General features: G+C 34.1%; 3 protein-coding genes and 1 pseudogene across 3 annotated transcripts; 2 read left to right on the top strand and 2 right to left on the bottom strand.

The window, feature by feature from the left end:
- The first annotated feature begins 6,832 nt into the window (after positions 1–6,832).
- On the top strand, positions 6,833–10,396 carry LOC114756481 (heme oxygenase 1, chloroplastic-like). The gene is made up of 4 exons (XM_028945432.1): positions 6,833–7,115; positions 7,759–7,982; positions 8,522–8,629; positions 10,301–10,396. Exons 1-4 carry the CDS (start codon positions 6,833–6,835, stop codon positions 10,394–10,396), a joined length of 711 nt encoding a protein of 236 aa, XP_028801265.1.
- Positions 10,397–17,636: 7,240 nt separating this feature from the next.
- On the bottom strand, positions 17,637–18,687 carry LOC114756482 (uncharacterized). The gene is made up of 2 exons (XM_028945434.1): positions 18,415–18,687; positions 17,637–18,224 (listed from the first exon to the last, which is right to left on the bottom strand). Exons 1-2 carry the CDS (start codon positions 18,685–18,687, stop codon positions 17,637–17,639), a joined length of 861 nt encoding a protein of 286 aa, XP_028801267.1.
- A 3,269-nt stretch (positions 18,688–21,956) lies between these two features.
- On the top strand, positions 21,957–33,330 carry LOC114756487 (heme oxygenase 1, chloroplastic-like; annotated as a pseudogene).
- A 6,773-nt stretch (positions 33,331–40,103) lies between these two features.
- On the bottom strand, positions 40,104–40,469 carry LOC114756483 (uncharacterized). The gene has a single exon (XM_028945435.1). The coding sequence runs from the start codon at positions 40,467–40,469 to the stop codon at positions 40,104–40,106; it is 366 nt and encodes a 121-aa protein (XP_028801268.1).
- Positions 40,470–62,027: the final 21,558 nt, after the last annotated feature.

The following is a 62,027-nucleotide window of genomic DNA, read 5'->3' on the forward strand; positions in this document are numbered from 1 at the left end:
ACAATGGAATGCCAAAAACATAATATAATGTTAAATTTTTCCAAATTATTTCCTGTCAAGCTTTATGTCCACATGGTTTAGGCACATGTTCATTCCCATTTTTATGAGCCAATATCAGCTCGCATACTTAACACCATCATATCTTCCCACTGACCCATGATATTTTCGATTGTATTCGATTTAGATTAGAACATAATCTTATATTATTACCTCGTTCATTAGGTTTCTTCAAGCCTAATTCATATAGCCGGGTCAGACTAATAAATTAATAAACCGATTCTTTGACGTTCGGTTAAGAGTTTTAAATAGGGGTCAACTGAATTGGATTTTATATATTTTTTCCGATCTCGCTAAGTTTGAAATAATCTTGCTTTGAATCAAAACAAAAAATAGCAGTTTGTTCATTTCATACTTTAGCAACAGTATTTTATTAAATTATGTGTGATTTTATACATGAATATTTCTTGTGCTAGTAGATTAATGCTTTTTATTCGAATATTACTCCTTTCAGTGTGTGTGTGTGTGTGTGTGTTGTGTGTGTGTGTGTTGAATATTTCTATATTTTAATTAAATTATATTATGTCAATCACGATTTAGTTGATCTCGATTCAACTACAATTACTTTACTTACCCTTGAATCACTGTCTTTTAATTTAATTATTGGTACAGTTTTTAGTAACTTGAAAATAATATCCTCCTGGTCTTTTATTTGTACCATGATATGTAGGTAATTAAATGCATTATGTTACATCCTGAAAAATTCATCCTAGTGTTATGAGTTAAAAATCTTGTTACGGGCAAATATGAAAAATAGATGGAAGGACAAAATAATTTTTGATGTGAAATCCGATAAGATCCAGACTGATAATTTTAGAATTATCAGTTTAGAAAGAACAAAATGAGAAAATTTGAGAAAATTTTTAGAAAATTGTAAAAAAGTAAATTAGAAGATTTGGAGTCTCAATGAAGGCCCTAAAAGTAAAAATGGTATGAAAAAGATTATTACGGAATTTTCTAAAAACTGAGGTTTTTCAGAAGAAATAGTGAAAATCGAATAAAAATAATTATTACAATCATTTAGATGCCTCAATAATTCCCAAAAAAAAAAGAATAATTATCTAAATATTTATTGAAATTTATAAAATTGGTCTCAAGCCCTAGAAGTATGTGAAATTATTTTAGAAAATTTATTTCCAAAAGTCTTACTGGTAAAGCCTTGTTTGGGAAAACTTCAAAATAAATAGTTAGAAATGACAAAAAATTCTAGAACTTTCCAGATTACATGCTTATATTAAAAAAAGGATTTTTCATGAGAAAAATCTAATTTTAGAGGCCTAGAAAAATTACAGAGAGTTACAAGTAAATAGTAACTGATAAGCTTTAATATTATTTGGAATTAATATTTTATTGTTAAACTAATTTTTGAAACTTTCTAGATCAAATTGGGTCCCACATTGGCCCAAGAAAAGTCCAAAATTTCGGGTAAGAGCCTGGTCCAATAATTAATTTGGATTTAAACCCAATTTTCACACAAAAATCAATGGAATATTCTTGGAATTTTACACATGGCATGATATGAAAATTTTAAGCATGTGATGGCAGCTAAGTGTCCCCTAGGTGGCAGCTTCACATGCCTAAAATGAGAGGGGAAGAGCATATTACTTGTTCTACAAATACCCCCTAAGTACACTAAAATAGGCAAAAAAAATTGACAAAATAGGAGAAGTGTTGTCCAAGTGTTTTTTTGAGCTTGGGAACTGATCTTAGTGAGTGTATTTGAAAGAGAAACCACCAAGCTTTTTTCCTAATTTTATAAAGTATATCTACAATTCTCTAACTCTAACACTATTAACAAAATATGCTCACATTAAAATCTTAAATGCTGATATTCTATCAAGTATTGATATATTAGTTTAATTTTAAAAATAATTCTCTTTCAGTTGTAAATATAATACTCATTTTATAGTATAATTTATACTACAGAATGGTTATTATATTTAGGAAATGAGTAATTTATAGCATCTTATCATTTGGAGACAAATGATATTAGAGTTAAAAGGAAAGAGTTACTCATCTGGTCCTATTTATAAAACAAAAACACAAAGCTTTTCTTAATCCTATTAATAAGTCATTTCATTAAATTTTTAGTATTAATATACTACCTCTAGTCTTAATTATAAAACCTTGTTTATAGCAAAAAAGGTCTTATAATTAGGACCAGAAGTAGTATTATTTTTGTTATTCATTTATTAGAGTATAGATAGTGATTTTTTTAAAAAAAAGTGTATTTATTAAATACAAATAAAGTTAGAAAGTTATTACTCCTCCAATCCTTAATATAGGACTCATTGAACTAATTTAATTAGATTAAGGAAATTAGGTAAGTTAGTTAATTATAAAAATTATGACACGTTTTTCTAAAATACCATAATCATCTTTCTTAACACCCATCTCTATCTTCTACTTGATTATGGTTGAGGAGTATCTATAGGGGTAATTTAGAGAAAATTGATAAATATAAGAAATGCGTCTTATATTTAGGACCAAAACCAACTCAGTAATTAGGTCCTATATTAAAGAAAAGTTAATGCAATTTAATTTTTTTTAGTCTGTATAAAACACGTTGAAAATGCTTTATAAATAATATAAGAAAAAAAGAGGGAACTAAAACCTTGTAAGTCAGATGAGTAATGTGGATTTTTGCTAATGAATTAACAAAACAGAATATTAAGACCAAGTGGGCACTGTGAGCTGTGATCAATACATATTGATAAGCGTATATACAAAGAGACACTGCGTTGCAAGAATACTATTTTTTAATTCTTTATTCAACGCGCGGGTGGAAACTCACGTGTAAGAAGTACCATCGATACTACTATTAATGAGATCCTAAATGGATGGCTAAAGAAAGAAAAAAATCCCATCAGTACCTTTTTTTCTTTTTTTTTTTTTGGCCAAAAGATCCTACCATAGGATATTGGCTAGCACCAACAAAATAAACTATCTTCTATAAATATATATATATATATTTATATGATTGAAGGAGCATTTTGATAATACTATATGCTACCAAGGATATTTAATATAAGTATTAACTAATTAGATTTAAGTATATGTTTTCAAAATAGATAAAAGATTCGTATAATAAGGACAAAATGTAAAGGAAGACAGAATATTTTAATCTTAAGTTATATTATATCAAGTACGATTTAGATGATCTCTATTCAACTACAATTAGTCTGCTTACTCTTGAATCGTTGCCTTTTGATTTAATTATTTGTTCAGTTTTTAGTAACCTGGAAATAATATCCACCCGGTCTTTTGTACTGCACAGGATCATATATAAACATAGGATAACATTAATTTATATTCCACAATATTCTATAACGTTAAATTTTTGCAAATTTTTTCCCATCAAGCTTTATATCCACATAGTTTAGGCACATGTTCATTACCATTTATAAGCCAACATTCATTCGCATACTTAAAACCATCTCCTCTTCCCACCGACCCATGATATTTTCGATTATATTGGATTCAGATTAGAGCACAATCTCATTTTATTTCCCAAGGTATCTTGTTCATTAGGTTTCTTCAAACCCAATTCATACAGCCGGGCCAGACTAATAATCGAATAAACTGATTTTTTAACTAGTTCGGTCAAGAGTTTTAAATAGGGTTGATTGAATTGAATTTTGCATTTTTTTTTCCGATCTCGTTAAATTTGAAATGATCTTCTTTTGAATTAAAACAAAAAAATACATTTTGTTCATTTCATGCTTTAGCAACAGTATTTTATTAAATTATGTGTGATTTTATACAGGAATATTTCTTTAACTGGTAGATTAATGCTTTTTTATTTGAATATCACTCTTTTCAGTGTGTGCGTGTATATGAATATTTTTATATTTTATTAAATTATATTATGTCAATTACGATTTAGTTGATCTCGATTCAACTATGATTAGTTTACTTACCCTTGAATCACTGTCTTTTAATTTAATTATTGGTACAGTTTTTAGTGACGTGGAAATAATATCCGCCCGGTCTTTTGTATCATGATATGTAGGTAATTAAGTGCATTGCGCTAGTTCAGTGCTTCTTTCGTAATTTTATAAAATATATCTACAATTCTCAATTTCTAACACTGTTAACAAAAAAATGCTAGCATTAAAATCTTAAATGTTGATATTTTATAAAATATTGATATATTAAGTTTAATTTTTAAAATAATTCTCTTTTAATCCTAAATATAAAACTCATTTTATAATATAATTTATACTACAGAATGGTTCTTATATTTAGGGAATGAGTAATTTATAACATCTTATCATTTGGAGACAAATGATATGAGAGTCAAAAGGAAAGAGATACTCCTCTGGTCCTATTTATAAAGCAAAGAGAAAAAGTTTTTCTTAATCCTATTAATACGTTATTTCATTTAAGTTTTTAGTATTAATATACTATCTCTGATTCTAATTATAAAACGTCATTTGTAGTAAACGAGGTTTTATTATTAGAACTGGAGATAGGTATTATTATTTTTTCTTTCATTTATTATAGTGTAGGTAGAAATTTTTTTTAAAAGTCTATATATTAATTACGAGTAAAGCTAGAAAGTTATTATATTTTAATAAAAAGTTAATGTAATTTAATATTTTTCTCAAAATATTAAGACCAAGTTGGCACGTTCACACGTGCCTTGTTCGTGAGTTGTGATCCATGCATAATAATAAGCGTATATACGAAGAGACATTGAGTTGCAAGAATATTATTTTTTTAATTCCTTATTCAACGCGCGAGTTGAAACTCAGGGTAAGAAATACTATCCATACTATTCCCTTTGGTCCTAAATATAAAATCTATTTTATAATGTAATTTACACTATAAAATAGATTTTGTATTTAGGATGGGAGAGTACTATTTAATATGATATTCTAAATGGATGGTGAAAGAAAAAAAAACCCTATCATGTGATCCTATCTAATATGAAATAAATCTCATCGTAATTAAGTGCATTACGCTAACTTAGTGCTTTTTCCCGAATTTTATGTTATGAAGTACATCTACAATTCTTTAACTCTAACGCTAGCAACAAAAAAGTCTAACATTAAAGTCTTGAATGTTGATATTTTATCAAATATTGATATATTAAGTTTAATTTTTAAAATAATTTTTTTCACTTCTAAATATAAGACTCATTTTATAATATAATTTATACTACAGAATAGGTATTACATTTAGGGAATGAATAATTTATAACATCTTATCATTTGGAGACAAATGATATTAGAGTTAAAAAGAAAGATATACTCATCTAGTCATATTTATAAAGTAAAGAGAGGAGGTTTTTCTTAATCCCATTTATAAGTCATTTAATTAAATTTTTAGTATGAATATATTCTTTTGTTCTTCATTTATTATAGTATAGATAGTCATTTTTAAAAAAAAAATGTATATATTAAATATGAGTAAAATTAGAAAGTTATTATATTTTAACGAAGAGTTAATACAATTTAATATTTTATTTAGTCTGTGTAAAACATGTTGAAAATGCTTTATAAATAGTATCAAAAGAAAAGAGGAAACTAAAACCTTATAAGTTAGATGAGTAACGTGGATTTTTGCTAATGAATTAACAAAACAGAATATTAAGACCAAGGTGGCACGTTCACACGTGTCTTGTTCGTGAGTTGCGATCAATACATGATAATAAGCGTATATACAAAGAGATATTCAGTTGTAAGAATATTACTTTTTTAATTCTTTATTCACTGTGCAAACTCACGTGTAAGAAATCCTATCCATACCACTATTTAATATGAGATCCCAAATAGATCCCAAATGGATAGCAAAAGAAAAAAAGAAATTCCTATCATGTGATCCTATATAATATGAAATAAATCTCATCATATGAAATAATATAACACTATACTCCTATGTAATAAAAGATCCTACCAATCTTTTGTTTTTGCCAAAAGATCCTATCATATGATATTTGCTAGCACCAACAAAAGAAATTATCTTATATATAGATATATATGTATGTGTGTATGATTGAAGGAGTATTTTAATCCTATTATATGCTACTTAGGATATTTAATATGAGTATTTAACTAATCAGAGTAAATTAAAAAATTATATACATTAGTTAATTGTAATAATTTAAAAAAGATCTACCAACGAGCAGTTGGTCGAGCTGGTAAGTGCGCTCGCCCCCCGTAAGGATGAGAACGCGTGTTCGAATCCCGGAAAGTGCTCTCGTTGGGAGAGGGGACAACCACCACTGGAAAACCGCAGCACTCCTACCTCTCGAGTCTGGATTAGTCGGTTGCCAATAGTTTCAACGTAGAAAAAATAATATATACGTGTTAACTAAAATGAATAAATATTACTTTTGATCCTAATTATAAGACCTTATTTATAGCCTACAGATGAGAACTTAATATTACAACCAGAGGTGGTACCATCTAACTTATAACTCATTCGCATATACTAAAAAGCTGATTCAATTCGTCGGATTTGTTTTTCCAAATGTATGCTTGGGATCAAAAATTTTTTCCTATAAATGACTTGTAATAAGTAATTGAGTGTTACGTAAGGTAAAGTGAATTAAATTTGTATATTTAAAACTAAAGCTATAGTATTATTTTAATGATGAGTAGCTTCCTCCCTTCCCTCCAAACCCAGCTTCTCAATTCAAACTCCTTTATATTGAACCCATACATCTGCGCAACTCTTCAAAATCCTACCATTCCCGACGCAAAGCATAGTTCAATCTTCGCCAAGGAGCTTATCTGTGAAATCTCGGGCTCTTCCCGTGGTTTCAAAAATGCCATTGAAGGCTGTTACTGCGTCCGCAACGATGGCCGAGAGTACCAAGACGTGTCACGCTGGTGAAGCGAAGGGGTTTGTGGAGGAGATGAGGTTTGTGGCAATGAAATTGCATACCAAGGAGCAGGCTAAGGAGGAAGAAAAGCGTGCCGGTCAGATTGAAGAGCAATCATTGGACAAGTGGGAACCCACAACTGAGGGATATTTGAGGTTTCTCGTGGATAGCAAATTGGTCCATGATACACTGGAGAAGATCATCGATAATGCTTCTTTTCCCGCTTGTGAGTTGCATCTATGAGTTAATTTTGAATGGTTACTGATATCTATTGATGATCTGATTGTTACTACATTGTTAATTTTTTCCCCTCTCATTCTGCAGTATGTTGGCTAACTGTTTGTTTTTATCCTATTTATGATTAGTTCTCTCTTGCATTATGACAGAGCAATAAGGTTATGCAATAAATCCATCTGGAAATTCTTTTCGCCTTTTTTTCAAGCTTCCTTCTGTTATAACTTTGGGATTTCAATATACCACTCCTGCCCTGTTTTGTAAGTGAATGTTATAACTTATGGGGCTTAGTCCATACACACTTCGAGGTTTGCTCTAAAATAATAAGAGTTTAGACAGTTAAAAGAACTATCTGAACCACGTGAAAACCGGCTTACTCTTTCACTCAGCCTATCGAAAACAACTCTGAGTAACAAACCCTTATATTTGAGACTTTTGTTCTTTTCTGTTTCTTCTTTATATTTTCTTGTTTTCGAATAATTATTTCTGTTATTTATATTAGCCATTTCTAGCTTTTGGTGCTTGCATGACTCATAAGTCGGTGTTCCTTGATGTTCATTTACGTGAAGTTTCCCGTACCTTTATCTTATCAGTTCTGCTTGCTGGATGCTGAAATTCTTAGTTTCTTTCTGTAGATTCTGAATTCAGATATACGGGATTGGAAAGATCTGCGAGCTTGGCAAAAGATCTGGAATGGTTCAGGGAGCAAGGTCATACCATTCCGGAACCTTCTTCACCTGGTCTTACTTATGCACAATATCTTATTGAGATATCTGCGAAGGATCCCCAGGCCTTTATTTGCCACTTCTACACCATATACTTTGGCCATTCGGCCGGTGGAAGGATGATTGGGAAGAAGGTAACTGATCATAACTATGAAAATTGTCACTAGTGATTCAAGGTCTATCACGATGCTTTAACAAAAACTAGCTGGTTTAGAAGTCTGTCTTGTGGACTGGCATGTTTATAGTAATACAGTATTATTCAAATGGTTCTTTAGTCCATCTCCTTTAGCATAGTCGTCATGATCATCACTTTGATTTTTTCCCATTAGACATGATTCTGAATATGAAAGGTCGAGGGAGATGAGAAAATGAAGTAGGATAACCGTCTAACCGTCAGTATACAGTCCTTTTTAGAGTCTTGCAGCAAATTTACTATTCATGATCTGTTTTTCTACCTTACCGTGCCAGGTTAACCCAACTGAGTGTGAAAGATTGCAAGAAATTCCCAATTCATCTGTGTTATTAAGAAGGACTTGCTATGCAGCAATAAGAACGGAACTCAACTGTTTTAGGTTTTTATTTCAGTGATTTTATAGTCAATGCTATTTAATCCTTCTATACTCAGGAGTCATCGCATTATTCCATTTTCTTAGTTTTTAGTTCTAATCTGCAGGTAGCTGAGAAGATACTTAACAACAAGGTGTTGGAGTTCTATAAATGGGAAGGTCAGATTTCCCAGCTGTTACAGAACGTGAGGGACAAGTTGAATAAAGTTGCAGAAGTGAGTTTCTTGTATCATGAATCTTTACCTGCTTACCCATAATTAAGTCCTTTGTGACAATTGCAATAGTTTGTTGTTCTATTGTCTATAGATTTCTGTCATGTGTGGAGTTCACTGGGTGACAACCCCAAAAAATAAAAAATAAAAAGACACAGAATGGAGTCTTTAAGTACAAAAGCTGATTTATTTGGCTTCTTAAACTGCAAGGCAATGAAAATTGAATCAGATTGGCTTCCCTAGTTCTTGATTTGGTTTAGTTGGCTCAAAAATCATCTAACAAAACAATTGATAAAGATCGGATCCAATTGCTTAAAAATCAGGGTAATATATTAACATCCAGCCATTTTATTTAAAAATCATCTTAAAAATTTTGAAATCGGAAAGGCTCATATCTTTATGGTTACTTGTTATCAATCTTTTTTTCTTTTTTTTGCAATTAAAATTCCGAAGTGATCCTTGGAAAATATTCTTTTTCTATTTTGCTTTTGTATATTTAATATTATATTATATTTTTAGGCGTCCACACACTACTAATTCATCATATTATGATTATAACGACGACAAAAGTTTTGTATAAGATTTCGATTTATTTTTAAATTATATAAAGTGCCCGTTAATCTTGAACGATGGTTTTCTGTATTTATCATTGTTGTTTGAAAAAAAATTAATAAGTTAGTCTTTGTGAATGTTTTGCTAATATTTAAAAAATTTCAATATCTAACATTTTTCGGTGAAATTGACCATTTTAGGATTAGAAGATTAAAATGGAGTATTGTTGTGAGGTCTCACAAAAGGAATGTAATTATCAAAAAGTCTGAATGATACTCCCTCCGTTTCTTATTATAAGAGACACTTGATGCTTATGTCATGTTCCTATATATAAGAGACACTTACAAGTTGTCTCTACTTTTTTGTGTTGATTTACTACTTTACCCATATTTATTATCTCCAACTCACACTCTCTCTCCCTTCCACTTCTCTTTCTTTTAATAATTTAATTGTTCTCTCTCATGCTCTCTCTCCTTATTAATGAGGGCATTTTTGGAAAAAAATTATACTTTTTATACATTAATTGTTCTTAACTAACTTTAACTGTTTTTTTGATCAACGTACTTCGGTTATTTGTCTCTTATAATAAGGAACGGAGGGAGTATATAAGAAGCTAGAATCTGTTGTCGTTTTTTGCACTGGAGGTTGTTATTACAAGTTGCTAAATTATTGTAGGACTTTTTAATAAATACATTCCTTCCTTTGGACCATATAATGATTTTCTAAAATTAAAAAATATTTTATAAAATTAAGGCATCAGAATAAAATCTCATTTTAAGGTAAAAGGCTAAAAGGAAACCTTTGCGATTAATAAACCATGAACTAGTTGAAATGTTAGCACTTGTTTAGAATGTTTAGTAGTAGTTTCTTAATCGTGAGTTCGTGATTTACGAAATAGGAAATAAATATGTGAGTGAAATTTTGTCTCAATTTATATAAACATGCTCACAACCATTTAATATAAGCAGCGGGAAAAGATGAGTAATTAAGAACGTCTTTTTTATTGCGGTGACATGTGATCAATTTATGTTTAAACCTTGAAGAAAATTTTCTTGGTTGCTTACTTGGTATTCAAGTGGAGATAGTTCAAAAAAAAAAATTGCTCAATGGTTTTTGTTTCAGGGATGGACCAGAGAAGAAAAGAATCATTGTTTGGAAGAAATTGAAAAATCATTCAAGCTTTCACGCGGGGTTCAGGGTCTGATATTAGCATCATGATAATATTTTAGTGCTCTGCTATTTGTGTAATAATATTTGTGATTATTGTTGAAGTGATGGCTAAAGCTTGGAACATTGTGTGACCTTCATACTATGTTATTTTCAATTAATAATGTTGTCATATATTTGTAATTAATTCTGCACGTTTACAGCTCTTTCTTGAATATGTAAACATTATTTTTAATTAACAGAAAATAAATATGTGAGTTCCTATAGCTTCACTTTATTTTTAATTTAGTTCTTGTAGATTTTTTTTTAACTTTTTTATTGGATCCTTATAGTTTTTCTAAATATAAGTATTGATTCTCATGCTCATAATATTTTAATTTATAAGATAAACAACATTAGTTGATGCTGATGTGACTCTCATTTAGCATGCACCTTAATGAACGTTGACCACATGAATAATCTAATTATGATCGAAATCAACTTCATTACATATAGATATATGTATGTGTATATGTGTGTGTGTGTGTAATGATTGTTATGAGTACAATGATTTTTTATTTTTACGTTGATAATAAACAAATTTTTTTAAGCCTCTTTTTTATTTTGTATGTCATGGAAAGTTACATGTCATTTAGCTACCATCCACATCAATGCTAATAAGTGTATTATTAGCATATAGAGACTATTGCTTATAATTGACAAATCTGTAGGAACCCAAAAAAAAAAAAACTACAAATGATTCTCTAATTTGTCAAAAAGCTTTACATAAGCAATAAACTGTTGATTATGGAAATAAACGTCTCACTCTCATAGAAAAGAAAACACAAGTTTAAATTTTTGAAAATACATTTGCTAGGTAAGAATGTTTTGAAATCAATTAGTCTCAAAGTCAAAATCACTTGTAATACATGTGATTAAATTTTAAAAAAAACTTACATAGCAATATACAACCATACAAAAGATTCAACCTGACAGTTAAAGCAAATTAAACATGTCTCGGGGTAAGCAATCTCTTCCTTGTAAATGTAATAAAGCCACATAACCAAAGAATGTTTAGGCAAATTATACTTGAAAAAATCTCAAAAAAAAAAAACACTTGAAATTTTAAAATCCCAAATCAAGAATGATTACAAAAATGTATTGTCATTTATTTATTAAATGTTTTCAATTATTATTAAAATGCAGCAAACAAAACTAATTTAGAATTTTAAAATTCAAATATATTTTTTTTGGGATTCTTCCATTGTACTTTCCTCACAAAAAGAGATCGCTTTTATGAAAATACCATTTACTATTGTGAAAGCCTTGTGCAAATTTACTCCTCAAGTGGATGAATTATAATAAATTCTCAAGGAAATGTTTGTTTTTATTTTCCGTGATTCATTAATGGTATATTTTGTACCTTATTCTTTTTTTTTTAACCATAACGTGTACTCTTATTCTCATTTTAGGAGTTTATAATGAATATAAGGACTCTGTTCAATAAATTAGAGAAGGCTCTGAGAAAAATAAATGAATTATATTCAAGTAAGAACTAATAGATATGATTGTGATGCCTAATAATATTTTTATCAATTCTAATTTCATTCATCATAATATGTACTCAAATTTTTGAACTGGTATAACAAGAATTTTTTGAAATTGCTAATGGCTGGGGGTTAAGAGGATGCATGGTATCCAATAAAAAATTATTTTTTCAACTTTAGTTAGTTTTTTCCTTTTTATAGAAAATTTGAGAAGTGTGAGGTGATCATCAGTGATAGTTCGAGTATACGCTTACACTTTAACTTGGACAATGCAACATTCTATTCTAGATATAAATCTTATCTATAAAAACTCCTAACAAATTATTAAGATAAAATTGTTTTTATGCTTACCTATAACTATATTTTATATTTAATATTATGTATAAAATTATACATATCTATATTATTCGATTGATAATGACACAAGATGTATGCATCGTTACTTCTAATTTTAGGAAATTTTATTAGTATATTGATTTCGTAAATATTTGAAATAAAATTTTTAATGAATAATTAATATTTATAATTCTGTCACTTGTCGCTACCCTTATCATTGTTTTGTTCCGTTTCTATATGGAAGTGCATGTATTTCAAATGAACCTAACATGAGAGCTGGTAGCTCTTATGTGGTTCCGACTCAGCTTTGGAACTGTATTTGGAGAGTACTAAATTGTATTGGTTTGCTCATAAGGAGTGTCTGCAAATTGCAAAAGGATCAGAGCTATTTCTCCTTTCCATTCTGAGTGTGTTGCTTTTAAAGAAGGCACTTTGTTCAGCGATCATTTTTCAGGCTTTGAAATCTTCTTAGAAACTGACTGCGAGGAGCTTTATAAAGCTGTAGATAGGGAGGATATTAATTAATAATATTGGGTAGCAGTGTGTTGATCTAATGACTGAGATTCTTTGCTTCTTAGGAAGAAGGCCCGCTGTTAAAATTGCTTTGGTTTCAAGGCGAAGGAATCATGCTGCTGATTTTGTGGAAAAAGAGGGATGGGTTTGCCATCTCCTATTCATCAAATTTTGAGGGCTGATCTGTGTAATGGGGTGAACAGTCAGTGTCTTGATGGAGGAAACAATTTGGAAATTCGAACAATTATAATAAGGTCCCAAGAAAGAAAAATAATTATTAAAAAGCTTAGTAACAACGTAAGCAGCCCGTAATAACAAGTTTCAGAGTAAAAAATAACAACTTTTGATATTTGTTTTGTAATTATTTTTCTTTTGACCTTATTGTAATTCTCCCTTGAAAATTCATGTGGGAATTGGTTTGCTGTCTGTCAAGTTTTTTATTTTGATCTGTATTCCCCTTCACGTGTACTAGTTCCTCGATTAATAAAGATTATGCTTTGCTAAAAAAAAAATGAACATATTTATATTTTAATAATTAAAAATAAACGGAGTTTAGTTGAAGACAATCTTTAATTATGATTAGTTTCATTACAAGGTCCAAATCCTATTGATAGGGGTTCATATATGACATGCGTGGTGTAAGTTGATATAATAAACTGTGGGTTTATTATTTGTTTGATGCGAGTAATATATTGTATAATCTCATGAATCGTGCTGGCAAAAAAAAAAATCTCATGAATCGTAATATCCATTATACATTAAAATGATAGATAATTTAATCTGGCTTATGATAGGATTGTCCAAGGCCTAAAATTTTATTATTGTTGTAAAACTACAAGAAATAAGGAGAATGAAGAGTAGCAAGAGATAGAGAAGACAATGGCCTTTTCTCATTCACTTTGGTTCAAGGTACAAATACCTCATGTATGCCTTCTATTTATAGGTCTCCAAGCATTGAAGTCCTATACTAAGGTTACAAAAGAATAAAGAACATCATAATAGCATTAACAATGAGAAACTCCTCCCAAGTCATTCATTAGGGAGGTTATGTAGTTTATGACACTTGAAGGTAAGGAATCCTATGAGAATTCTAAGGGTTAGGGGTTATGGACATCCACTCATGCAATATTCATAACACTCCCCCTTGGATGTCCATAATGAGTATTGTGCCTCATTAAAACCTTACTAGGAAAAACCCATTGGGACAAAAACCTAGTGAAGGAAAAAGAGTACACAATATTTACTCCCCCTAATGATAACATCATTTTAAGTCTTTAAGTCTGCGCATTCCAATACCATACACTAACTTCTCAAATGTTCTAGTCGGTAGTGTCTTGGTAAACAAATCAGCAAGATTGTCACATGAGCGAATTTGTTGAACATCTATATCACCACTTTTCAAAAGATCATGAGTGAAAAAGAACTTTGGAGAAATATGTTTTGTTCTGTCTCCTTTGATATATCCTCCATTTAATTGAGCTATGCATGCTGTATTGTCTTCATATAATACTGTTGGAATCTTCTGTTCAAGGGAAAAACCACACATTTTTTGAATATGTTGAGTCACTGACCTCAGCCAAACACATTCTCGACTTGCCTCATGAATTGCAATTATTTCCGCATGATTTGATGAGGTAGCTGATAAAGTTTGTTTTGTTGAACGCCATGAGATAGCTGTACCTCCACAAATAAATAAATATCCTGTTTGAGACTTGCCTTTATGTGGATCTGACAAAAATCCTGCATCTGCATAGGCAATTAATTGTAATTCTGATTCATTAGAGTAAAATAATCCCATATCAATTGTCCCTCGAAGATATCGAAATATATGCTTAATTCCATTCCAATGCCTTCTTGTTGGGGAAGAACTAAATCTTGCCAATAAACTAACAGCAAATGCAATATCAGGTCATGTTGAATTAGCAAGATACATTAATGCACCTATGGCACTAAGATATGGTACTTCAGGACCAAGAAGTTCTTCCTCATCTTCTTGAGGACGAAAAGGATCTTTATCCTTATCCAGTGATCTTACAACCATAGGAGTAGATAATGGATGTGCCTTGTCCATATAAAATCTCTTTAATACTTTTTTAGTATAAGTTCATTGATGGAGGAAAATTCCATTTGCCAAGTGCTCAATTTGCAAGCCAAGGCAAAACTTTGTTCTTCCAAGATCTTTCATTTCAAATTCTTTCTTTAAACAATCAACTGCTTTTTGAAGCTCTTCAGGAGTTCCAATTATATTTAAATCGTCCACATAGACAGCAATTATAACAAACTCTGATCCATTTCTTTTTATAAAAACACATGGGCAAATTGGATCATTTTTATAACCTTCTTTCAACAAATATTCACTAAGTCAGTTATACCACATTCTTCCAGATTGTTTTAATCCATATAAGGATTTATGCAAACGAATTGCATAATTTTCTCGAGAATTCTTACATGCCTCTGGCAATTTAAATCCTTCAGGGATTTTCATATAAATCTCAGTATCTAAAGAACCATATAAATATGCCGTAACAACATCCATTAAACGCATTTCAAGTTTTCTATGGACTGCCAAACTAATTATATATCTTAAAGTGATTGCATCCACCACAGGAGAATATGTCTCTTCATAATCAATACCAGGTCTTTGTGAAAATCCTTGTGCTACAAGCCGTGCTTTATATCTAACAATCTCATTTTTCTCATTTCGTTTGCGCACGAAGACCCATCTGTATCCAACTGGTTTCACACCATTTGGTATATGGACTACAGGTCCAAAAACTTCACGCTTTGAAAGTGAATTTAACTCTGCTTGAATTGCATCTTTCCATTTTGGCCAATCATCTCTATGTCTACATTCTTCAACTGATGTAGGTTCAAGATCCTCATGTTGATTAATTATTTCAACAGCAGCATTATATGAAAAAATATTGTCAACAACTGTGTTCTCTCGGTTCCATCTTTTTCCTATAGTAACATAATTTATCGAGATCTCTTCATTGTTTTCAGGTACCTGAGCCTCCTCTGAGGTCTTTTGATTAGTTATGTTTTGGTCCTCTCCTATAGGACTTGCCTCCTCAATTTGACTATCATGACCATCATGATTATTTGCTCCTTTTTTCTTTCTAGGAGTTTTATCTTTGGAACCAATTGGTCTACCCCGCTTCAGGCGTGGTTTGGTTTCACTTGCACTTTCTAGTTGTCCTGCTGGGACATCAATTCTAATTGGCACATTTTCAGCTGGAATGTGAGATTTAGTAATTCTCTTAGGATCAGTAAATGCATTTGGCAATTGATTTGCAATGTTTTGCAAATGAATTATTCTTTGAACTTCAAGGTCACATTGTTGTGTACGAGGATCTAGATGAGATAATGATAATGCTTTCCATATAATTTCTTTATCCAGCTGCTTATTATCTCCCCCTAATATTGGAAAAATTGTCTCATCAAAATGACAATCGTCAAAACGTGCTGTAAACAAATCTCCTGTTAATGGTTCTAAATACTTAATTATAGAAGGAGATTCATAGCCAACATATATCCCTAACCTTCTTTGAGGTCCCATCTTTGGGCATTGTGGTGGAGCAATAGGGACAAATACCGCACATCCAAAAATTCTAAGATGGGAAATATTTGGCTCTCGACCAAAAGTCAATTGTAACAAGGAGAATTCATGATAACTTGTTGGCCTGATGCGTATAATTGCTGCTGCATGTAGAATTGCATGTCCCCAAGCTGAAATAGGAAGTTTTGTTCTCAAGAGCATTGGTCTAGCAATCAATTGGAGGCGTTTAATGAATGACTCTGTTAGGCCATTTTGAGTGTGGACATAAGCAACAGATTTTTCTACTGTTATTCCAGTTGCCATGCAATAATCATTAAAAACTTGAGATGAAAACTCACTAGCGTTATCAAGATGAATTGTCTTAATTGCATGGTCTGGAAACTGTGCTCTTAATCGAATTATTTGAGCAAGTAATCTAGCAAATGCTAAATTACGTGTTGATAACAAACACACATGGGACCATCTTGTAAATGCATCTATTAAAACCATAAAATATTTGAATGGTCCACATGGTGGATGGATAGGTCCACATATATCTCCTTGGATACGCTCTAGAAATGCAGGAGACTCAACTCCTATTTTTGTCAATGAAGGCCTTATAATTAATTTGCCTTGAGAACAAGCAGCACATGAAAATTCTTTAAATTGAAGAATCTTCTGGCTCTTCAATGGGTGTCCATGTGAATTTTCAATAATTCTTCGCATCATAGTTGATCCGGGATGGCCTAACTGATCATGCCAAACAATAAATGTATCTTTATCAGTAAACTTCTGGTTTACTGTAGCATTTGTTTCAACTGTACTAATATTTGTATAGTACAAACCAGAAGATAATGTCGGTAATTTTTCCATGACATATTTTTCTCCATTTCTTACCATTATAACATGCAGATATTCAATGTTCTTCTCATTTATAGTCTCAACATGATATCCATTTTGGCGGATATCTGTAAAACTTAATAAATTTCTTTGAGACTTAGAGGAATATAAAGCATCATTAATAACAAATTTTGTTCCTCTGGGTAATATTATAATTACTCTTCTGGAGCCTTCAATTAGTTTTGTATTACCCGCTATAGTATTGATGCTTGCACTATTTATCGTAAGATGAGAAAAATATTTTCTATCTTTGAGTATGGTGTGTGTTGTAGCACTATCTATTAGGCATATATCTTCTTTCTTGTGCCCAACAAAAGGAAGAGAAATATCCATATTCTTCACCAAAAGAAAAAAAAACATTCATTAACATAAATTCGAAGTACATCATGATTAATAATACTCTTAAAAGAAGAGAAATAATAAACATAAACTAAATTAAAAAGCATAAATAAAGCAAACTAAAATTATCCAAATTCTTCTAATCATGATTCTCAAAGAAATCAGCCACATCCAAATGTGCCATAGCATCAAGGCCATTAACATCATCTAGCTCATTGATATCATCATTTTTGCATGCAAAATTTGCCTCCACATCATCACTTTGAAAAGTCAAATTTGCTTCCACATTATTTGAACTTCTTTTTATAGAGGCCTGATAAAGTTTTGCTAGATGCTCAGGCGTACGACAGGTACGTGACCAATGTCCTTTCATGCCACACCGATAATATTGATTTTCAACAACTCTTGAAGGGCCATTCTTATCTTTTTTCTGCCCATCACCAAGTTTCTTCTTTTGGTGGGTATTTGGGTTATAACTATTACTTCCCCTACCATAATAATGGTAATTTGTGCGTCCCCTACCACGACCACTGTCTCGGCCACGGCCACGACCGCGTCCACGTATGTGATGATTATTGCGTACAGTCACATTCGCTTCAGGGAATGGAGCTGATCCAGTGGGATGGATCTCATAATTTTTCATTAATAGCTCGTTATTTTGTTCAGCCACAAGAAGACATGAGATCAATTCAGAATATTTCTTAAAACCTTTTTCACGATATTGCTGCTGCAGGAGCACATTTGAAGCATGAAAAGTTGAAAAATATTTTTTCTAATAAGTCCTCATCTGATATTTTCTCACCACATAATTTCAATTGAGAACTTATTTTGAAAACTGCTGAATTATATTTAGTCACAGATTTAAAATCTTGGAGCCTCAAATGCATCCATTCATAACGAGCTTTAGGCAAAATTACCGTTTTTTGATGATCATACCTTTTTTTTAAATTATTCCACAATTCTAACGGGTCTTTCACCGTCAGGTATTCAGGTTTCAACCCTTCATGCAAATGGTGGCGTAGGAAAATCATGGCCTTAGCCTTGTCTTGGCTAGTTGCTTCATTTCCGGGTAAAATAGTACTTCCTAGACCTTTGGCATCTAGGTGGATTTCAGCATCTAAGACCCAAGACAAATAATTTTTTCCAGTGATATCAAGAGCCGTAAACTCGAGTTTGGTAAGATTGGCCATGGATCAAACTAAAATGATAATAACAAAAATTAGAATTATAATAAAATTGATACTCACTAAAACATAATAAATAAAATATTAGGATTCAAAAGTCACCCATAAATAAACTATTCCTTTAAAATTATAAACAAAAATAAATGAATAAATAAACAATAACAAATAAACATATATGAGAATAAAAAAAAAGATAAACAACACAAATAATTAGTTACAATAATAATATAGAGACAATGTATATAAATATATATATATAGGGGGAAGGGGGGAAAAGCAATAATATAAATAAATATATAAATATTGCAATAGACTAACTAATGTATAATAACAATTTAAATTAAAAACAAAGATAATGCTACAGTGAAATAAATGAAATAAATATAAATTTATAAATAATGAAGCTATCATTATATAAATCACATTATATAATCACATATAATATTATTAGGCCTTATTATAAATAAAATATATAAACAACATAAATAAATACAATAAAAATAATGATAGAAAAAAAAAGAATATAAACAGTGTAAATTATATATATGTATATGAGAGTTAGTACAATATAGATAAAACAACAGTAAATTATATATATATATGTATGTATGTATGTATGTGTATGAGGATTAGTGCAATATAGATAAAACAACATGGACATTATAAATTATGTGTATATGAGAGTTAGTACAACACAGATAAAATAATGTAAAACACCATAGATACCAAATGGAGATGATACATAAATTACATCAATTATTTAAAACAAACATAATATTTTACAATATGATAACAAAATAAAATGACTTAAAATAAAAACAGAATGTTAACATAATATAAAGCACAAAAAATAAAATAACATAATGTTAACATAAAAAATAAAAATAAAAATATATAACATAATAAAAAAAATTAAAATGTAAAGAAAAGAACAATAGGGTAACATTATATAATATAAAACATGATAATTAAGAAAGGAGATAATATAAAGTTAATATATAGTCAATACATAGATATATATTATGATGATTGAATAAGGAGATAATTAGACGATGAGAAGAGTGCATCATCTTACAAAGGGTTTATACCTCAAATTTTCAAAGCAAGGTCGTGCTGATAACGTGTTGTAAAACTACAAGAAATAAGGAGAATGAAGAGTAGCAAGAGATAAAGAAGACAATGGCCTTTTCTCATTCACTTTGGTTCAAGGTACAAATACCTCATGTATGCCTTCTATTTATAGGTCTCCAAGCATTGAAGTCCTATACTAAGGTTACAAAAGAATAAAGAACATCATAATAGCATTAACAATGAGAAACTCCTCCCAAGTCATTCATTAGGGAGGTTATGTAGTTTATGACACTTGAAGGTAAGGAATCCTATGAGAATTCTAAGGGTTAGGGGTTATGGACATCCACTCATGCAATATTCATAACAATTATATAATTATTATCTTTGGTGGGTAATATAATATCTATTCTCAAAGTAATTGATTTCCCATCCCTCTAACACCTATTTCCTCTTACATACTCCATCCTGTTAAAAATATAAGATAAACGTTATCTATTCATGTTTATCAAGAAATTAGTTAAAGTTAATTTAAAACAATAGATATTTAAGGTATGTATTTTTGTTCCCAAATATACCCTTATTAATGAAAAGAATAAATAAAAGTTATAATAAATAAATTAAAGAGGAAAGAAAACATATGGGTAAAATTATAAAAAAAAAAAACTCCTTAAATGCTTAGACAAAAACAAATATTATCTTATTAAAAAAAATCAGGGTACTCCAATAAAATTTATCCTATATTTTTAGCCTACCATTTTTGACATACAAATTGCACTAGTCAAATATCGTTACCCACCATGACAATTTCAGTTGTCATCACTATTACTGATCATTATTATCATCATTTGTCCTATTATCATTAGCTACCACGATCACCCTGGTCCAAAAAGATTAGCTACCACCATCATAGATCACAATTATCACTAGCCACCATTATATCTCTGAACATTATCAGTTGCCACCACCATTATAATAACATAAAAGAAATTTCTTCTTTAAAATACAGATATAGGATAAAAATTTTAGATGAATATATTTAAGTTTTAAATAAAAGATATTTTTATAAAGTAATTTTTATTTGAAAGAAATTTCGTCAGCTATTGTAGCTACCACCATGATCATAGGCCACAACTGTTAGCATCCTTCACTTCCTCTACCCCCATCACTAGTAGTCACAACTACCACTATTAGCCTATTACCAACTACCATAATTATCTGTAGCATAACGAAAAAAATTTTCCTCTAAAAATATAGTATAATATTTGGGAAAATCGAAAAAAAGGCTGAAAATTGCGAAATTGCAAATCAAATATTTTGTCAGAATTTTATTGTTATTTGCCATTTGATTGTTGTTACAACCTATACAAGTATTGTAACGGATCCTGACTTGTGATTTTGCAATTTTCATGATTTTTATTAAGATTTTCACATAATATATCTAAAATTTAAATAAAGGGTATATTCATAAAAAGGTTTACTTTTATTCTACAGAGGATCATATATTATATAACCAAGTATATGAGATTATTAATTTATATAATACATTTTATACAATCTGATGCCAAAAAAACATAACATATAGTATTAAAATTTTCCCAAATTCTATCCCATCAAGCTTTTACAATACTACCTCCAATCCTATTTATAAGGCCTTATTTGTAGTCTACAAATAAGGCCTTATAAATAAGACTAGAGCGGTAGTTTTTTTTTTTTTTGCCACCACTAGCTTTTATAATACATTGTTTGCAAAACAGTCCCTGAATTATGTCCACAATTCAAATTTTTTTATTAAAAAAAATATAAATATTTTCCTGTTAGAAGCAATTTTATTCAAGGTGCTATCAAATTGTGAAGAACTAACCCATTCTTTTAGACTTAACTCGGCTAGTCAACAATCCACAACTTTAGCCCGACAAATATTAGTCTCAAATTTAAAGTAGTTTGAGAATACTCCGAGTTATAGCCAAAAAAGCCCTATGTGAATGCTTATGAAGATACTTAATGATAATCTATCAACAAAGTTCTTACATCAGTAGTAGGGTTTAATTGTATTATCTTATAGATTATGAGCAGATTCCTTACTAACTGAAACAATTCTTATCAAAGTGTGGCCCAACATTCTTTCCTATACTTAATGCAATCTTATCTTCCTACCGACCCAAGATTTCTTGGATCCAATAGGGGGAAAAAACAGTTCTTCGTCACGTTTCAGTTGCTTGACTGCGATCCCTGTTTCTTTCACTTTCGAGTGAGACTGGTCGATCATTTTATTTGGCAGGTTTGGTGAATCGTGAACGTTTCATTGATTCTATGGGCATTCTGCTACGTCACTACCATGGTTTCTCCTAACCCAGCTTCTCAATTCAAACTCCTTTTTATTGAACCCCATATCAGCATACCTCTTAAAAATCCTACCATTGCCGACGCAAAACATAGTTCAATCTTCGCCGAGAAGGTTGACTGTGAAATTTCGGGCTCCTCTTGTGGGATTAAAAGATGCCATTGAAGGCCGTTGCTGGGTCCGCAACGATGGCCGAGAGTGCCAACACGCGTCACTCTGGTGAATCGAAGGGGTTTATGGAGGAAATGAGGTTTGCGTCAATGAAATTGCATACGAAAGAGCAGGCTAAGAAGGGAGAGAAGCGTGCCAGTCAACCTGAGGAGCAATCAGTGGTCAAGTGGGAACCCACAATTGAGGGGTATTTGAGGTTTCTGTTGGATAGCAAATTGGTTTACGATACACTGGAGAAGATCGTCGATAATGCTGCTTTTCCTGCTCGTGAGTTGCATCTATGAGTTAGTTTTGAATGGTTCCTGATATTTGTTGTTAATTACTGTATTGTTGATTTTTTTCCCCTTGGGGTTCTAATTCTACTTGATGTTGGCTGAATGTTCTTGTCTCTGATTTGTCGTTTGCATCTGAGTTAATTTTGAATGTTTGCTGATATATATTGCTTGTAAGAAAATGGGCCAGTCCACCCTTGGTGGATTGGACCCAAGCCCATTTATCATTTGGGACTCCAGTGTAAATAGCAAAACTCTTGGGTCTTTAACTGTAATTTTTGTCTTTTCATATATTTTGCCAAAAGGCGGGAACGGTTGTGCAGAGGAGACGGTTTTGGGGAGTTACATAACTGATAGATAGGGATTAGTTTATGGGGAAGTGACTTGCGTTTTTCTTTTCTCCCCTTCACGATCAGACTCTCCTCTCAGTCTCTCCAAAAACTCTCCCACCGGTGTAATTTGCTGTGTCTCCCAGATCCGACTCCGTCACCGTGATCGAACCTCCGCGTGGCAACCTGACTTCATTGCAGACTCCAGGTATGCCCAAAAACCTTTATTGGTATCAGAGCGTGTAATTTTTCCTGTTGATTCTGTGGCTTGCGTTTTCATATCAGTATTTTTTTCTGACTATTCGGTCTAAGTAACTTGCGATTTGCTTCAATATATTATGCAAATCCTCCATTTTACTTTCAGTATGATAGTTTTTGTGTCTTATATTTATGTTTAGACATATTGGGTTGCTTCTTTGCCTCCGTGAAGATCGTTTTATATTGTATATTCTTTTGGCTGTACGGTTCTCGTTTTTGAGTTTGCTTAAAATCAAGTTTTTAGATTTCAAAATTTATCCCATTGCATAGAGCTCAAAAAAACGAAGAAAATGATATAAAGTACGCTAAAAACGGACATCGGACGGCGAAAATACGGAGGAGAGAAGAAATCGGGTCTGACGGGTCCGTCGGACCCGATCCAGTTGCAGAAGTCGGGTCAAGACGACCCGGCTGGAGGTTGAAGGTGACCTCCGGGGCCAAAAAGTCGTCGTTTTGGCCCCTGCTTTTGTTAAAAAAAAAAAACTACACTGGGCTGGACGCAGCGTCCAACCCAGCACTAAAAAAAAAAAAAAAACGAAAAAAAAAAACAAAACTGGGCTGGACGCGTCGAGCCCAGCACCCAAAAAAAAACGGATGATTAGAGTGGGCTTACTGTTTGGGCCAGTACAGTGACAAGCCCAAACAGTATTTAAAAAAAAAAAGGTCTCTCTAAAAAAAAAAACGAATTAAAAATTTTTTTTTTTTACCCAGCAGCTCTACGTGGCGCGTTCTGCCACGTGGCACCCCACCTTGGCATGTGGGGACCACCACCTGAAAGGTGGTGGCGAGTAGAGGCCACCGGAACGGCGCGTGTCGCCTCAGAGAATCTACTGGGCGGCGCGTGTACTACACGTGCCGAGAAGGTGAGTGGGGAATTTTTTTCAATTTTTCGCTAATTTTTCCTTCTAGAGGCGCGTGTAGGCGCATGGGAGATCCGTTTGAGGTGCGGTTTGTCTCTAAAAATCCCTAAAATCAAGGTCTTCATTTTGATATATAATTTGATAGTTTTGGAGACAATTAAGGATCTATTTGTGAGTATTTTCAGTGTATTTTCTGGTATTTTCATGCGGAAATAAATTCCAAAATATTCAAAGTAATTTAAATTATTTTGTTCTAGGTGAAAATGAAGCAAGAGGCTTCTAGTAGCACTGAAAATATCCAAGATGGTTCATTGGCATACTTATACATGGATAATGCAGTTCCAGAACATGAACCAGAGGATGAGGATCCTGAAGAGGACCCTGAAGAGGTTCCTTAAGAAATCCCGGAGGAGTTAATGGATTCTGGACCTGAGTCAAATCTTTATTTCCCACTGAACCCCTTCGTACCGAACCTCATTTGGTCTGTAATGATTCGCTAGATCTTCCCAATAAAACCGAAGTAGAGGAAGGCAAAGAGGTGGATCAACCCTGTACCCCTGCTTTAGCTATGAGAATAGCTGAAAGAGATGCAGCTAAATTAACAAACATAAAAGGCATCAATGGCGTGCTCGCTAGCTACGTCCATTACATGACCGATAAGAAGAATACCGAATTCTACCTTAGAGTCATAATGGAGTACATAAGAGCAATAAGGGTTAGAGGCGGACCTAAAGGCAAACCCATAAGAAAGTCTTACTGGATTTGGGCCATAGAGCTAGTGTCCTCCTTTATGAACAAAACGCGCAAACTTAGAAGCCTAAGAAAAGCAATGCTTGATTACCTTTATGTTCATATCAAATGATGTAATATTTGTATTCGCCTTGAATTTGTGGTTTCATGCATTGTAAACAGACTAAGTATGTTATTTCATTTAATGAAATTACTTGAATTGTTGTTATATGATTATCTTGTGAATAATATGTGTATACTTTTTTATAAGTGGGAGCTTTTAGGAGATAAGACTTCTAAAGGTTACATTTTTGAAGTGCTTATATAGTATTCTTGATAGAATATAATGATAATTACTAGTATCTTTGTGATGGGAGGTACAAACGTATTATCCTGATCATAGATCTTGTAATTTCATTATTTACTGATCGAGGATAATATAGGCACATTACATTGTATACTTCATTGTGCTATATGACTGAAATGTTCTTTGGTTCGGTTCTCTTTAAAGAGAACATAGATTAATGTGGGATAGATTTGTCACAGAACTAAGAATGGCAACCAAGAACATAATTGCTGAATTGAACAAAGGGGAAAAGCTTAACGGGGACAATTGGGACATCTGGCACCGAAAGGTCCAGTATATCCTAGAAGAACAGGATGTGATAGAGCCTCTCACCACTGCTATGGTTGAACCTGAAGCTGGCAACACGGTCCAGCACAGGAGAGACCAAGAGGCATATCTAACCTGGAAAAAGAAGAATAGCATAGCAAGAATCACGCTTTTGAGCTCCATGGTTGACGACCTGATGTGCGAATTTGAGTCGCACAAAACTGCACAAGCCATGTGGATAGCATTGAAGGATAAGTTTGGCGGAGTCTCTACGACCAATCTTAGAAGGTTGACGATTAAGTTCGATACCTATAAGCTCAAGCCAAACAATCCTATGAAGCAACATCTGAGAGAGATGGCCAATATGATCCGGGAACTGAAGGAAGCTGGACATAACCTGTCTGATGAGCAGCAAGTGCAGGCTGTCATCAGGTCACTCCCTGCAAGTTGGGAGCACATGAAAGTCAACCTAACCCACAATGAAAACATCATCACTTTTAATGATGTAGCTAAGCATCTGGAGCTGGAAGATAAACGTCTAGAGGCTTACAAGAGCTCTGGACAGACTTATTTGACTGAGGATGCTGGTACTTCCCAATCTAAGCCCAATTTCAAAAAGGGCAAGAAGCCCCAAAAGAAAGGGAAGAAGGGCGGTCCTCAATTTAAAAAGGGCAAGAAACAATTTAAGAAGAAGGGAAAGAAAGGCGGGAAGAAGAAGCTAGACCTGAAGAAGGTCAAATGCTTCACCTGCCAACAAATGGGCCATTTCGCACGTGACTGTTCCAAACAGGCTGAAAGCGAAAAGGTATTAGTGAATTATGTGAATTCACATGTTTCATATGTTTCTAGTACTGTTTTTCTAACAGAACCTGTTTCTTCTTCTTGGATTATAGACTCAGGCTCCACAGACCACGTAAGCAGGGATCAGGGATCCTTCGTGGAATACTGTCGGTTGCCGTATCAAAGCAAGTGGCTTTATGTTGGGAACAATGCGAGAATCGAGGTACGAGGCATTGGCACCTCCAAGCTTGCTTTGCGTGGTGGAAAGACCTTGATACTCCATGATGTGCTTCATGCTCCTGACATCCGACAGAATTTAATTTCTGTTATTTGCTTAGTAGACTTTGGGTTTAATGTTTATTTTCATGATAAAGTTGCAGACATTTCCTTCAACTCTGAATTTTATGGTTCAGCATTCAGATTCCAGAAATTTTTTGTTATGGATCTTGCTTTTGGTTTTAACGCTCATGATTGTTTTGCTATTTCTTCAAGCAATCCTGATATGAATATCTGGCATGCTAGACTAGGACATATTAATCAAAATAGAATGATTAAACTAGCAAAAGAAGGAATGTTGGGCACAATCCCTAACATGGAAATGTCCTTATGTGAAAATTGTCTAGCTGGTAAGGCAACTAGAAAACCTTTCGGTAAGGGAACAAGAGCTGAAAATCCATTGCAATTAATCCATTCTGATATCTGTGGTTCGATGAGTGTGAGGGCGAGACACGGAGCTTGGTATTTTATTACCTTTATTGACGATTTTTCACGATATGGTCATGTCTATCTGATCTCGCATAAGTCTGAAGCTCTTGAGTGCTTTAGACGATACATAAATGAGGTAGAGAATCAAATAGACAGTAAAATTAAAGCATTACGTACTGATCGAGGTCGTGAATATTTATCTGATCAATTTAAACAGCTCTGTGAGGAAAAAGGGATAATTAGACAACTAACTATCCCTGGCACTCCACAACAGAATGGAGTGGCTGAGAGGAGGAATAGAACTCTTCTAGACATGGTTAGGTCTATGATGGCTCAAGCAAACCTACCAATTTCATATTGGGGCGATGCTTTGTTAACGGCAACCTTCATACTTAACTGTGTGCCCTCAAATCAGTCACTTCCACACCCTATGAATTATGGACAAAACGCAAACCGGATCTAAGTGTCCTAAGACCCTGGGGGTTAGCAGTATATGTTCATGATGGTTCCCACAAGCATGGGAAATTGGGTCCTAGAGGAAAGAAGTGTATTTTTATAAGGTACTCTGAACAATCCAAAGGATACGTTTTCATAGGTGAAAACGAAGATGGAACAGTGACTGAAATGGAATCAAGAGATGCCACATTCATTGAGACTGAATTTCCTAATAGAGGAGATGTTGACCGTACTGTATCTCTTTATGAGACACAGGAACAAGTCAGTGCAGAACAAATTGACAGACCAGAATCGTCTAGGTGTGTCAATCTGAGTGGGAGCCAAGAAAGGTCAACACCAAGACCTGAACAAAGAAAGAAAGATAAGCAAATAGCTCCTGTCAGAAGGAGTAACAGGGAAAGTGTTCCCAAAAGACGCTTTCAAATAGAAGGCGAATCTCTCTTAGTTACTCCAGAAGGGGATGATGAGCCCCGTTCTATACGGAAGCCTTGTCAGGTCCTGCAAAAGATGAATGGATGAAAGCTATGGAAGAAGAAATGGACTCAATGAAAAAGAACCAAGTTTGGGTGTTAGTTGATCTTCCAAAAGGGCGTAAAGCCATTGGGAACAAGTGGGTTCTCAAAATGAAAAGAAAAGTGGATGGATCAATTGACAAATACAAGGCTCGATTAGTGGCAAAGGGGTACACACAACAGGAAGGAATAGATTATGAAGATACATTCTCACCTGTTGTGCGTTTCAATTCTATTAGACTTATTCTGGCAATAGTAAACAGTTTAGATCTAGAATTACATCAGATGGATGTAAAAACCGCATTTCTGAATGGTGATCTGGATGAAGAAATCTATATGGAACAACCATTAGGTTTCATTGAAAATGGAAAGGAAAATAAAGTTTGTAAACTCAAAAGAAATATTTATGGATTGAAACAATCATCCAGACAGTGGTATTTGAGGTTTCACAAAGCAATAACCTCATATGACTTCCAAATGATAGAGGAAGACCACTGCGTCTACATTAAGCGGTTTGAGGGTAATTTTGTCATATTATCCTTATATGTAGACGATATACTATTAGCCGGAAATAGTCTAGATTCGGTGGTGGCTATTAAAGAATGGCTTTTGTCGAATTTTGAAATGAAAGACATGGGTGAAGCAGAGTATATACTTGGAGTTAAGATCCAAAGAAATTGTTCAAAATGAATCCTCTCTCTTTCACAAGAGAATTATATCAACAAGATTCTTGAACGATTTAACATGAAAGACTGCAATCCCATGAGTACACCCGTTGCCACTGGAGTGGCTTTGAGTTCTGACATGTGTCCCAAAACCGAATCTGATAAAAAGAAGATGGAAAGAGTTCCATATGCCAGTGCTGTTGGTAGTCTGATGTACGCAATGATGTGTACAAGACCAGACATCTGTTATGCAGTGGGACTGGTGAGCAGATTCCAGTCTAACCCCGGTGAAAAGCATTGGAAAGCAGTGAAGAGGATCTTGAGATACTTAAAGGGCACTTCCAATTATGCACTGTGCTACGAAGGAGGTGACCTGCGTCTTGTTGGGTACTCCGATGCTGATGTAGGCGGAGATGAAGAAGAACGAAGGTCAACTTCAGGTTATACCTTCTTGCTCAACAATGGCGCCATATGTTGGAGTAGCAAGAAGCAAACGTGCATTGCCTTACATTCAATGGAAGCTGAGTTTGTGGCATGCACTGCAGCAGTGCAAGAGGCTTTATGGCTGAAGAGATTTATAGAACACCTTGGATTTGGAAATAAGAGTACCAATCTGGTGATGGTATACTGTGACAATACTGCAGCCATAGCCTATACTAAAGATCCTAAGTATCACAGCAAAACCAAGCATATTGACATCAAATATAATTTTGTTAGAGATTACATAGCACAAAAGATTGTTACTGTACAATATATTTCAACCAAATGTATGGTAGCAAATCCTCTGACAAAGCCAATAGGCAAAAAAGTTTTTAAAGAACATGTACAAGCCCTTGGCATACGTAAAGTGTAATATGAATGCTTCATTAATGAAATTGTATTTCGTTATCACTTTATGTGTCTGTCCGAAAGTATACAATGTCTAGTATGTCGTACAGGTTAAAAAGGTTGGCTCTCTTACACGGGCAACCGCCTTTGACACTCAGGTGGAGTGAACAAAGATGAGACATTTGTGTTCACCAGTAAAGCAGCAATGAATGCTGATATGGTAGGGAAGAAACACAAACCTTATGTCGCCTTGACTAAAGTGTAGCAAGTCAAGATGAGATCCACGTTAATAAAGCTGGATCGAAGTTTGGAATCCCACTTCCATAATACCTGTAGCCAGATAACAAACTCTTCAACGTCGACGTCATAACAATGAGTAGAGTTGAAGAATTTGGGTTTAGATACTGAGTGTGTCTGGACCTAAGTCTGTACGGTGTTAATAATAAATCCAAATCGACATACGCTCTTATAGTAAAAGAGTAACACCGTAGCATGTGTTTCATACCACATGTGCTGAGAGAACCGCAAAAGGGAAGCAAGTGAAAGATCCCTGCTTCATTGCTGTGTGAGTCCCAGGGAGGAATTATCCTCCTATTGGTGTCCTTTGACTTTGACAATATCATGAAGATATGTTTCAGTGACTGCTACTTTGGCATATGTCCTATGGTCATGATTGATGCGATCTAAGGTAGTATGCTAAGAAAGCGACTGATTCATTTCAAAGTGATATTTGGGCGAAAGGAAGATTGACTGTGATATACACACCTATGCTAGTGTCTGTGACATGTCCCTTATGACATTTTGTGGTCGTAAGTGTGGATACTAAACATAAGAGAAAGGTAATCTGAGTCAACTATTGACTCGAGAGGGATTAGATTTACCATGAAAAAGTGTATATAAGTAAATCTAGGACATCTGAGGCATAATTTTAAAATTCAAGCTACACAAAGGAGAGGGTGACTTGTGCTGATCCTTTAAAAGGGATTTCTAGTACAGGGACCCAAGCGAAGACGTCATGCCCACGCGGTCACGGCAAAGCACTAAGTATGAAATTGAGGGAAGGTGAAGAGACTAGACCCGCGACATCTAATCCACCAAGTGTGAGTGGGAGATGTAAGAAAATGGGCCAGTCCACCCTTGGTGGATTGGACCCAAGCCCATTTATCATTTGGGACTCCAGTGTAAATAGCAAAACTCTTGGGTCTTTAACTGTAATTTTCACCTTTTCATATATTTTGCCAAAAGGCGGGAACGGTTGTGCAGAGGAGACGGTTTTGGGGAGTTACATAACTGATAGATAGGGATCAGTTTATGGGGAAGTGACTTGCGTTTTTCTTTTCTCCCCTTCATGATCAGACTCTCCTCTCAGTCTCTCCAAAAGCTCTCCCACCGGTGTAATTTGCTGTGTCTCCCAGATCTGACTCCGTCACTGTGATCGAACCTCCGCGTGGCAACCTGACTTCATTGCAGACTCCAGGTATGCCCGAAAACCTTCATTGCTAATATTGTTGTTACGATTTTTCTAACTCTAACAGTATGTTGGCTAAGTTTTTTTCCCCCCCCCTAATCCTTTTTTTTTAATCTTATTTAACTTTTAGGTCTCTCTTGCATCGTTGCAGATAAATAAGGTTATGAAGTAAACTCGTCTACCCATTATTTTCATCTTTTTAAGCTTTCTTCTATTGTAACTTTAGGATTTCAATGTAGCAGTGGAATTGGTGGGTGATATTACGTTTTTCAAAGTTTTATTTGGTGCTTTATTTAAAATTTGAATCGCATAAAATGTTATTGTAATAATCCTGGCTAATCCGTAATTGGAGCTGATGTTGTACCTGGGTTAAAGGGTGTAGCTGAATGCACACGTTCTACTATTTTAAATTTTAACACTCCCACCCTGTTTTATAAGTAATCTACAATTCATGTTATAACTTACGAGGCTTAGTCCATACACACTTCAAGGTTTGCCATTAGAAAATGAGTGTTTAAAGAGCTAAAGAACCATGTGAACCATGTGAACCATGCAAACGCCTCAGCTCTCTCTATATCGGAAACAACCCAGAGTAACAGACCCGTATATTTGAGACTTCTTTTCTTTTCTGTTTCATCCTCATAGTTTCCTCTTTTGGGGAATTATTGGTGTCATTTATATTAGTCATTTCTGGCTGGCAAAAAAAGAAAAAAATTTATTGCTCATTTCTGGCTTTTAGACTTGCTTGCCTCAGAAGCTGGTATTCCTTGATGTTCATATATGTGAAATTTCTTGTATTTTTCTGTTATCAATTCTGGTGGCCAAAAGCTGAAATTCTTAGTTTGTTTCTGTAGATGCTGAATTCAGAAATACAAGATTGTAAAGGTCAGCAAACTTGGCAAAAGATCTGGAATGGTTCAAGGAGCAAGGTCATACCATTCCGGAACCTTCTTCACTTGGTCTTACCTATGCACAGTATCTTATGGAGTCATCTGCAAAGGATCCCCAGGCCTTTATTTGCCACTTCTACAACATATACTTTGCCCATTCTGCCGGTGGTAGGATGATTGGGAAGAAGGTAACTGATCATATACACGAAAATTTTCACAAGAGATTCATTGTCTGTCATGATGATTTAACAAAAACTAACTGGTTTAGAAGTCTCACTCGTGGATTGGCATGTCTATAGTATTTTGAAATGGTTCTTTGGTCCATCTCCTTTAGTCTTCATGATCATTATCTCGATTGTTACACATTACACATGATTCTGAATATAAAAGAACGAGGAAGATTTGAAGATGAAGTAGGAACATAACTGTGGTTCTTTAGTCCATCTCCTTTAGCATAAATTCTTCATGGTCATTACATCGATTGTTACACGTTAGGCATGATTGTGAATATGAAAGAACGAGGAAGATTTGAAGATGAAGTAGGAACATAACTGTGGTTCTTTAGTCCATCTCCTTTAGCTTAAAGTCTTCATGAGCATCACTTCGATTGCTACACATTAGACATGATTTTTAATACTATGAAAGAATGAGGAAGATCTGAAAATGTAAGTTGGAACATAACTTCTTCCACATGTTATATGGATTCATGCACAAAGTTTTACATTGGACACCAGTGAGGATAACCATCTAACTGTTAATATACGGTCTTTTGTAGAGTTTTGCAGCAAATTTACTATTCATGTTCTGCTTTCCTACCTTCTTACTATGCTTGCCTAACACAACTTAGTGTGAAAGACTTGAACAATGGGATTCCTTATTCATTTGTGTTCCTGAGAATGAATCACTATCCAGCATTTTTCATGTGTGGCTTCCCACGTGTTTTGGTTTAGGCTGAGTATCTTTTGATTTCCAGCAAAAATGTATCTCACGTCAGTGCTGACTCTTTGCATAACTATATATCTTTATGATGTTTTAGGTTGTTTATTTCATCTTTTTTATAGTCAATGCTTTGTTATCAATCTATACTCAGAGAGTCATGGCATTATTCCCATTTCTTAGTTTTTAGCTTTAACCTGCAGGTAGCTGAGAAGATACCGAACAACAAGGTGTTGGAGTTCTATAAATGGGAAGGTCAGCTTTCCCAACTGTTGCAGAATGCGACGGACACGTAGAATAAAGCTACAGTAGTGAGTTTCTTGTATCATGAATCTTTACCTGCTTACCCATTGATTGTTGTTCTATTACCTATAGATCTCTATTTTGTGTGGAGTTCACCGAGTGTCAACAATAATAAAATATGACATGAAATGGGGTATTTTAGTAGAAAAGCTGATTTTTTTCCCTATTTAAATCGGCTTACGTGGTATTAATTCAAGTCGAGATAGTGAATAATTTGCCCAGTGGTTTTTGTCAGGGATGGACTCGAGAAGAAAAGAATTATTGTTTGGAAGAAACTGAGAAATCATTCAAGCTTTCAGGCGAAGTTCTGCGTCTGATATTAGTGTCATGATAACAGTTGTACTGCTTCCTATTTGCGTAATTATTGTGTAAATAATGGCAAAAGCTTACAACATTGTGTGACCTGCATATTATGTTATTTTATTTTCAATTCATAAGGTTGCCTATATTGGTAATTATGCATGTTGACAACTCTGTTAATGAGTAAGCATATTTTTCAACTTCTGAATTGCAAAAGGTATCCCGCTTTCTCCTTCTCCTGTACACAATGTTAGTCACTTTAATTAATTTATCATAACCAAAAAAATGGTAGACAACTCATTAAAAACGTCTCAAATTGAAAAAATTTTCAACTTTACTCATGAATGAGGTTGTGAAATAAAGTGAAAAATATAAAGAGTGCGTTGAAGTATTAATTGCAGAAATGAAACTAACAAATAATCACTAATTATTGTTTAAATGATTTATATTTTGAACTGAACAATTTTTTTAGGGTCCATTTGGTTTGAGGGTAATAGAAGGAAGAAAAGGGAAGGAAAAAAACCTTCATGGGTTTGATTAAAAAAATTAAAAAGGCGGGGTTAAAAGCTTTTAATTAGAACTACATAAAGATCAGGTTGGACTGAGTGTATGTCTGAAAAATGACTCGGTTGGGAATTTTGGTCCGAAGACTGAGCAAGTCTGGTTAGACCTGGGACCAAGACCAAGTTGGACATGGTCCACTGGTTTACTAGACTGATCCGAGTTACTTTTCTATTTATTTTTTTAAAATTCACTACATATTTTTAGCTGCAAAAATAATGCACACTGGAATTGAAAAAAATTACCCACATTGAAAGAAAATAAAAAATATAAGAAAGGCCGAACAGCAAACATGAAATAGGAGACGCTCATGCGAACTTGAAGATCATAGCCGTAGCAATAGAAGATGCAAACTGGCAGATGGCAGCAATGGAATATTCAAACTGAAGATGGTTTTTGATGGCGAGCTGAGGTAGAAACTAATGCCAGAAGAATTTGATGGCATTCATTGGAGACGCCAGATGACATTATTGGGTTGATTTTCAATGGAGAAGAAAAAGTTATTCTGCAGGAGAGAAAGGGACGAGCGACCCCTGTGTAGAAGGAGAGAAAGGAACAGGCGAGAAACAGATTAAGGCAAACACTAAATTAATTAACTACATATTTTTGACAAAAAAAAAATTCTACTTGGACTAGGTCAAATCACATGATCTGAACAATCAGTCCTTAACCCGGTCCTACCTGATAGTTTAGTCTAGCCCGCTTAGTCTTGTCTTGTTGTTGGGTTGTACTTTTCAAGAACAGGTTGGACCGGGTTATGTCGGGTTAGACCAAGCAGACCAGGTTAGAGCATTTTTGCACACCCCTACTTTCAACTAGTTTTACTTATTCTTGTATTTTACATCTTTATTTTTCATCCCATTTTTCTATTTTTTTTTAAATCAAGTTCATTAAAAAAAAATTTTGCCTCTCCTCATTTCCTCATACCAAACAAAACATTAGAAGCAATGGGAATATATGCATACCGGCACTTAATTCATAAAAGGCATTGGGTGTGTAAACATCGCTTAATGTTTAATAAGTAAACTTAAAAAGCAATTCACAGGGAGAAAATGAGCGAAAATCTCCAAAGAAAAATATTATTGAATTTAAAATTCCAAGTCAATATTGGTTACTATACTTGTAAAGAAAATGATTACACTCGAAAAGTAAATGATAACACATTTTTGTAATAATTCTTGATTTGAAATTTTAAAATTTAACAGTCATGTTTTTAGGATTTTCTCAAAGATGACCGTCAAGGTGGCCTGGGAATGTTTTAATAATTTTTTGCTTTAATAATTTATGTTGGTTTCAATTAATAAAGTTGTCTTCAGGCCAAAAAAAAAATCATAAAGTTGTCTATATCTGTACCTATAATTGTTGACAGCTCTGTTTAATGAGTAAACAATGTTTTTATCTTCTGAATTACAAAAGGTATCGTGTGCGTGTGCACCACCTGTCCAGAATATTTTTTTTTAACTAATTTATCAAAGCCAAAAAATAATAATTAACTCACTAAATATGTTTCAAATTGAAAAAAGTTTCAACTTTACTCATTAAATGAGAAAGTGAAGGAGACAGAAAAATATACTTACATTTAAGTATTAATTGCAGAGATACAATTAACAAATAAGCATTAATTACTCTCTATGTAATTTATATTTTAAATCAAACTATTTTTTTAGAAGCGGTTTATATCATGACTAGAGAAAATAAAAGATATTGTGTGTCTAAACATTGTTTAAAGGACTAGAGAGCAAACCAGAAAAGCAGCATAGCGGGAAAAAATGGTTGTCAAGGTGACCTGGGGATGTGCGTGAGTAGGATTGGGCCGATGATGGCCCAATAGATGTCTTCAGTGGACCAATGCGCCTCGAGACCAGGGTGTAACTTGATTGGCTCAGTGTTAGAACCCGGCTTGATCTCTTGTGATGGGAATAGACCTAATTAACAAAGAAGTCATGTGCGCAAAACATTAGAAAAGTAAATAATAATAATAATAATAATAATAATAATAATAATAATAATAATAATAATAATAATAATAGTAGTAGTAGCAGTAGTAGTCCTAATAATGAGGGTTAATATCATCTTTAATCCCTAAAATTTGATCTTATTTTGGTTTTGATCACTAAAATTTGAAAATAGTGATTTTGATTCTAGAAATTTAACCTCATTTAAGACTACCTAAAGAATTTTAGTCCTAAGAAGTGTTTTTTTAGTTAGTGACCAATACTAAAATACTAAAATAAGAACTAAATTTAAGACCACTGGTTTCAAAGTTCAAAGACAAATACTAAAATCAAATCAAATTTCAAGAACTAAATATGATTTTAACCCTAACAATACTACACTCACACCTTCATGTTTATTTTTGCAAACACGTAAATTCTATTCCAAAGAACAAAAATCACATTCACACCAATAAAAGGCAGAAATAAATTTGACCAGATTTTAAAAAGGGTTTTTAATCGTAAAATATAAATCATAAAACAATTTATAGAAGTTAACTATGATTAAAATTATGCTAAAGTATTAAAACGCTAACATGGTTGCCAAAAGTTTAACTTTTTTTCTGGTCATAAAAAATTTAGGTGAATTAGGTCTCGAGAGCTTATAAAGGTCAAAACATGTCTTTTAAGTTCAGAAAACTTAATTCAAAAGTTTGACTTAATTCAAAAACAACATAAAAGACTTAAAGCACACAAACAAGCCCCCCAAGCCCGCCAACAATCGTTGTCACAAGACTTCAGGCATAAAAACAATAAAAGAACTAAATTCAGCCCATTTGTCCCACCTCTTCAAGCGATCATTTAACCGGAACACGATGTGAATAAAGAGCATCATATAATGGATTATGCAAAAGTACATTTTTCATTTTTAACTTCTGACAAGGTTTTTTTATCTCTAATCTTACAAAGTATATTTAAAATTTTTCAGTCCTAACATTAACATAAAATGATGATATTAAAATTTTAGATGTTACTAAAATATCCTCAAATGTCAGGATCATAAGTTTAATTTTGTAAATAATTTATAAAAACCATCATTTGAGACAAAGAGTGTTAAGAGTTAAAAAAAAAAAAAAACTTTATAAAATTAACAAAGCAGAATATTAAGATCAAGTTGGCATGTTAACACATCCCTTTCACGTGAATTATACATATACAAAGAGACATTTGTGAGGACGGCAAAATAAAAAAAAATTATAGTATAGATTTTTCTTTTTTATTTTGGTAAAAGTAGCATGGATTGTTATTTTATCATTCTTTACCAACGGAATGAATTGAAGCACTCATCATATTCGAGTTGAATTCCCGTTGCCTCATAATTAAAATAAACATAAAGAAGATATTTAGCTAGTCATGAAAAGACGAGTTAAGGTTGGTGTTTTGTCTACCTATCAAGGTAGGAGTTATTCTAGCCCGTGTCACGTAACTCGTAGGTTAGAATGAGCGAGCGAGCTTATAGGTTAGCAAGCTTACCTGCCTAACTTCTTCTTTTCATCTTAAGCTCTCGGGAGAAAGGCATCCAGAGAGACAATAGAATAGCATTGAACACGCATCCAGCACCTGGGGTCACTGCCATAAAACTAGCGATTTGGGACGTAGACTGCAACCCCTACTCCACAAAACTAGCGATTTGGGACGTAGACTGCAACCCCTACTCCACAACGAGCGAAGAGACAATCCGCTCCTATGTATGTTGAATGTTGTGGATGTTTTCTTGAATTATGTAATAATTCAATTAAGCTTTAATTTGCCTAATCTTTAGATATGAAAAGCATATTTTTTTTTTTGGTCTATTATTATTTTTAAATAAATAGGGAATTTTCTAGATCATATGTGATTTTAAAAAAAATTCAAATCACCCACAATCTAGATAAACGCACCTTTTTTATTTTCTAAAAAAGCACACTTTCTGCACCGATTGCCTCTATAACTAGTGTAGAAAGTGTTATTAATGTATGGGAAAAATAATAATAAAATATTCATTGAATTTTAAAGTGAAAAATTAGTAATTTTGATAAATTTTAACTTATTAAAACCATTACAAGAGTAATTAGTATGTTCTATTTGTCCCTTTGAAATTTAATAAATATTTTTCTGTCATTTTTCTAATATTTTTTTTAGTTTTATTTTTTTTTACACGTTAAAGTCACTTCTTACCCCCTTGTATAATCAATAGAGTTGTCAATATGAAAAAAATGAAAATTTCACAAAAATTCCATTTAAAATGGGATAGGACACTCTCAATAGAATAAGATCAAACACAATGGCATAGATTGTAATTCACAATAACTCAATTCTTTTTCAATAAAAAAAAAAAGTACTCCTCCGGTCCTTAATATAGGACCTAATTGTTGAGTTGGTTTTGGTCTTAAATATAAGACCCATTTCTTATATTTGTCAATTTTTCTAAATTACCTCCATGAATACTCCCTCAACTATAATCAAGTAGAAGAGGGAGAGGGGGTATTAAGAAAGATGATTATGGTGTTTTAGGAAAAATGTGTCACATTTCTTATAATTAACTAACTTACCTAACTTCCTTAATCTAATCAAATTAGTTAAATGGGTCTTATATTAAGGACCGGAGGAGTATTACTTTAGAAAGCATTGGGATGAACCGAGCATCTTCGGCTATTCGGCTAGAGTTTATTAATCCATCCAAGACGTAGAATGAGATTCAGTATATATTCACGCAAGACTAAGGACCCAAATTAACAATTTTTGGCCTAAGGCATAGCTATGTTGCCATTTTTATTTCTTGAACACATGACTCCTCACAACTATTATGCAGATTGATTTTCATGTGATAGGCTTGTCATGAAGGGGTCACTCATAGGGTCAAACTCTTTAGAATTGTTGATAGTCGTGAGATTCTAGTGCAACATATAGTAGAAAATTGAATGGGATTCAAGATTTAGTACACAGTAGTACTAATGAAATCTTTCTAATAAGCCCCAAGCGTAAAGCTACGCTCTCGCTAGTTTCATTTCTCACAATGCTTATGATGATTAGGTACTTTCTTCTGCATTTACCTAATAAATATCTTTAATATATGAATTAATTATAGATTTAATTTAGTCATATAAAGATAAGATCCTAATCTATTTTGGCTTTTATATTTGTCCAATTTGCTTCCAATAATCCTTATTGTGCTTGTATTTGTTAAGAGATTTCCATCAAAAGTAGTCCTAATGTACATGATTAATAAGAGTATTTTGGAGAAAGCCACTCCATTTATTACAAGTAATTAACTTAACTAATCTTTTTAATGTTTACAAATTAATCATCTAGCTCTTATGTTATGAATCAGACATAATATATTTGGCTTTTCAAATTTTGTCATGGGTAATCGGTGGAGCTGGCTACTTTTTTACTTTGAGACTAAAATGTACATATGAGTAAGCTGTGGCCTATATACTTGCAAGAATGGCCTATATCATATGCTTATTTCTTCTATTTGATACGTTAAAGCGGGATAATAACAATTACTTTGGGCCCAATAATAACGAAGGCCATACTTTTGGCCTCCTTCATCTTCAAGGAAAAGAACGCCCAAATCAAAGCACATATGGATGACCCAGAATGAACCAACAATGTTTCCAATGAACAATAAATAAAAAAAAAGCGCAAAGTTAGTCAAATTACACAGAGATCAATTGTCAAATCATCATCATCATCATCATCATCATCATCATCATCTTCTTCTTCTTCTTCTTCTTCTTCTTCTTCTTTAATTAGATAATCCAATAAACAAATCTAATCTAAATGCAAAGGAATGCACTGATCAAGTTTCACTAGATGTGCCTTTAATCCAGCTAATTGACAGAACAAGAACAGAACATATTCATATGAAGGAAATCGATCGTTACGAGATTAATATCACAGCGGATTTTACTGATTTTGTTTGATTTAGTTTTACTTGATCTCTAAAACTAATCATAATGAACAATGTATGCATCAAAGAACGTCAAAATCCACATTGGCCTGGAAAATTAACCCTTTGTGGCCTCTGGCATAGCTCAATAATTTCTTAATTTTTATTAATAATGTCTCTTATTCTTTAAATTTTGTCATGTCTAACAGGTGGAGCTCACCACTACTTACTTTGAGACTAGAATGCACACATGAGGAATTCACTTGGGAGAAAACCTGAAAAAGAATGGTAAAGAAAGAAAGAATTCACTCGCTACATATATTTGAAAGAACAACTTCTTATAATATAGAAGATAGTTAGTGTCTCTTCGATGAACCACCATCTTTTATTCAGGAGGAGACATTTGGTGAAAGAGACTAATTGACTCTGGTTGTAATTTTTGTTTAGTTTTTTTTTTTTTTTTGATACGCTGGAAAGGACAAAAACTAAAAAACTAGAAATGAAAGTTAGTCTCCCGTGTCCTCATGCAGAATCTGTTCCATAGCTGTTGGACCGAAGAGTTGCAAGCCATAAGCAGCTGACAGTCCACGTTTCGCGAGTTTATCCGCCCTTCTGTTGCTGTCTCTTTCAATATAAAGAAGAGAGACTTTCCAATCACGCTGCATCATCTCCTGTATTTCACTGATCAGGCTGCTACTCTCGTGGAGCTCAGGAGCGCCATTTTGACATAAAGATAGCATTTCTTGGGAATCACTTTTGAGCAGAATATTCTTGAATCCTCCATCCCAGGCTCTCTTGAGCCCCATAAGACATCCCCATATTTCCGACGTGAGTGCATCTCCCGTAAGGAGTCTGAACTGGAATCCTTCCATAACCGTGCCGACGCTATCTAATATAAGACCACCGCAAGCTACGTTATGATTTGTGTGGGACTAAGCTCCATCAACCTCAACATAGGCATCGTAGTCCTCCTGCGTCTGAGACGTAGGAACCTGAATAGTATGACGATTGTCTAAATTCACTTTTTTCAGTTTGAGGTGGGCATCTACCATGCTACGCATAATGGCCTCAGCCTTGGCAAGGGTGGTGTGAATATCAGTGTCACCGTCATTGTGTATCATTTCATTTCGGTCTCGCCATATCGGCCAACAAACTATAATGAACAAACCGTTCCAATGCTCTTCCTTAATGCCAATTTTCTTCTTCATATTCAAGCGAAACCAATCCTGCATATTGCTGCCAAAGAATAATGCGTGTTGGGCAGGTTTGGTAGCAGATTCCCAAAAAAGTTTAACCTCTTTACAGTCTCTAAGAGCATGGAGATTGTCCTCAGCACTGACTTTGCATCTGTCACAGATTCCTGTAGGGTGTAGGTTCCGTTTGTGCTTGTGTTTATTCGTTGTGAGACGTTCATGAAGCATGAGCCAGGCAAAAACTTTACATCGTTGCGGGATTTTCAAGCTCCAAATGTCTTGCCATCGCACCTGTGGGATTTCAGAGGTTGGGCTTAGGGAGTTATAAGCAGAGCGCACGGTGAAATTCCCATTCTTCTCCCATTTCCATCGTGCACACGGCGTGCCATCTCTGTTGGTAGTAAATATAACACTGTCAGAGACTTTATCCCAGTTCCTTTTGATGCCACTCCACACGTTTGAACTGGGTTTCGATGTGTTAATATGAGGAAGAAGGTCATTACCGCAACCATATTTTGCCCGGATCACCCAAGCCCAAAGGGAGTGTCTATCATTTATTAGACCCCAACCAAGCTTCATCATAAAGGCTTGATTTTGTTGTTTAATGTGTTTCATGCCAAGGCCTCCAGCTTTCTTTGCTGTGCAAACTTTATCCCAAAAGATGAGATGCATCTTCCTTCTTTCATCGGAGGACCCCATAGGAAGTTGTTAGGATTATGGTTTTGATGATAACAAAGTTAGATTAATTGGGTTAAGTATGTTGATTGATCATCTGATCAATCAAATGATTATCGATAAGCTATCAGATAACTGTTCAGTATAAATCAGTTTTATATTAAGTATTTTAATCGAAGAGCTATTCGATAAGTTGTTGATCGATAAAATGATCGATTATCGATAACATGGAAGTTACATAAGGTTACAGTTAATTATTGATCACTTGATCGATAACATCAGGTAAACGAACAGGTAACAGACAAAGAGAACCAAATCTGAAGTGCATTTATCGATCACATGATCGATAAATCAATTATCAATAACGACTTCGATAAGAGGTAACACACTCTACTCGGTCTGCACATTAATTCTGTCATCATTTATCCATCATATTATCGATCACTTGTTTATCGATCATATGATCGAACATTATGCTCTAACTCTCTGAATGCAGGTACTCATCATAGCTGCTGAATCGATAACCTTATCGATCACTAAGTTATCGATCACATGATCGATAATCAATGTTTTATCTGCTCATACTTAGTTTCTCTACAACCAAATTATCGATAACATTATCGATAATTTAACTTGTCTGCATAGTATCTTTTCACATAACATGATCGATAAGGAGTCTCAGGATTATTATCTTCACTGCATTAACTTATGTTGAATCATTTTTTTCGATCACCTAATCGATCATTGATTTATCGATAATATGATCGATCATCCGATTTCCTGAAACTCATGTTTTCACATAACGTGATCGATAATCAGTTTCTTTATTAAATCCCTGTTTTTCATTTTATCGATCACTTGATCGAATATTCATTGATCGATCACCTGTTCGATTAATCCATATAGTCTGTGTTTTTTCGCTGAATATATTCTTACTCATTGTTTATCGATAACCTTATCCATCATCCATTTATCGATAATCTGTTAGATCATTAATGACTGAAGTTTCATTTCTGTAACACTTGGATTATCGATAATCTGTTCGATCAACAAGTGTTCGATCACTTGTTCGATCATGGAACGATTTCCATTTCAACATCAGTCAACTATGATGATTCTTAAAATCAATGATCCAACACTTGATCGATAATCATGTTGAACTGATTCAAAAGCTTTCCCTCTATTTATCGATAAGCTGATCGATCAACAAGTAATCAATCACCACTTCGATTAAGCATGTCCAGGATCTCTTTCTGCTCTTTTTATAGATAAATCATTTCATCTAGAATCATTGTATAATCGATTCATTTTTCTTCTTAGTTCATGACTAAAGCATACACCGCAAGACTCTTACTTGTTCAAAGTTTAAAATATGCAGATTACTAAGAAAGACTGCAACGGCTCTTCAACGGGATTATGTAAACTGCAACCTACAGTGTCAGAAGCTCAGACACATTAATGGCAGAACCGTTGAAACTGGCGAAACACGCAAACGGAGTCACAACGGCTAGAAGCTCTTCTGTCTAACGGCTACTTAACGATCTCAACTATAAAAGGCGCGAAGAAGCATTAATGAATTGAATTGAATACTGGAACTACCATCTGTGATTATTAAGTCTAGCATTCAATACTCTGTTTCTTCAATACTACTGAGCGTCAGTGTTCATCATTAATTTTACTCTGTAAGAGAGTCGATAACTATCCTTCATTAATTACTATTGAGTGATACTCAAGAGTGTGGACTCTTGAGAGGGCTTGTATCCTTACGGGAGTAAGGGGGAGTGATTGAGTGATTCAATTACTGTACCGAGGCACCAAGAGCCCTATCGATCTTGGAAGATAGTGAAATACTCAGAGGTGTTCTGAGGACTAGACGTAGGTCAAGTGGTTAAGACCGAACCAGTATAAATCTTGTGTCTTCCTTCTGCGGTGAAATCGCTCTTAACTCTAACTCTCTGTTTTCTATACTGTCTCGTTTTAATTTCGCAATTTTTTTAACTCATCCAATTCACCCCCCTCTTGGGTGAGATTGATTCTAACAGAAGTCTCTTGCTTTCTTTTCAATTTCATCACATGTTGCCACCGGGAGGTTAGCAGTTTGCATAGAGTAAACCGGAAGAGCCGCAATCACAGATTTCGCTAACATGTTACGTCTAGCGAGCGAGATGTGAGAAACCTGCCAATTGTTGAGTCTACTACGGACTTTATCTAACACAAAACTGTATGTAGAAGTTGTGACCCGATCATGGTGTAAGGGAGCTCCTAAATATTTGCCGAGGTTACTCGTACTTGTCAATCCAAGAGCTTCGCTTATTTGAGTAGTTCTAGCATGATTGATGTTCCTGGAGAAGAAAACTCTGGTTTTGCCAATGTTAACTTTCTGCCCGGATGCCTCACAGAAACTGTCAAGGCACTTCTTGATAACCTTGACTTGATCCATGTTTGCTTCTGCAAAGAGTAGTAAATCATCAGCAAAAAATAAATATGAAATGGGAGGGCCCTCTTTACCTAGCCGAATTGGTTTCCAGTGTTTGTCATACATCTCCTTTTGAATAATGTGGGCTAATTTTTCCATGCAAATGACGAAAAGGTAGGGGGAGAGAGGGTCCCCTTTTCTTAGGCCTCGTTTAGGTGAGAATTGTTCGGCCTTACTCCCTTACCAGAGAATCTGCATGGAAGGAGAGGCAATACAAGCATAAATCACATCATTAAGAAAGCAAGGGAAGCCAAGTTCATATAAACATTGCATAACGAAACTCCATCTGATACGATCATAGGCTTTCTCCAAGTCAATTTTGAGAGCCATGAAGCCTCTTTTCCCTGTCATATTCCTCATAGAGTGAATAACTTCTTGGGCAACAATAATATTATCAGAGCTCGTTCTTCCCGGGACAAAGCTGCATTGGTTCGGAGATATAACCTGTGGGAGGAGAGTTTTAACACGATTAGCAATAATCTTAGTAATAGTCTTATAAATAACATTGCATAAACTTATAGGTCGAAAATCACGAATGGTTTCCGGATACTCCCTTTTCGGAATGAGGACCAGAAAGGTCTGGTTTAGATTCTGAATGGAAGCCAGATCGGCAACGGCCGCTTTCACCACTTGATTAACAGACGGCGCTATAGTATCCCATTGGTTTTGAAAAAATAGAGCATTGAGTCCATCAGGACCTAGAGCCTTCAAAGCGCCCATTTGAAATATAGCAGACCGGACTTCATCTGAATTAATCTCTCGTTCTAGCTCAGAAATTTCAGTTGACTTAAGGCGAGGAAAAGAGCCACAATCTAGCAGTCGAGCAGGAGCATAATCGTTAGTACTAAAAAGGCCCATGAAGAAATTGGTAGCAATTTGTTTTATTTCCGTGACATCATCCGTCCATTCATCTCTGTCATTTTTAATAGCTTCAATTTTATTTCTTCTTCTTCGACCATTAGCGCGCGCATGGAAGTACTTGGAATTTTTATCTCCCAACGAGTACCACTGAGATTTTGCTTTCTGTGCCCACATAAGGTCCTCTTTAAGAAGAATTTTCTCCAATTCAAGCCAAAGTTCCTTGTGTAGTTGATCAATAGAGGAGGAAAAATTTGAGGAGCCATAGTGATTACTGATGCCTTCGAGTCTCCCCATAATACGGCTTTTCATCCTTCCGAGATGGCCAAAGACATTGTAACTCCAGCTACTAACCTCCTTCGTAAAAGTTTTAACGTTCTCTTCCCAGGAGGCTGAAGAATCCCAAGAAGTATTAACCATTCTAGGAAAGTCATCATAAAGGACCCAAGACGCCACAAATCTGAATGGTCGCTCCTGTTTCTTTTGTGAGAATGAAACACAGATGTAGTGAAGAGAACTGGTCGATGGTCTGAGTTGAACCATGGCAAGTGCTTAACTGAAGCATCAATATACGTCTCCTTGAAGGGGTTGTTTGCAACAATTCGATCTAGATGACTTTCACATCCCTCCCTTTTCCAAGTGTAAAGAGGGTCATTGCACCCTAGGTCGTTTAGTTCCAAATCCTCATACCACCTCATGAAGTCTTTATCCACACATGTAGGATTTGTAGCAGTAGACCGGCGTTCATTTAGGAATAACGTGGCATTAAAGTCACCTCCCAAGAACCAAGGTATATCATTCCTCGGTTTAAGATGTTTCAATTCGTCCCAAAGTTGTCTTCTCTTGATTTTGTTCGTGCTTGCATAGATAGAGGTGACGAAGAACTCTTCACTTCCTTTTTTAATAAGGACATGTATGAATTAGTCAGAGCTCTTTTCAACACTTAAGGAGAGGTCCAAACTATTCCAAGCAATCCAAATACCTCCACTGTGACCATTTGCATCTATAACATGGTGGCTATCAAAACCAATTTTTTGGCAACGAGAGTGAGCTTGGGACCCGCTGCATTTAGTCTCAAATAACGCTAGAAAGTCAATTGCATATCTCTTTCGAATTTCTTTAATGAGCCCCGGGAGAGACTTGGAGCCCGTACCTCGGCAGTTCCAAAAGAGACAAATCATGGGGAACTTTGTGCAGGGGAGACAGTGCTTATAGGTCCCCTAGATTTAGTTGAAGAAGAAGAAGCTGTAGCTATAGAGTAATCAGGTTGCGGAAGCAGATTTTGATCCGTGGCCATGTCCTGAGGTTCAGCAACTAGTGGAGTACCTAATTCACAAGCATCATGTAAGGACTCTTCGCGGTTAGACATCGGGGTTCCGTTTAGAGTATTTAGAGAGTCTTCCTCCATGGGCTTTCCTACAAACTCAGTAGCTAAGGCTTCGAACGGGTTTGGAGAGTTGAGAAAATTGTTTGAGCTATTAAGGCCTCATTTTTTAACGGGGTTGGCTTCTTTAAATGAAGGTCCACTAAAGTTCTCTTTGTCAATTGGCTTTACGGCCTTAGTCAACGATTTCACTTGTTCCACTGGGACCCACCGCATCTGATTTGTTGCATTCCTTCCTAAAAATCTAGTATTTCCATGCTTAACTGGCGTGAATTTGGCCCTCTCAACTTCATTTGCTGGTTTATTGTTTTTCGTAATTTTAGGATCTTGAGAGGATCTCTCCTCTTGCTTAGCATTCATGACTTTCTCTGTCACTTGATCTGTGATTCCTGATTTATCGGGGTTTCCTGGTTTACGCCTCCGTGGCCGTTGGACGAGGTTCCAGGCTCCAAAGTTCTTCGTCACCGGCGAAACACCGCTCTCTTTCACCTCCGGGCCTTCTATATTCCCTCTTGAACGTTTCTCCCCAGTGGGTTCAACCTCTTCCTCGGTACCAACTATATGGTTGACATTATTACCCGTGTCAAAGTCTGCAGTAGCTTTCTTGTTTGAATCTGTCGTTTTCTCCTTCTTATCTTTCACACTAGCTTGTGGCCCAGGAATAGAAGTGTTCTTGTCTGGGCAGTGTTCCATATGGTGGCCAAATCTACCGCAACAGAAGCAGATGAGATGAAGTCCTTCGTACGCAATGCATCGTCTTTTGCCGAAAACATTGACAGCAGATTTGAGTCTCTTCTTGAGATCAATTTCAACACATATCCGTGTGTATCTTCCCCGCTCTCCCTCGTGCGTAATTTTATCAATTTTCAGGGTACGTCCCATCAAAGCACCAATCATCCTTAAGCTTTCCGCATTGAAGAACTCCAAAGGAAGTAGAGGGATCCGAATCCAGACAGCAATTTTCTTCTGCAATTCAGCATCCCACGGATCAAAATTAGGCCTCCAGCGTTGCATTAGTAGGTATCTGTCAGATACCATCCAGGGGCCATCTTGATGAATCCGATTCATGTCGTCAATATCATCGAAAGAGGCTACAAAATATCCATTATCAATATCTCTGACTGTGTATGGTTTCTCTGTCTTCCAAAGTCGCTTTAAGCTGTTTCGCATGACCCACAAAGGGACAGACTTGCCCAAGAGTTTAATGATTAACGACTTACGCCATGGTGCGCACCATCGCTCGTACTGATCTTTAGTGATCCTCAAAGTGGGGCAGTCTTCATCATCCGTCTCCTCTCCATTAGTGTTCTCAGATCCAGTCATAGTTGAGGCATCCATTATGAAGAACTGTTGTATGCCGGCAATATATTCGTTCCATGCTTCATCGAAAACACTGCAGCCAGTTTTGTCTCTTGACATCTGTTTAGGAGTTGATCCAAGAAGAGACTCCTTAAAAGATTTAGCCTTTGATGATTCTGCTTCAGCTGCCTTATGAGTTTCTCGGTTTTGGAAATTCTCATCCGGTGGGTCCTGGTTATGAGGGACCACTCGTTTAAACTTCTTCCGCGTTCTCTTTTCCTTCTCGCCGTCGTCTGTGCCTCCACCGCCCCCAGAGCATTCGTCAGACATCGTGTTTTCCAAAAGTCTTTTGTGATACGGTTTTTTATTGAAAAACTAAAAAAAGAATGACTTCTATCACATACGCATAGAATAAACCCAAATGGAAGCAACATATGAAATACTCTTCCCGTTCTAAATATAAGATCTATTTTTTAGTATAATTTATATTACAAAATAGATCTTATATTTAGGACCGGAGGGAGTCCTTTAACTTTGGAACTCGCATTTCCATATCATTCAAGAGCTCAAGTAAAGAACAAATTCTTATCGTGCCTTTATTATCTATAAATGAGTATAAGCTTTCTTCGTATATTCATTCACATTCACCTCTCGTTTGTTCTTCCTTGCGTTGAGCTATTTTGTTGCCATAGTCAAATCTGCAAAATCCATAACTTGGTCACTGTTGGAATTCCTGAAGTATCGTCAAGGTCGTCATCTATATGTATTACAGGGTAAATATTAAGCTATCTTGGAGATGCGTTTGTTTTATTGATTCTTCAAGAATAATTTCTTTTTAGTGTACTTAAATTTTGCTTATTTATTTAATGCCTCTTCGTTTGCACATTTGTTTCTTTTAGTGTATTTTCAGAAGAAGATCAAATCACCATCCCTGTGCTAATCATCTATTCATATTAAAGGTAAATAACAGAATGTAAGTTTATTTTATATACCAGTTTATATATTACATTTCCTTTTACAAGAGAACATTTTGGGCTGTTTGTTTTTGGTTTTTGTTTTCTTATTCTCAAAACAATTTTATAAAATTGTTTTTAAGAGCAAGTTTTGGAGGAAAAAAATTTGTTTGGAAAATAATTTCTAAAAAATCACATTTGGAAAAAAAATATAAAATTACACTTTGACAAGCAGTAGTTATCACCGATAGTAATAAATAGTAAGTAATGGAGGGGAAAAAAGAAGATTTCTCTAATTTTTCAAAACAAAAGAAATAAAAAACACAAAAAAAGACAAAAAAACATGTAAAAATTGTTTTGCTTTTTCAGTTTTTAAAAACATATTTTTGTTTTTAAAAACAATTAACCAAAAAAACAAATTACTAAACAAGTTTTTTTGTTTCTCTATTTTTAAAAATAAAAAAATTATTTTTAAAACAAGAAACTAAATAAGCCTTTTATCTTTTATTTTCCCCCTAGTATATATATGGTTGAGGAAAAACAAAAGATGTTTGAGCATTTTTTGGCTTTTGAGGCGATAACGAAGAATGAATAATACGAATTTACGTCTAACCATCTTCTAAATTATTCATCCTGCCCATTGGTCTCAGATTAAAAAAAATTAAGGGCCTCTTTGTTTTTTTTTTAAACTAGTTTTTTTTTCAAAAAACAAAAAAAAAAGGTTTGAAAATGTGTTTTCACTTTTGTGTTCTGAAAAACAAAGATACAATTTTTTCTGGAAAAAAATGGGAACGTCTTTTTGATATTTTTTTTACTTTTTGTTCTACAAAATTAGAGAAGAAGTATAAAAAAATACTGTGTTTTCATTCATAACAAGCATGGTAATAAAGCATACTATTCATATCGGTTAAGAAAAAAACACACACACACTATTCATTCAACTTTCATTTCATCATTAATATATTTTTAAAATAATGATTCAAACAGTTTTTTAAATTATTGTTTCAAACCTGGTTCTTGAAAAAATTACTCTGTAGAATTGTTCTGAGAATATAAAAATAGATAATAGACTCATACAAGAAGCAAATTATGACCAGTCAAAAGGAATTGTTTTTTTTAAGTTTGACTATAAATGTCCTAACTTGATTTGTAAATATGGTAAGTTGACCTGAAAACATCAATTGTTAAATTTGATTTGTAAATGACGTAAATTGAATTGTAAATATGCAACTTTGATTTGTAGATATGATATTTTCGGGATGTATCTTATTTTTCTCACCGGACAGCTGCGAGTAATTTTCCCAACTTTTTATTTCAAGTTTCGTGAGAGAGCAAGGCTAAAAAATTTGGACCAATAATTAAATTAATCACTTGAGGTAATAGGTTAAAAGTCAGTGGGGTTAGACGGGTTGACCTGAAGTTAGACTGGTGGTTAAAAAAATAATTTAAATCAAAATTTTGAAAATATTCATATTTAATTGTAAAAAATATTTTAATAAAAGTAATATTTAAAAGGGTTAATATATTTTTGGAGCTTGAAATTTGAGTGTATTTTTATTTTAGTCTCTTAAATTTTAAACTCATGGTTTTAATCTCTAAAATTTTGTTTTGTCTTAAAATGTTAGTCCTTAACGATGCAATAGTATTAAAATCTGCTGAAATGTTATTAGTGATGTTAAAAGTGGTAATATGAACTCACCGAATAATACTTAATTAGATCTTGCGTGAATAATAGAGTACAGTGTAATGAATAACTCTTGAAAACAAACAGTAATGAAGAAAAATCAAAAGGTTAAAAGGCTGTGTTCTTAGGACTTGCTTTTTCCTCTCTTTTCTGTTATCCATACAAGATCTAGTTAGATGTCATTTAGTAAGTTTATATCACTACTTTAATGCTGTTTATGACACTTTAGTAGATCTTAACATTGTTACACCTATATAAACTAATGTTTTAAGACAAATTAAATTTTAATAATTAAAACTATAGGTTTGAAATTTGATGGACTAAAATCAAAATCGATCCAAATTTCAGAGCCTAAAAATTATACTAATCCTATTTAAAAACATTCTATTAAATAATAAAAAATATATATACTTATATAATATATATATTATAATTATAATAAAGAAACAATATATCCCGCCAAAGAAACTGTAAAAAAGGGAAAAAAAAAATAGAGCATAAAACATAAATGTATGTTTGCATAGGGAGTGAGTGACTGACGGATAGCTTTGGAAAATGAAAAAGAGAAAAAAGAAAAAGAAAGAAATAGACCAGCTGCCTGCAACATGTTAACTCAGAGTTGTCATTCATACCTTTTCCATCTTTTTTTTTTTTTTTTTGTGAATCTCTAGTATTAGGTCTTGTAAGAGTCTATGTTACTACTTTAATGTTATTTATGACATGTAGGAGCTGCTTGTATAAGATAAAACTATAGTTTGCAAAATAATTTCTAGAGAATAGATTTTAGAGAAAATAGATTTTAAAAGAATAGATTTTCTGAAAAGTGATTCTGATAAAGTGAGAATATTTGGATAATTATTGTTAGAAGTGCTTTTTGACATGTAGAAATTACTAAAAAGGATATAAGTTTAAATGATAATTACATATAAGATATATTTCATAATATATGTTTATTTGAAGTAATAAATTTGTTAATAATATATATTTTGGCAACATAATAAATAAGGCATAAATAATATAAATAATAAAAAAATTAATGTGTATATATATGAATAAAATAACTAAATATGTTTTTAGGAAAATGATTTATTTTGCCAAAGAAAATATTATTATTTCTTAAAAATTTTAAAGATGAAATCCCATAATTTTTTTTCACAAAATTAAATAACCACACAAAAAAATTTCATATTAATTGTCTTAATAATAGAGGTTGCAACAAAATATATTTGTCCAAGTAGTATCTTTTTAAACAACACATTGCATTATCTGAAAAGAAAAAAGAAAATAAAAAGGACATGACTATTCTTGTATATAGTGAACAATTTGATCTCTTATGGAGTCACGAAGCCGAGCCATGTGAGATGAAGAATCTACTGATGAAGGTATATGTGAAGATCCAACTCTATCATCATCATTATTTTCTTCTGCATAAGAACCTTCTTGTTCAAACTGAATGAAACCAGGATCAGAAATGGATGTTGATCTAATGAAGTTATGTATGGCCGTCGTTGCACAAATAATTTGAACCTGTGTTGGAAAGTCATAGCTCGGCATGTTTTCTAAAATTGCAAACTTATTCTTCCAAACTCCAAAAGTTCTTTCAGTAGTGCTCCGTAGACTTGAGTGCAAATAATTAAACACCTCATTCTCATTTTCAAGTGCAGATGACCTTCGGAAATCAGGGAGATGGTAGCGTTCACCTCTGTAGGGACCAACGTATCCCATGTGTGTCAAATAGCTAGCATCCACCAAATAATATTTGCCTACATGAAATATATTAGTGGTGTCAATAAAATTTGTTTTCTAACAGTTAAGCATAAATAAATTGTAGCAATTTAAAATATACCTTGAGGCGGATGGGGAAAGTTCATGGAAGGAGTTGTGAGGGCGTGGTCAAATATACGAGCATCATGCGTACCATCTTCCCATCTGGCCAATACAAAAGTGAAGCACATGTCCCAATCACAAACCGCCATTACATTTTGCATCGCTCTTCCTTTTCAGTTAATAAATTTTATTTGCTCAGTTGCATCAACAATGCATGAAATATGTGTTCCATCAATTGCTCCAATAGCATGTTTGAAAAAGGGCCAGTATCGACCACTGGGCCGTATTTTTGTATGCAAATGCTGAAATGTTGAATCTTTTGGTTTGATATTGGACATAGCAAGTCTACAGCATGCCAGTAAGATATTATGGAAATGTCTACTAATTGTCTCTCCTGAATGCTGAAATCTTTCTTGTTGCATCCTACTACTAAGCGCATGGCCAACGGTATTTAAAAACATTGCAACCATGTCATGTATCCCAACATTTCTAGTTTTCCTTGGACCGTGTTGTTGCAATTCTGTGCAAAGACTAAAGAACACTTGCCTTTCTATCCTAAACATGTTATAAAAACGGGAGGAATGGCCTTGTAAAATGTTCCTTACCCATGCCTTGCCTGTATAAATACTTGTATGCTGGGGCTCTTTACACAAATAAAGAGAAGCGTATCCACCAACTGCTACTGCAACTTGCTTAACCCGTTTGTTTCGTCGTTTACGATACTTTTTTGAAATTTTGATTTCATCAGCCATTTTTTGTCTTGTCTTGTACACACAGACATAACATTCAGAAAACCTGATATGAAATTGCTAAACATTTAACAAGAAAATAAGTTGTTTAATTCCTACAAAAATTCAGTAGTCACATAATACAATAGTGCTGGTTACATCATTCCTAAAAATAGATACAAATTATTACAGTCATCTTCTAAGCAACACAAGAAGTAGTCAGATACTATAATAAGCAACACAAATGAAGTCTCAATCCTTAGTTGCATGCGTCAAGAAGATCAGGAGTTTTTCCCTCTTGTTCTTCAGAGCCATATACATCTCCCTTGCAGCTGGCTTGTCCATAAGGAGTGTTGTGCACTGGCCAAACAGATCAGGATCATCAACAATTTCATCAACTTCATTAAGGTGCTCCATGACTCCCGCAATTGATGTCTCATAAGCACGTGCTTGTTCTTCTAGCTTCCTAGCACGTGCTTCTGAAATCTCTTCATGTTCACGCTAAGAATCATTTTCATTTGCTTGAGCTATCCTGCTTAGTGCATCCGCTATTTTCATAGTGGTAGTAGGTTTTGTAACATCCTAATTATTATAAAAAAAAATTTTAAATTATTATTAAAAAAATTTAATAATGTAAAATAATATTTTATTATTATTAAATAATAGTATTTTATTAATATTTAAAAAAAAAATTTGACCCAGCTTTCCATCGACTTTCGGTGGAAAAGCTGGGGGGTTATTAAAAGCGAGAAGAATATGGGGGAAGACCATTGACGGAAGGAAGAATTTGAAGCTGAAAATTAAAGAGGGAGGAGGAAAATGGGGAAGGATAATAAATGAGAGAAGAAAATTGAGGAAGGATGGTTGGCATGTTAAAGCATAAATAGAAGAGTGTGAGTGTTATGTAGAGAAGAGAAAGAGAGGGTGAGAGACGCAGGAAGAAAAGAACAAGAGAGTCAGTGAAGAGTTCTGCAAGTACATGCTAGCATTTGGGGATCATTTAGGTACATAAAAATACTTCTTTCTATTAGATTTCTTTTATGAATATTTTCTATATATTTAGAACTTTATATTAGTAGTATTACTATAATGTTTAGAGAAAATTTTGTGAGCTAGGTACAGAGTAAGTAGTGATTTTTGACAATATATGACTGTAGAAAGTTAAAGATAAATAAGTAGTTAATTTTAATCGGTTTAGATTTGTCTATTTATTATCTATGGTATTTAAAATTAAATTTATTTGTTGAAAAATCTGTCATTTATGATATATATCATATTTATACCGATTAAAAATAGGTTAAATAATTTATTTGGGTTGTTCGATATATTATTAAAATTTTAATCGGTTTATATTTGTTTATTGATTGTTTTGAGAATTTTAAACTAAGATTTTAGTTGAAAAATGTATTATTCAAGATATATAGAATGTTTTTACCGATTAAATTTAAGTTAAATAACTTATTTGGGTTACTTAATGTATTATTGATATTTTAATCGGTTTAAAATGTAAAATAGGTTAAGACTATATTATTAGAAAAATTTTGAAACTGGAAACTTAAGTTACAAATTGAGATTCTTACAATATTAGATAAAAACAATATTTTATAAATATTTATAATTTAAATGAGTTATTTGGTAGGAAAAAAAATGTTATTTGAAGTAAGAATTTTTGGATAGTAAATATATGTATAGATATTATTAATAATAAATTCTATGTAATTTAAGTTAATTATTTGTATGTATATTAAATTGTATCTATATTATTTGTAGATTATCTTGTATTTCGGAGTTTGTAATTTGCGCTCTTATTTCTCAAGCTGTGAGGTTAGGCTTGGAGTAGAGGTAACCGGGGTTAATTTATTTTATATACACGCTTTGGATTGTAAGGTGTTTATTATGTTTTTATTTTCTTAGTTAATTTGTAAAAGTATGCCGTGAATAAAATATATATTTTATTATATGACAAATTTTGGTGAAGTGGGAAGTATGTTGATCTAATTATGTTTGAGTTGTGTTTTATTGGAAATTGTGTTTTCGTGTAGTACTGAATTTAATATACTAATATTATGTTATTAAATAAAATGAAAATGTGTTATATTTTGTTTGAAATTATATCATCTTACTTTGAAGATTGTGATATTTTGATTTATATTGTGACTATGCATGGGGTTCATATGTGGAGGATGGGATTTTGTTATGTGGAGGATAATTGTTCTTGAAGCCCGCGCGGCATGCCTACACTACGGATCCCAGTGTTTGGCCTTATTGTTAGACCCTTGTAGTTCTTCCTTTTCATTGGCCCGGAATTGAGAATGAACTCTTGGGTAGACACCTCTTGCACCATAGTCCATTCTTGGGCAGTGTAGGTACAAGAGGGGGCCCGTTGCTTGATGTGAGTAGGGTGACCTTTGGCCGGGTTACTCAGCACAGAAAGCCCGGGTCCTTGTCAAGGAGTCATAAGGAGGAGAAAGGTGATGGGAGGGCATATTTCATTGTGTTGTTGCATATATGTACTTTTATATGAATTGTGTTGTGGATGGAAAGATATACTCTTTTTATGTGATTATATCTATTAAAGTACTATTTATTTTTTAAATTATATTTAAGCACTACTTCACCAACTTGCCATCCTACTTGTATATGTCATAAATTAATACTTGGTTACTGGGACTTTATGTCTCACCCCGCTATTCATCAATACTTTTCAGGAGAGCCATCTAGTTTGGCTCGGCGTGAAGGGAAGCAACCAGAGGCATAGGCGAGCATAGCCTAGTAGTCCTCTTTTGGTTTAGACATGTAATGTTATGTATATTTCCATCTTAGGGCCCACAACTATGTTGACGTATACTTTCTTTTGTTTGGATGACTGTATTTGATGGAATGCTGTTAAAATGGCTGAAGGCCATAAGACTCTGCTGTATGTGATACTCTTAGGTGTATGCCTTATGGGTTGGGTTGAGCAACCTATGTTTCTTGTGCCCTAAGTCTTTGTGGGATGAATATTATGTTGGGCTTGTGGGCGGTTACTGTGCCTTGAGACTTTGTTCTACGTTGTTAAACTTATGGGTGTTTTAAGTATCCTGAGCCACTTGGGATATTTTCGAATTAAGTCAAACTCTTTATAACCATGGTAGTATTTTAACACTCTAACTCAATTCTTTTTCTACCATGGTTATCATTTTAAAAATAGTTTTATAAGTATGTATTAAGAAGAGGTCTTTTCAGGTTTCTTCTTCATGGATTCATCTTTTTTTCTAACCCCTAATGAGCTACTAGGTTGACCGCCACCTGTGCTTCTATCCCCACGAAGCCACAAACTTCACATTGTGTCAGTCAACAGTGATGGATCTCTTTTCCACCTGTTGACTCAAGAAGAACGACCCAATGTTTGGAGGATTATTATCCATATTCAGAAAGAATATAAACCTATCTAATTTTTAAATTGAATTTTTTTAACTATTAATTAATTTTCTATATTTTGTAAATTGAAAATTTGATCTAACTTAATTGGTAACAGGCTTGCTCACGAGATGACATTTCTAGAGGCCATGAGGTTGGGACGAGGCATCCCATTCTATTTTTATTTAATTTCCCATATAGATCTCCATATTTATTCTTACTTATCTTCCTCCCCCCAAACGTAATTCATTTTATTCAATTTCCCATACAGATCTCCATTATTGATTAAAGAAAATAATAGAAATAAATAGAGAGAGACCGAGTCGGTTCCAGGTCTTGATACTGATAGCTCATGCAGTATCTTGACTACTAAACTCTCGATAAAAATGGCACAAAAGATGCACCAAATAGTGAAGCAAACAACACCGAAAAACTAAACAGTTGGATGAAAAGAAATGAGTAAAGACACATCCTATTTATAGGATAGGGTGACCCTTATTCTTATTTCAAGAAGATGCAATCTTCTTTATTTTTCATAGGATAATATTCTGATTCTACAATCAATAATTAATATAAGATTGATTTTTGTCCAATCAATCAAGCTCTGAATATTTGATTGGATATTTTCCAATTAATCATTCATTACTTCTTCCTTTTGATTTATGATTGTTTTTCCTCGTTAGAGGGATTATCTTCTTTTAGGTGTGGACTCGGGCCCAGTGTCCAATATTAACATATACACAACAATCATTCATTATTCAGTTCACCAACTCCCTCCCTCGAGGGGTGTTCAAATTGTCTCGCTCCGGTGGGTCCTTCTTGGTCCCAGTAACTTTGGGATAGGACGGGACAGGACAGGACAAAATATATCTCGAGACGGGACATGACATGAGACGGGGTCATCCTGTCCTGGGGTATATACTATATACTTAAAAAAAATTGCAAATATACCGACCTCCCTATCAGATCTTGACTTGCCCTAAATTTTTATTTCTAATAGTCTAATACCAAACTAATTCAGCGCCTCCCTTTAGCCTTCAGTTCACTCCTCATTCTTTCCTTCCGTGGCTCCCTGCAACGCGACCTCTGTAAACCTTTGATGCCTCCCTTGTCACCTTGCCGCCTTCAAGATCACTTCCTCAAGTCGACTTTATTTTCTGGTTGTTGGTACTGGAGGAATTGATTAGCAACTTTGATCATCTCTTCAAGGTACCGGGCTCACAAGCCTATCGGGACAAAGTGCTAGAGGGGGCTATTTCTAAACCGGCTTCCCCGCGACAGTGTGCTTCTACTCTCCTGTAGATCTCCCTCTAGATTGGCCTCTCGTGTGTAGCCATTCAGTCTAGTCTGTAGATCGCTAGTTGTGCCCTCTCGTGGACATTCTCAAGGATTTTTCTTGGGCCAGTGCTCTGACGTCGGTGTCTCTCCTACCCTCTTCTTCAAGTCTGATTACGGTTGCTTTGAGTCTCTTCCCTACCCTTGACAACCACTAAGGTAAGGGTGATTTACAATCTCCCAAATGTTAAAAAAGTATAATACTCCCATGCTAATCCTGCTTCTAATTTTCTTGTATTTGAGATACCCATATACTGATTGCACCTCGAGGGCCTAACTAATATAAATTGCATTGCCCTGATATAAAATTCTCACCGTGTCTCTTCCCGTGCCAGCTCTGCCTGTGCCTTTGCTATGAACTGTCCCCTAAATCAATTCATCTGCGAGACACAGGTAACTGTCTCTCTTCTATTTTTGTTTTTTAAATTCGGACAACTGTGACTTTTTTGGTCTGTGGCTTAACTGGCTTCACTAGTGAAATACAGTTAAGACTTAGGCTGGGGATATATTATCATTTAATGGAAATATCATCCGTGCATGATTCGAATTGAGCATAGTTAAATGATATGTATTGTGTTTGTTGTCAGTTTGTTGTCTATTATGAGGAGGTAAATTGATTAGTTAGCAATTTGATTTGTAAATTATTTGTGCTCTTTTTCCTATTTATGCAGAAAAGAAGTTTAATTAATTTTAAAGATGTCGAATGCACAAACTACTCAAGAAGATTGTGGTGAAACTGAAAGTAGAACTATAGAAACACCCTCTGCTAATGAAAAGGAAAAAGACACTGGTTTGACAAATATTGAGGGTAAGGAAGAGATGAACCAAGAGCAAAAAGACAAAAATATGTAGTTTAGGATCACATTGACAAGCTTCCTTTAAGCCAAACAAATGGAGAACTCTGAGCAAAGTGCAGGTATTGTCTAACAACAATTGCTTGTCACTCTTCATATGGGACAAGTGGATTAAGAAAACACATAGAGAAGTGTGCCTTAAATCCAAGCCGAATTAATAAGAGGACACAATCTTTGTTGTCAGGCTCTCAATTACGTTCTTCTAAAACATTGAGTCATCATATATTTAATCAAGAAGAATGTAGAAAAGGTGTTGCATTGTTTGTTATATTGGATGAAATGCCTTTTCGAGTTGTGGAAGGTGATGGGTTTAAAGAAATGATGACCAGGATAGAACCCCGTTTTCAAGTCCCATCAAGAGTGACTATCACTAGGGACTGTTTGGGTTTGTATCTTGAAGAAGCGAGGAAGTTGAAAATATATTTTAAAAGAACAAAATTTCATGTTTGCCCTACTACATATACATGGACTTCTTGTCAAAATTCTAACTTTATGTGCTTAACTGCTCACTGGATTGATGAGGAATGGATATACCAAAAGCGAATCTTGAATTTATGTGTAGTTGAAAATCATAAGGGTGATACAATTGCATCAGAAATAGAGAAATGTTTATTAGCTTGGGATATTGAGAAAGTGTTTACTATCACAATTGATAATGCATCTTCAAATGACAATGCAGTGGCAAAATTGAAAGATGTTTTGAGCTATTGGAATGGTTTGGTATGTAACGGGGACTTCTTGCATTTGAGGTGTTGTGCACATATTTTGAATTTGATTGTTTGTGATGGTGTGAAGGACATGCACAGATCTATTGAAGACATTCGAAATGCCATTAAATATGTGAGGTTTTCTTTAGAAAGGTTGCTCAAATTCAAAGAGCTTGTTGAGAAAATGAAAGTTGACTCTAAGATCCTACTAACCATGGATTGTCCAACTAGATGGAATTTAACTTACATCATTTTGGAGAATGCCATTAAATTCAGTAGCGTCTTTGAAGGAATGGAGAAAGAGGATAATGATTACACAAACTATTTTGTGAAGAAAGCATTAATTGGTCCTCCTGATGTTTCCAATTGGAAATATGCTAAAGAATTTGTTGTCTTTTTAAAAGTGTTCTATGACATCACTTTGCAATTTTCAGGATCACTTTATATTACCTCAATTGTATGCTTCCAACACATAGCTGATGTGTTTGTTATCCTACAAACAAGGGCAAATAATCCTAATTTTTTGGTGTCTGATATGGCTAAGAGGATGAAATGCAAGTATGAAAAGTATTGGGGATGGTTGGAGAATCTCAATCCTTTGTTGGTAATAGCAATGGTTCTTGACCCTAGGTATAAAATGAAGTTTTTGAAGCTTGCTTTTAATGAGATGTTTCCTGATTCTACACAATGTGAAGCCATGACAAATAGAGTTACAAATGCCTTGTATTGTTTGTATAACTTCTATTCAAGTAGGCATGAAACAAACACATCTAAATCTCAAAACCAAAATCAGACACAAGCATCAAGTGATCCTACCGATTTAAGTCAACTTCAGATAGCAATGTTGGAATCTAGGCCTCTACTACAACTATTTGTTGCTCAAAATGAGATTGAGGTTGAAACATATAAATATGCAAAAGTGGACAAGTATTTTCAAGTTGAGTTAGTTGATGTGCTTCGTTCTAACTTTGATATTTTAGCATGGTGGAAAGTAAATGGTTCCAAATACAAAATCCTTTCATTGAATGCACGTGATGTTTTGGCTATGCCTTTATCCACTGTGTCTTTAGAATCTGTATTTAGTACAGGAGGTCGTGTTATTGATGAATTCAGAAGTTCCCTATCATTAAAGATGGTCGAGACACTAATTTGTGCACAAAATTGGTTATCTCCATCTACATCAAAACTAAAGGGATTTGATACCGATAACTTCAATAATATTGACATTGGTAATTTGTATTCTTTATTTTATTTTATTTATTTTTTCAACTTTGTTCAAATACCTTATACCACTAAGGCACTAATAAATTGTTCTTTTTTTGGTGTTTTTTTTTTTTGCAAAAGAGCAATTAACAGCTTCAATTTCAAATCTCTTAGAAAGTTAAATTGCTTTGTAGTTGGCTCATGGTTGGTTGCTTTGATTTAGCTTTAATGTCATGGATTGAAATTTTATATTATTGTGTTTTGCTTGTTTTGGTTTGGACTGATTGTGTTACGACTGTCTTGAAAATGAATTGTTATGGTGGATTGTTCTACTTGGATTGCAGATTTATTATTGTGTTCTTGATTATTAAAAGGTGGTTCAAAATATTAAAGGGTTTGTGATGACAATATTAATGTAGCAAGGTGTGTTTCAGCTAGGGGTGTTCATCAAGCCCGCTAGCCCGGTATGCCCGCCCAAGCCCGCAAGAAAATGGCCCTGCCCAGCCCGAAAAAAAAAAGCCCAAAGAAAAATAGGCATTTTTGGGCTGGGCATATTATGGGCAGGGCAGGGCTGCGGGCATGGTATGCTGCCCTGCCCATTTGGCCCTGCCCGTGATATATATATATATTTATAATTCTTTTTTTTGTCAAAAATACTTATAATGATATATAATAATATATATTATTCTCTCCTTTTTCATTTGCCATAGATACATTTAGTGGTATGCGTAATTATTCCTTCTTAGTATCTTTTTAATTTTTTTTAATTTGGTTTAGTATCTTTTAGTTTGTTTTTATTGTTAGTTGTCTTGCAAAGATGCAAAAGCAAGCTCACTTTAGTGTTATATTAAAAGATATATCAATTTAAAACAAAGCAAAGTTATTAATTTGTTGAATTTATTCTTTATTCAAGTATTTATTTCTTTATAGTTATTATAAGATACCTTTACTTTAACTAAATTTTTTTTTACCAAGGTATCACTATTTGGGCTTAAAAGCCCGCCCTGCCCAGCCCGTTATTGCCCAGCCCGAAAATGGTTAGGGCTTTTGTGGGCAGGGCAGGGCAGCGGGCCGCAAAATGCAGCCCGCTCATTTTTCGGGCTGGGCATCGGGCAGGGGGCATGCCCTGCCCAGCCTGCCCATGAACACCCCTAGTTTCAGCAATGGATTAGTGACTCCCTGTTTTAGGAACAAAAGAAAGAATAGCAGTCCCTGCAGGATTTTATTCATAGTTACAGTTTACTTATTTTCCTCAAAGGCGCATGATTTTGATGCATACTTTAGTATTTTCAATATATTGTGAAGTAATCATTGTCCCCTTGATATGAGTAATGATTTGTTGTTCTAATTCTCAAATCTTCGCATTCACTTGACTGCTCAAATATGGCATGTATTATTGCTACGGTGATGGTGTTTTTTATTTTTAGATCAGTTTTTTATCATTATTATTATGTATAACGAACCAAAGGACTTTTTGTTAATTTAAAAGTATTGCAAAGGCCCAAATAATAAAGAGAAAATGTGGTGCCCAAAAAAGAAAAAATGAGGCCATCTTGGCCCAATAGAAAGGGTCCAATTTGAAGGGGTGGGGAAAAAAAGGGATGAGATGTCCCTGTCCCGTCCTGGTCTCGACAGGACATGGGACAAAATCTCTGTCCTATCCCTGTTCACAAGGACGGGCCTGTCCTGGTCCCATCCCATCCCATGAACACTCTTACTCCCTCCTCGTATCTCCCACCCCTCACCTCTTGTTCTTAACTGTAATATCCTCTCTTTTTCTTCTTCTTCTTCTTTCATGGCGTTGCTTCTAATATCCAGCTCGATCATAAACTTGTTCCTCTGCTACCAGTTATAT

Source organism: Neltuma alba, unplaced genomic scaffold (genome assembly GCF_004799145.2).
Source record: "Neltuma alba isolate B1F8T4 unplaced genomic scaffold, ASM479914v2 tig00010414_pilon, whole genome shotgun sequence".
Lineage (NCBI taxonomy): Eukaryota > Viridiplantae > Streptophyta > Magnoliopsida > Fabales > Fabaceae > Neltuma > Neltuma alba.

Bases quoted from the DNA above. Each gene is read 5' to 3' on its own strand.
- LOC114756481 (XM_028945432.1), top strand. From the start codon at position 6,833: ATGCCATTGAAGGCTGTTACTGCGTCCGCAACGATGGCCGAGAGTACC. The intron at 7,116-7,758 runs GTGAGTTGCATC...TTCTTTCTGTAG, and splicing joins TAATGCTTCTTTTCCCGCTT to ATTCTGAATTCAGATATACG. The intron at 8,630-10,300 runs GTGAGTTTCTTG...TTTTTGTTTCAG, and splicing joins AGTTGAATAAAGTTGCAGAA to GGATGGACCAGAGAAGAAAA.
- LOC114756482 (XM_028945434.1), bottom strand. From the start codon at position 18,687: ATGGCCAATCTTACCAAACTCGAGTTTACGGCTCTTGATATCACTGGA. The intron at 18,225-18,414 runs GTAATTTTGCCT...GTGCTCCTGCAG, and splicing joins GGTATGATCATCAAAAAACG to CAGCAATATCGTGAAAAAGG.
- LOC114756483 (XM_028945435.1), bottom strand. From the start codon at position 40,469: ATGGAAGGATTCCAGTTCAGACTCCTTACGGGAGATGCACTCACGTCG.